The sequence below is a fragment of the Bos mutus genome, chromosome 3 (genome assembly GCF_027580195.1).
Source record: "Bos mutus isolate GX-2022 chromosome 3, NWIPB_WYAK_1.1, whole genome shotgun sequence".
Lineage (NCBI taxonomy): Eukaryota > Metazoa > Chordata > Mammalia > Artiodactyla > Bovidae > Bos > Bos mutus.
The window spans coordinates 32,441,726-32,502,673 of NC_091619.1; the positions used below are offsets into that span (position 1 = coordinate 32,441,726).

Below are 60,948 nucleotides of genomic sequence, written 5' to 3' on the forward strand. Positions count from 1 at the left end.
TGCATGAAAGAGAAAAGTGAAAGTGAAGTCGCTCAGTCGTGTCCGACTCATAGTAACCCCATGGACTGCAGCCTACCAGGATTCTCCGTCCGTGGGATTTTCCAGGCAAGAGTGCTGGAGTAGGGTGCCATTGCCTTCTCCTGTCTGAAATTCCTAAAGGGCAGGAAGGGCCTGTGCCTTGTAATTCTATTTGAAACTGGACTGGCACACAACAAAAGGTCTTTAGGTTTCTGGAGGAGGAAGAGACCATGCAGGTCCTCCCAATGCAATGAGAGAGGATGTGCTGGGTCAGAATCAGCTCATGCTCACCTGAAGGGATAGCCGAATGAAACAATGATGGCGCTCACATCCTTGGCTTCGTTGTTGCAGCGAACTGTTGCTCCTGTCTCCCCGCTGTAGGAGCCGCAGGACCCGAAGGCGAAAATAGCAAAGAGCTGAGAGAGAGTGAAGCCCGATTGAGAGTCAGAAGGTCTCAACTGGCCAAGATCTATCCCTCTGAACCACCCTCTCACTCCTAGCAGGTACAGATATGGGATGGGGCCAAGTGAAAGTGAAAATGAAAGTCACTCAGTCATGTCTGACTCTTTTTGACCCCACAGACTATAGTCCACTAGGGTCCTCTGTCCATGGAATCTCCAGGCAAGAATACTGGAGTGGTTAGCCATTCCCAGGAGTCCCTTTAATCAAGTCCCTTCTGGCCAGGGACCCATGGCTTCTGCTGGTCTCCCAGCCTCAGGGTGCTCTGTTCATTGCACAGGATGCTGGACCAAATAGCCAAATGCATAGGGTTGACTTTGACTGCTACCTGGGAGGGAAATGAAGAGGGAGAAATGGGCAGTTTCTAAGTCTCCCCACTGGATGTGACATTGGAGACCACAGATAGCCTCCTTAAGATGATGACTAACACAAAGCAATTTAGGCTTTAGAAACTTCTATCTCAAAGGTGCACTTGAATTTCCTCCCCAAGGGAGAGGCATCCTAGAAATTCCCCTGTGCCAACTGAGATCAGGCATGCATGGAATTCTTTCCATTTCTCCTTTGAAGGCATCATTCAATCTTGTCATTACCTTCTTGCTAACTTACAGTGACTTCCTGCCTCAGTGGAGATATAGCTGGAGGGGACCACTTCTGCCAAGCCTTCAGAGGGACCAAGGGGGCAGGGGCTGGGCTGCTGTCCCGCGGTACCACCAGCTAACTTCTCTTCCCCTAAAGGCACCTTTCCTTCAGCAACAGTGCTGGCTGGGTTACCAGCAGTCCTGGCTCAAACCCAGAGAAAAGTATCCTCCACTTGCCTTATCAGCCTTGGCTATTTCCCCAGTGGTGTTTCACTTTATAATCTGTTGATGCTGCCATTTCTCGGTGTTGAGAACCAAAGGCATTTCAGATTACTTGAATTGTTTTCCTCTTCACCTTTCATCACATGTTACTAAACCTCCTATCTTGAGTGAAATGGAATTTCCTCATCCTACAATTTTCTAATTTCTTCCTGGGGACACACACTTTGGTTAGAAAAGAAGGTGAGAAATTGGAATTTCTTATTCTCCCACATCATCTGTTGAGGCCCCATTTCCTGTGTTCTTACCATTGGCTTGTGCATGATATAATCCTTTGTGTTAAGCAGTGAGCTTACTCTGTTAATTGTTCACTTTTTGTATGTTTCTTTGTGATTCAGTATCTCAGACATGAATTACCTAGAAGACAGCTAATTCACATCCCAACCCTGCATCCAGAGTTGATAGAATAGAGTTGTGTGCATGGTATCTTGCTAATGCTTGATAGTGTTGTGGAAGGAAAAGAGAACTGGGTTAGGAGTCTGGAAATCTGGGTCCTAGTCCTGGTCCTGTCACTAATGAGCCAGTAACCTCTAACAAGCCATTCTGTTCTCGGCATCTCAGTTTCCTCATCTGTAAAACGAGAGGTTTGGAGCAGGCCATCCCAAGGCCTTTCCAGCTCTGTGGTTCTCTCATTCTGAGGGTAGCTCTCTCCATGTGTTCTTGGCTGGGTTTGCCAGCAGCTGCGCTCTGGCCATGGGTGGTGTCCGGTGCCACTGCCCCACCTTGCATCGCCTGGCCTGGCAGATCTTCTCCAGGCTGGAGCCACTGACCCCTCTCTAAAGGTCATAATGGGTACCTCTCTGTTTCTAGGAGGTTTAATTCGAACAAACAAGAATTGTCTCCATCTTAACACTCCTCCAGGAAAGGAGATAGTATAATCTCTCTCCAGTGCCTGAATAACCTCCTGATCTGACTTAAACTACAGAGGCCACAGTAGAACCCTGTTTGCTCATCTTCTTGACAGAACTGAAGGGAAGTCACTCAAAACCTCTGCATCATTACCTTTACATACTCCAAGTGGCCTCCCTGGCATAACCATGGCACTCCTCTAGCTCACCCTCATAAGGATTCTCTAATCTTTTGTCAGCTCTGTGGTTCTGAGTCCTCATGGAAGTTTCTTTGTTCCTCTTAGCTTCTGGTGTCCAGAACTGGACACAATTAGGACGTACCATTCTAGGAAGGGCAGACAGTTGGATATATTTTTACTGTTAGCAGTTAGTGAGTGGCTCTGTATAGGTCCCCCCTAAAAGTTGGCACTTCTCACCTAGGGCAATGAACAGTTAGTTATGGAGCTTCTGTTTTACCAGCACTCTCTTGACTGGCACTCCTGACCAGCTACAGAAAGATGTCATTTATTGAGCATCTACTATGTCCCAGGCATTGTTCTAGGCAATATGACTTATTAGTGAACAAAAAAGAAAAGCAAAATCTCTGTCTTCATGGAGCTTGTACCCTAGAGCTTCACTATCCACTATGGTAGCAATTAGCCAAATGTGGCTATTTACATTTAAATTAATTAAAATTAAATAACATTTAAGATTCAGTGGCTCGGTCACACTATCCACATTTCAGGTGCTCACTAGACACATGTGACTAGTAGGTTCCATGCTGAACCACACAGATTATAGAACTTTTCCATCATTGCAGAAAGTTCTGCTGTGTCCAGAAGACAGGCTTGAGGTTCTAAAAATCCTGAACCCTGCTTTATGATTCCTCCATGGGCAAAATACACCCATAGTAACATTAGTATTAACTGTATTCTCTTCTATTCTGATTCTTTGAAAGTCAGGAGTCTCTAAACAACTTATATAATTTTATTAACCAGAATATATGGTTAAATCAGAACAACACAGTCAGAAGGTGTCAGATAACAGATGACAGTTTGCTATTAAGTGAATGGACGGTGGAATCTCGGGAAAATCTCTCAGGTTCACAGAACAGCAGAGCAAAAAGGATCTCAGAGATTATCAAGCGCAACAGTCTCATTTCATAGAGGTGGAAACTGAAGTCCCAAAAGATTAAGTGACTTTCCCAAGGTCACATTTAGCCAATGTGAGAGCCAAGCTTAGAATTCACAACTCCTGATTACCGGTTCACTGCTCTTTCTATGTCATCCATTCATTAATCAACAAAGAGTTATCGAGTATCTACTTTGTGCCAGACGCTGCAGAATCCAAGATGAATAAGACTAGTACCTGCTCTCAAGAGTTTGCATCCAGAAAGGAGTCATGCTCAAATAAAAGCCAAAACATAACCCAGGATCACAGAATTATTAAGGCTGAAAAAAGATATCTCCAGTCTGTGCAGGGAGGATTGCAAAGAGGGAGGAAGTAGCTGTGCACCTTGGGATGCAGGAGCAGAGGAAGATGCTTTCCCAGCTCCTTCCACCTTTCTGCACCAGATATGCCTTTTTCCTGAACTGTATCAGGGGACTGAGCCACAGGGAAGAGTGCAGAAGACCAGTAATCACCCCTGTTACTAGGCACCAAGCTGGTCATGAAGAACAGAAGCCAAGGAAGGATGGAGACCCTGAGACAAGGGACATCTCCAGGGCTCTGATACCAACTAGCCCTCTTCCTCATGGGCCTGCATTGCTGGGAACAGCAGTGGCCACACTCTCCTCCTCCTCCTCCTCCTCTTCCTCTTTCTCCTGCCTCTGCATCTCTTTTGGAAAGATGTAAGAATAACCTTGCTAGTTTAAGGATGAGGCTCCACTTTGGTGCTGACTTGCTTTTTGGTGATAACCTTTGTCAGTCCTGAGAACACTAACATTTCCACTTAGCGCAGAGCACAAGGAAGACAAGATCTCCCCCAAAGCCTATTTCCACAATCATCTCATTGGTTGTTACAGACTCTGATGGTGTGCTTTTGAATTCTCCATATTTATTGAAATACCTTATTTTCACTACCGAAACCCCAGAGCCAAATAAGTGACTTTGGTACCTCAAAGGTGAGTTACTGATCAAGGGCATGCCCAGTTAAACATAATATGACATTATCGGAACAGCGGGCTTCCCTTGTAAGAATCCGCTTGCAATGCAGGAGACCTGGGTTCGATCCTTGGATTGGGAAGATCCCCTGGAGAAGGGAAAGGTTACCAATTCCAGTATTCTGGCCTAGAAAATTCCATGGACTATACCCATGGGGTTGCAAAGAGTTGGACACGACTGAGCAACTTTCACTTTCACTTCATTGGAACAGTGACTGAATAATCCAAGCGATTCATACCTTACCCTCAGAGGGGGCTAAAGGGGAGAAGGAGGATAAGGAGAAAAAGGGGGCAACAGAGGTAGGGATGGTTGGATTACATCACCAATTCAATGGACATGAGTTTGAGCAAACTCCAGGAGATGGTGAAGGACAGGGAAGCCTCGCTTGATACAGTCCATGGGATCACAAAGAGTTGGACACAACTTAGCTAATGAACAAGAACAGAGTAGGGATTTGGCAGTAACATCTAAATGATCTTACCAAAGGACAAGTCTAGCTGACAGTCTGCATAAGGGGGAAAGTTAGGGAGAATGAGAGGTCTGGGAACCAATACTTACTGAATACCTCTTGGATTGCCAGGCTCACCATGGTCTTCTCAGATGCTCCAATGCTTTACAGATATTGCTTTCTGTAATCTTTCCAGAGAGCTCATGAGATGTATCTTACCCTCATTTACAGATAAGAAACTTAGACCCATGAAGATTTCATCACTTACTCCAGCTTCCATAGCTAGAAAGCTGAGAAAAACTAGTTCTCCAATAATTGGTATATGCCCATGTTCTTTGCCTAGCTTAGTGTAGACTCAGTGAGACCCCAGAACTGAAATTGAGGTGAGATTAGTTCATGTTAAAATTTTAAAAAGATACGCTAATAGAAGAATAACATTACTTTATCTCACCAGGATTCCAGTAAAAGCTTTGCTTTTTTGGTAATAGTGACAACAGAGTTTTCAGTTATCATTACAATAACTGCAAGCTTTGTGTGTGGTGTTTTTTTCCCTTTGTCGAGACAGGAGTATTTGATCCCTCCAAGCAGGAAATATGCAAAAAGTCCCAAATGATATTTTCACTGTCATTTTGGTGCTGGTTCCTGGGGCCAGTACCTGTGTTCACCTGGAGAGACTCAGGGCAAGTGAAACTCACTTTGAATTCAGGTTACCAGGTTGGCAGTAAAAGCAAAGCATCTCTTTATGAAGCTACCCTTTGAATGAAAGCTGAGTTCAGAGCCTAGCCATGGACTCCTGGATTGAGTATTATGAGAGAAAAGCATAACTTCCTCTCTAAGAAACTGAGGATCTTAAAAGTCAAACAGGTTTTAACTCTTAGGGATCAGAGCTGACTGTGGACAAGACCAGGCATTGCTTTGTGCAGCCTTACAGAAATGTTATGGGTGTTGGCTGGGGTAGGTTTGGGAAAAGGATAGAAAGGTTGAAGAAAGAAGCCTTTCAGAATCCGCCCCCCATGGAGGATGATTCCGTGGTCTAATAACCTCATTGTTTTCCTCATCCCTTGACAGTCTTTCTCAAATTTCCCTTAGATCCAATTGTCTAGTTTAATGATAAAACCGTACTGTTTTATTTCCGGTTCTGCTCCTCTGGATTGCTCATAATGGCTTCCCAGCTCTGGATAGCAGACACACAGAGCCTTAAGATTACTCTTCCATGGCCCCCTCAGATACTCAAGGGGTGCGTCAGAGCAGGGAAGTGAGGAGAGGTGAAAGAGCTCAGTCAGCAGTTATTCCAAATGCTCTTGAGGCAGTAGGGAGAGTGGAAAGTCCCCACTAGGTCCCAGAGTTTGCACTTGGGAGCTCCCCAGGCTGGCCTGTAGCCCCAGTCAGGGTGTCAGATATGGGAAGATAACCCCAAATGCACTATTGCTTCTAAATTCCAGATCTGATGATTCTCATCCAAAGGACGATTTACGAATCAGTGACACAGTGTTAACTCCTGTCTCCAGTGAGTTAAAAGCCCTTTAGAACTCAATCCTCCTCAGTATTAATGGTAACTTATTCCCCAGCTGAATTTTGTGCTGAAAGCATATTAATTAAGTTATTCACACACCATTTGGTGTGCGGATTGTCTAACAAATCTCTTCTCTGATAGTGCGCTAAATGCTCCCGACAGGTCTTTATAATTTGAAAGAGTGACTGCACCTGTCCAGGATCCTAATTTATACACTGGGACGGACAGAGAACATGCTAAGGTCTCAAAGTACCAGTCAGGCAGGAGAAGATGGTGTTTCCCCTATACTACTACAGGGAAACTGAGGCCCTGGGCAAATGATTTCTTCAAGGCCACAGAATAAGTCTAATCAGGGTAATGTTCTGGCATGCCAACCTATTTAGAGCAGAAAGGGACTCTAGGGACGGTCTGATCAACATTTGATTAATATTGGAAACTGAAGCCCAAAGAAGAGATTTTTGCCAAGGTCAAGTAGATAGAAAAGGCAGGTCCAGGTCTGTATCCTAAGGCCCCAGCTTTCCAGCTCAATGTTCTATCTTAGTCTGTTGCTGCTACTGCTGCTATGTCACTTCAGTCGTGTCCGACTCTGTGCGACCCCATAGACGGCAGCCCACCAGGCTCCGCCGTCCCTGGGATTCTCCAGGCAAGAGTACTGGAGTGGGTTGCCATTGCCTTCTCCATATCTTAGTCTACAAGGCACGTTTTGGCTGACTTTTATTGTCTTATTTTTCTTTTCTTTATTTCATCCTCGGGCCATGAAATCCATTCATTCATTCACGCACTTGCTCCCGCAGTTACAGCAACGCAGATTACACGTGATCTCAATAGAGCAGGCCTGCCAGCCAGGACCCTGTCCCTTGAGTCCACCTCCAGGATCAGTCAGGCCCTGGCAGGTCTGGGGACAGGATGGTACCCGTCGCCTGCCTCCTTCCCTCCTCTGTCCTCCGCAGCTTTCCTCGTCCCCCTTGTCCTCCTCCCCCCTCCCGCCACCCAGGAGTGGTATGTGCAGGATCAGAGTTCTGGAAAGGTTACACCCGGGTCCTCTCGCCCGGGTGAAATGTGAGCGCCCTGGGCAAAAGCTCCTTGCACATAGAAGGACTGAATCCGGGACTCCGCATGCCTCGTTCCTCACCCTCCTGCCACCAAGTGCTGGAGAAGCAACCCCAGCGCACCCCTCCCCCGCCCACCTGTCGCCGCCCCCCACCCTTCCGCCCGGCCAGCCGCAGCACCTCCCCACCCCACCCCCAACTCCGGCCACATTGCTTAGGGTCAGCGTCACAGCCCAGGCTCCCGAAATAGCCCTCGGCTGGGGCTGCAACTCACCCACTGGAGAACTTTGATGAAGCCCAGCGGCTCCTCCAGCCGCCGCCAGCGCAGCCCCACGAGCAGGCGGTCCACCTGCAGAGACACAGCCCGCCCGGGGTCAGGGCGGTGGAGGACCAGGGAGGGCGCTGCCCTCTTTCTCCCACTCACATTCGGGAGAAGGGGAGGAATAAGGGTCGGCCCGACACCCCGGTAGAGGACGAGAGGCGAGAGGGAGCCTCAGGGGCGTGAGGGGAGTACCTGCTGGCGCGGCGACTTGTCCGCGGTGCGGCTGGAGCTCTCCGTCGAGGACATGCTGGCGCAGCGGGGCCGGGGCGCGGCGCGGGGGCTGCGGGGGCTGCGGGGACTGTGGTGGGGCTGAGGGCTGCTGACCCGCGGCGCGGGAAGCGGGCGGTACCGGAGCTGGAGCGGCCGTCGGCCGCCCGGGATCCAGGCTGGCTGGGTGAGTCGCGGGGGGCGCTGCTGCTCGCGCTCTCCGAGGCCGCGGCCGCCGCTCTGCCCGGCCGGCTGCAGAAAGCCCCCGAGTCCAATTCAAACTTCTGTCAAACTCGCGAACCAACTTGGCAGCCGAGTCACGTGGCGCCCGCTCTCAAGCCGTCCTCCCGCCCCCTTAGCTCCCGGGTCCCTGCCCGCGGGACTCCTTAAAGGGACCTGTGGCCTCTGCGGGCAGTTCGGCCGCGAGGGGGCTCCTGTTCTTTGCCAGAACCTCCAGGGGTCAGCGAGACACCGCGGCCACCCGACCCACAACCCAAGTGGGGAACTGGCCCGGGGCGCTGGCAGTCACCGGCTCCCAAGTTTATCTTTCCCAACTTTCCTGGATTTGGAACTTCTCAGTGCCTTTCTTCTTCCTCAACATGTAGAACCTAAAGCATTCTCATCAAAGCATTATTATCAGTGCTGAAATAAAGTTCTAAAACTTCTGGTTAGCAAACTGCTTTCTCCCCAAATCTTCAAAGCCAGAACAGATGAAAAGGGCAATAGAAGATATCCAGTTTTTGCTGTCTAGTTAGGCGTTGCTTTAATTTTTTCACAGCAAAAACCATTCTTACCTTAGTGATGTAAAAGTTATGGATCACTGAAAAGTATAAACTCAGCCTCCTTTAAAATAGCCACTGCCATTTAAATGAGAGTGAAAAATAGTCTTTGAGGAATGGAGAGGGCTCAGAAGATGTACATTGTGTTGAAAATTTGACGTTATTACTTACGATCCACCATAAATCGGTCCCTAATTTTCAAATTGGGTTCTGCACGAGCCGGAATAAGTAATGATGCATATTACACGTTCGGTTTACAGGAGTGTAAATGTTAAGTACTGAGAGGTTAAGTAATTTGTCCAAAGTCACTGAGCGAGCCAGTGGGGATGGGGGTGGGGCATATAGTCAAAGAAACTGCCTTCACCTTCTAAAAATTGGCTGTAAATGTGTATCCATCGCCTGAGTATCATTCCTGGAAGTCCCTTCTGGTACTTCAGAATGACTTCTGAGGGAACATTTAGCTATTATTAATGCGATTTGTCCCCTAAGTAAGTGCCTTCCAAGCTTGGAGGTGGTCAGTGAGGGGAGTCAAGTCACCTGGGCTTGAAGGGAATTTCTCCAGTGGACTTGCATGCAAATCTAGGCTAAGCAAGGAACTGCTGAGTGAGTCCCCAATCCGTGAATGCCTACATGCTCAGTTGTGACCAACTCTGTGGCCCTATGGACTGTAGCCTGCCAGGCTCTTTTGTCCATGGCGTATCTCAGGCAAGAATACTGTAGTGGGTTGCCATTTCCTTCTCCAGGGGGTCTTGCAGACCCAGGGATTGAACCTGTATCTCTTGTATCTCCTGCACTGGCAAGTAGATTCTTCACTACAGTGCCACCTGGGAAGCCCCCCTCCTCAAACCAGTTGTTAATAAATTATCCTGCAGTCTCAGAGATTCCTTTTCTATGGAATAGGGATAATAATTTCTGTCCTTATTTCATAAAGTGATCAGCAGCTTAAGTGGTATAAGGTATGTAAATACCCACACTACACACATGAAATAATACACTCATTAGCAATGTCAACAACAATATGCATGTGGAATACAATGCAATCAGAGAAGAATCAGAATAACACAGCAAAATTCCACATACCCACCAATCAGCCATGTGAAATTTTAACACTCTTCCTCATTTGTCTCAAATCTATTCTTTAAAAACAAAATTAAAATTGCATGTAAAATTGAACCCCTGGGTGTACCCTCATATCATTCTCTCCCTTTTTCCTTGCTGTAAGTAACAACTATCCCATCCTGCATTTGTTTTTAGTTAGCCTCATGTACATTTTAGTGCTTTTTCTCTCTCTATATATATATAACTATATACATGACTGTATGACTGTATCTAGAAATAACACACATTCATCATTGTATTGTTTTTCGGATTGTTTTAAACTTTATGTAAACAATATCATACGTTAGGTATCCTTCCTCTGCTTTTTTTTTTTTGTAAACATAAGGTTGTAAGCGTCATCTAGCCTGATGCACGTACATTTAGTTCATTCCTTTTAGCTATAAGGAATTCCACTACATACATATACCATATGTATTCACTTATTCTCATATTGATGGACATTGAGGTTATTTTCAAACATCTATTCTCACAAACAGTCCTGCATCACATGTGTACATATGTCCTTCTGCATCTGTGCCTAGGTTGCTTCACAGCAAGACATTTCCAAACTTCTCTTTTTTAATACAAATGCTGGTAAGAAATACATTTTAATGTCATGATCCATAATGTAAATGGAAACAAAAGTTTCACAAAAAGCTTTCATATTTTCTATTCCATTTCATTTTTTAAAAAAGTCTGATGATCCAGAAGCAGATCCAGGTTTTGTGGGGACTAAAGTTTATACAATTTGACCACTCTCTTTAGAAAAAGAATAGAAAATTATGAATAAAAATATATCAGTCAGATATTGGAAGAAGCTTTGCAAGTGAGAGGTCCTGAAGCTGAAGCTTCATTAGTTTTAGGGTCCCTCTGAGTAGACACACTAAATTAATTTAATGATTCACTTATAATGATGGATCTCTACCAGCAGTTTGAGAAACATGACTCTATACCTAAAAGTGAGCTAGCTGGGTCAGGAAATATGAACACTGCAACTCTGAGTTTTGATAAATGTTTATATCCATGTAACCACCACCATGATCAAGATAACAAAAGCTTCCATCATTCCCAAGTGTTTCTTCCTGCATTTTGCTGTCAATCCCCAGTCAACCACTGATCTGCTTTGTCATTATAAATTTGCTTTGCTTTTTCTAGAATTTCAGATTGGTGGAATTATACAGTATGTATTCTTTTGTGTTTGGCTTCTTTCACGCTGCATAATGTTTTTGAGATTTATCCATATTATTGCTGTATTTATCAATAGTTTGCTCCTTGTTTGTTCCTGAGTTCCATCCCATCACTGTTTATTCACCTGCCAAAATACATTTGGGTTATTTCCACTTTATTTTTTAATATTATGAGTAGAGCTGCTAAAAAACATTTTTGTGCAGGTTTTTGAATGAACATAAGTCTTTATTTCTAGGGTAAATACCCAGGAATGGGATTTCTAGATTATTTATCTAACTTTATATAAAACTACCAAACTGTTTTCTAGAGTGGGCTTACCATTTTGCTTTCTCACCAACAATGTATTCCAGATGCTCTGCATCTTCTCCAGAACTTGGTATTGTTAGAGGTTTTTTTCTTAGCCATTGTTTTTTTCTTAGTCAGTGGTACCTTATTGCTGTTTTAATTTGCATTTCCCCAATAGTTAATGATGTTGAATATGATTTATGTGCTTATTTGCCATCTGTGTATCTTTGGCAAAGTGTCTGTTCAAGTTCCTTGCCCATTTTTTAGTTGGGTTGTTTGTTTCTTACAATTAAGTTCTGAGAATTCTTTATATATTCTAAATGCAAGTCCTTTGTTGGATATGTGATTTGGTAATATTTTCTCCCAGTCTGTAGTTTGTCTTTTCATTCCCTTAACAGTGTCTTTTCCAGAGCATAAGTTTTACATTTTGGTGAAGTCTAATTTATCTTTTTTTAAAAATGGATCATGATTTTGGCATCCTATCTGAAAACTCTTTGCCTAACCCTAGGTCACATATATTTTCTCCTATGTTTTATCTTAATGTTTATAGTTATATACTTTCCATTTGGATTTTTTGAGCTTTGTTTTTTCTTTTGTATAAAGTATGTAATTTAGATCAAGGTTCTTTCTTTCTTCCTTCTTTCCTTCCTCCTTCTCCTCTCTGTCCACCCTTTCTAGGCATGTAGATATTCAGTCGTTCTAACATCATTTTTTGTAAAGACTACTCTTTCTCCATTTAATTGCTTCTGCGCCTTTGTGAAAAAAAATCAGTTGGTCATATTTGTGCGAGTCTACTTCTGGACTGTCTGTCTAATCTGCGTCTCTATGCCCTTGCCAACACCACACTGGGTTGGATACTGTAGCTTTAAAGTAAATCTTAAAATAGAGTGATACAATTCCTCCAACTTTAGTGGTCTTCTTCAAAATTGTTTTAGCTATTCTAGTTCCTTTGCCTTTCAAAATAAATGTTAAGATCAGCTTGTCCATATCTTAAAAAAATTCTGCTAGGATTTTTATTAGAATCACATTAAATTTACCTGCCTAGATCAATTTAGGCAAAATTGACATGAATTTTATGTTGCATTTTTCAATCTATAAACATGACATGCTTCTCCATTTATTTAGGGCTTCAATTTCTTTCATCAGCATTTGCAGTTTTCAACATACAGATCATGTATATGCTTTGGTAGATTTATTCTCAACTATTTAATTTGTGAGAGAACCCATTATAAATTATATTATTTTATTTTTTAAATATAATTTTAAGTTTCCTTTTGACAATTGTTAGTATATAGAAACATGATTGATTTTGTTTCTGTTGACGTATCCTGTGACTTTTCTAAACTCACGTTTTAGTTCCACAAGTTCTTTGTAGGTTCCTTGGGATTGTCTATGTAAACAATTATATCATCTGCAAATAGAGAAAGTTTTATTTCTTCCTTTATGAACTGTATGCCTTTTATTTATTTTCCTTGTCCTACTGCACTGGCTAGGACTTTCAGTATGATGTTAAATAGGACTGGTGACAATGGACATCATTGCCTTGTTCCTGACCATAGGACAAAGTATCCAGCTTTTCATGATTTCGTGTGATGTTAACTCTATGTTTTTTATAAATGCCCTTATCAGCTTGTGTCAGTTTTTTTCTATTTCGAGTTTGCTGAGAGTTTTTAATCATGGATGGATGTTGAATTTTGTCACATGTTTTTTCTGTATCAATTGATAATGATCATATATTTTTCCTTCTTTGGACAGTTATGACAAGTAGGTAGATTACACTGATAAATTTTTTAGAATTTTTTTTGGCTACACTGGGTCTTTGTTGCTGCACACAGCCTTTCTCTAGTTGTGACAAACCAGGGCTAGTCTCTAGTTTTGGTGCACGGGCTTCTCACTGTGGTGGCTTCTCTTGCTGCAGAGCACAGGCTGTAGGGTGTGCAGGCTTCAGCAGTGGCATGTGGGCTTGGTTGTTGCGGCTCATGGGCTCTAAAGCATGGGTTCAGTAGTTGCAGCATGGAGGCTTAGTTGCCCTGTGGCATGTGGAATCTTCCCAGACCAGGGATCGAACCTGTGTCTCCTGAATTAGAAAGCAGATTCTTAATCACTGGACCACCAGGGAAGTCCTACTTTTTAGAATTTTAAAAGGATATGTAAATATATGTCTATATAAAATTATATAGAAATATATATATCATTTTTAAATAAAGTATTAATACAATACATGTATACACACGTACATATATGTGTGTGTGTATATATATATATATGCATACATACATTTTATTTTTAGAGCAGTTTTAGGTTCACAGTGAAATTTGGCAAAATGTGCACAGAATTCCCACCTCCCTACCCCGTCCTTGCACACAGCCTCTCCAATCATCAACAACCCGAATCAGTACGGTACATTTATTTGTAACAATCAATGAGCCAACAATGACACATCATTATCAACCAAAGTCCATAGTTTACATTAGGGTTTACTCTTTGTATATTATATAGTCTATGGGTTTTGACAAATGCATAATGACATGTATTCACTCTTATAATGTTATGCAGAATAATTTCACTACCCTAAAAATATCCCAAGCTTTACCTGTTCATCCCTGCCTTCCCACCACCCCATATCAACCAACTACTTATCTTCCTGCCTCCCTACTTTTGTTTTATCCAGAATATCACACAGTTGGAATCATTAAGTATGTAGCCTTTACAGATTGACTTCTTTCACTGAGTAATATGTTTTTGTTTTAGTTCAGTTACTCAGTCGTGTCTGAATCTTTGCGACCCCATGGACTGCAGCACGCCAGGCTTCCCTATCCATCACCAACTCCCGGAGCTTGCTTAATGTCCATGTCCATTGAGTCGGCGATGCCATCCAACCATCTCATCCTCTGTCGTCCCCTTCTCCTCCTGCCTTCAGTCTTTCCCAGCATCAGGGTCTTTTCCAATGAGTCAGTTCTTCCCATCAGGTGGCCAAAGTATTGGAGCTTCAGCTTCAGCATCAGTCCTTCCAATGAATATTCAGGACTGATTTCCTTTAGGATGGACTGATTGGATCTCCTTGTAGTCCAAGTGACTCTCAAGAGTCTTCTCCAACACCACAGTTCAAAAGCATCAATTCTTCAGTCCTCAGCTTTTTTATAGTCCAACTGTCACATCCATACATGACTACTGGAAAAACCATAGTTTTGACTAGACAGACCTTTGTTGGCAAAGTAATGTCTCTGCTTTTGAATATGCTATCTAGGTTGGTCATAGCTTTTCTTCCAAGGAGCAAGTGTCTTTTAATTTCATGGCTGCAGTCACCATCTGCAGTGATTTTGGAGCCCAAGAAAATAAAGTCTGTCACTGTTTCCATTGTTTCCCCATCTATTTGCCAGGAAGTGATGGGACCAGATGCCATGATCTTAGTTTTCTGAATGTTGAGTTTTAAGACAGCATTTTCACTCTCCTCTTTCACTTTCATCAAGAGGCTCTTTAGTTCCTCTTCGTTTTCTGCCATAAGGGTGGTGTCATCTGCATATCTGAGGTTATTGATATTTCTCCTGGCAATCTTGATTCCAGCTTGTGCTTCCTCCAGCCCAGCATTTCACGTGATGCACTCTGCATATAAGTTAAATAAGCAAGGTGACAATATACAGCCTTGATGTACTCCTTTCCCAATTTGGAAGCAGTCCATTGTTTCATATCTGGTTCTAACTATTGCTTCTTGACCTGCATACAGGTTTCTCAGGAGGCAGGTAAAGTGGTCTGGTATTCCATCTCTTTCAGAATTTTCCACAGTTTGCTGTGATGCACACAGTCAAAGGCTTTAGCATAGTCAAAGAAGCAGAAATTTTTCTGGAATTCTCTTGCTCTTTTTTTAATCATGATGTGTTATTCTTTATATGTTGTCTATTATATATGCATATATTATATATTACTGAATTCAATTTTTAAATCTTTGTTGAGATTTTTTTTTTTTTATTTGGTTGTGCTACTTGCTTGGCAGGCAAAATCCTAGTTCCCTGACCAGGGATCAATCCCTATGCAGCAGAAGTGTGGAGTCCTAACCACTGGACCACCAGGAATTCCCCAGCTGGGGATTTTCTTCACCTATGTTCATGAGGAGTATTGGTTTGTAGTTTTCTTTTTTGGACTCCCTTTCTTTGGTTTTGTTATCAAGGTAATGGTAGCCTCCTAAAATGAGTTAGAAAATGTTACTTTCTCTTTATGTTTTCTGGAGAGCTTTTTAAAAAGCTGAAGCTGTATTGTAGCCAAATCAACTGACCATTCAATGTAACATAACTCAGCATTTTTTAATCTATGAAATTATTCCACAGCAGATATTTCATTTTTTAAAAAATTATGTCTTTTGGGAGGAGAGGTACCCTACAAAAGGAGACTGATTACTGCCAAATTTCTGTCCTGAATAGTTTTTTGTTTCGTAATTTTAGACAATCTTGGATTATCTAAATTTTAGATAATCTTTAGGGGAGACCCTAAACACTTGTTGGACTTTTGGTAAAATGACTTCTACTATTTGGAATCCTAATTCTGTTTGATTTGGATTTTTAAACAATTTATAAAGGCCTAATACATTTCAAAACCACTTAATATTTGTACATTCTTCAGAACAGTTCATTTTAAGGGAAGAAATATACATGTGTGTATATATTTGTATACATGTAAAAATCAATTTTTATATATATAAAAATAAAAACCATGACAATTATTGTGTGAAACAATGATTTAAATATTTCTATTTTTTTTTCTGGAACCAGTGACACATTGAAAACATTCTTACATAAACAAAGGCATGGAAGTGTGAATTGCTGAGGGATATTGGTGTTCAGCAAATGCTTTTATTTGCCCTGAAAATCAGATGTATGAAGGGGCATAGTAGGAAATAAAATTGGAATGGCAGTTGAAAGTAAGGGTCTTAAGTGATAAGCCCTTAGACTTTACTGACTGCTCACTCAGATTCTGAACAGAAGAGGTGATAAAGAATAGTGGTTAAGGACCAAAGTCAAGTGAGAGAGATCTGAGTTCCAAACCTAGTTCTGCCATTTAGTAGCTATATTTCCTTTCCAAGAGACTTATTTTTCCTAAGCTTCCATTTTCCTATCTACAGAATGGGGTTAATGATGTTACCTACTTTGAGGGGTTGTTATGAAGACTAAATAAGATAATATAGAGAGATATTATATGTGGTGCCTGCCACATAGCAAATATTCAGTAAATATTAGTGACTACCTGATAAGAGCTGTGCTTCAGGAATATTAATCTGGCAGCAATGTGTATAAATTATGTAAGTACATGGCTTTCCTTCTTAAAACAGAACCAGAGCCTTCCAAGGTTTGTGCCAAGAATATTTCAGAAAGCTGAATCTCCAGGTGGAATGGCATGTCTCTGCAATTGAATTACCAAGATTTAGAGGCTACTCTGAAGGTCAGAGAAGAGGGAGTCACGACTGCATTACTATTTTCTATATTTCAGCGTTCCCATACACTGTGCTATTTTTAAGCACTGAAATTCAAGTATTTTTGTTGGTGTAATACCATTATCCTAGACATTTGTTGACAACTTTATTTACTCTCTTTAGGTCCTTTTCAAACCCTCTTTCCTTCTGCTCCAACCCCCTCCTCATCACTACCACCATAAACTCTCCCATCCCCTCCTTACCACCCAGTTCCAGTAACTCCCTACCTCTGCTAACTTCTTCATCCTCCACTATGCTCTCTCAGCCAAAATACTGAGTGAGGATTAGATAGGAGGAGCCTCTGAAGTAGGAAATCTCCCCACAGGAGATGAAGAAAAGTCAGATTTAGCTAGAGCTCACAGGAGAGAAATCATTTTCAATCAGAGGAAGTAGCCCTGAAAACTCTGTGGGTTGCTAAATTGGGCAGGAAAGTTTAGAAGCTCTTCCAGACCAGCTACAACAGAGATGATGTTATGTGTGTGGATGTGTGGGGGTATAGATGGAAGAGCAGTAAAGCTGCAAAAAGCAGCAGAGCCAGTAGTGGCTAGAAGGGTATTTTGTCATTTAAAAAATATATTAAATAATACTTAGTTACATTAATCGGAGAAGGCAATGGCACCCCACTCCAGTACTCTTGCCTGGAAAATCCCATGGACAGAGGAGCCTGGTAGGCTGCAGTCCATGGGGTCGCTAGGAGTCGGACACAACTGAGCAACTTCACTTTCACTTTTCACTTTCATGCATTGGAGAAGGAAATGGCAACCCACTCCAGTGTTCTTGCCTGGAGAATCCCAGGGACGGGGGTGCCTGGTGGGCTGCCGTCTATGGGGTCTCACAGAGTCGGACATGACTGAAGTGACTTAGCAGCAGCAGCAGCAGCAGTTACATTAATATTTTTTAAACTTTGTAAATTCTGCTGCTGCTGCTGCTAAGTCACTTCAGTCATGTCCGACTCTGTGAGACCCCATAGACGGCAGCCCACCAGGCACCCCCGTCCCTGGGATTCTCCAGGCAAGAACACTGGAGTGGGTTGCCATTTCCTTCTCCAATGCATGAAAGTGAAAAGTCCACACCAAGTACCAAAATATTGGATTTTATTTCATCACGTGTTCAGAATTCATAACAATTTTTTGAAAATTAGTGAAACTGCTGCTAATTCACGTTGTTGTTGTTTAGTTGCTGAGTTGTGTCTGATTCTTTGAGACCCCATAGACTGTAGCCCACCAGTCTCCTCTGTCAATGGGATTTCCCAGGCAAGAATACTGGAGTGGGTTGTCATTTCCTTCTCCAGGGGATCTTCCGGACTCCAGAGATAGAACCCACGTTTCCAGCATTGGCAGGTGATTCTTTACCACTGAGCCACCTGGGAAGCCCTTCTCGGCTCAATAAACTTGTCTAAGAAAATAATAATAGATAGTGAAGAAGCAAAAGCAAAAGGTGATCGCTATATCACATAACAAATCTGTTAGAACTGCACCTAGAATCAAGGCCAGTTGGCTCTCAGTGAGAATCAAACATTTCCCATAAATGAAGTCCATGAACGCAGGTATATAAACTTCGTGCCCTCTATTTTGGTAGCTCCAGGTGGTTTTTCAGAGCTGAGGGCATAGAGATATTCTTCTGCAGAATCATCTTCTTCGGTAAGCTCTTTAAGTGTGGGCACCTCTTAGGGTTTTATTCTCTGAATAATTGAGTTGTCACATAAATTATCTCTAGAAGATGAGTTGTACCATAATCTAACAAGGGGTATTTCTCTCTTCCAGGATTGCACCGGCAAATCATTAGGTTGCAAAGAGAACCTCACAGAATATTTAAGCCACCTGGAGTACAGACAATAACCGTTAAGTGTAGAATTTAAGAGCTAAAGGAATCTGGGACTGCTTTGCAGAATGCAGCTAATTCTCAAAATGAGGAGTCAATTAAATAAATATCAATTGAACACTATCCTGTGATTGCTTCCACCATATTCATTTCCTCATTTTTCCAACAGTGGTACCCAGATTTTGCTTAAGGCACACCATTTATGGCCACATGGTTTAAGTAATATAAATGATACCTCTGGTTTTAGAAGTAGGTTCTGATTGACCTATGGCAATGTTTCTGGTCATAATAATTCATTCAAGGATGGGAATATGACCCAGTTTAGGCCAATTACACTCAATTCTTAAACATCTATTTGAATGAATCAGAATCTCTCTCTTAATTGCATACAAATCCATATACACCTAGATTCAGGCAGCTATCCTGAACCAGGAAGGGAGAGCTTGCTGAGGATGAAGCCAGTCTCAAGAAAAACTGGAAGAGAAAAACCAGGTCCTGGTCACATTTTTTGAGTTGTTGGATCAAGCCACACCTGAAGCCATATACTTGTGGACATTTTGGTAATGTGCACTAATAAATTCCCTTTACTTTTCAAAGTCAGTTTGAGTAGGATTCTGTTTGTTACTTGTTGTTCTAACACAAACCCCAGCTGAATACAATTCTGATGCTAACCACCTGCAGTTGGTGCAAGACTACACAAATTTAAGGGCACAGTTCTCAGCAAGACTGCCCTTACATCAGATGCCAGCCACACTCTGAGGGTCCCCAAGTCACCCACACTTCTGACCAACTGGCAAAAATTCAGGGATTCCTATGATCCCCTCAGGTTCAGTAAGTCACAAGAATAACTCACAGAACTTAATGACTCAGGAATGCACAGTTTAGTCAATTCAGTTGTGCCTGACTCTTTGCGATCCCATAGACTGCAGCATGCCAGGCTTCCCTGTCCTTCACCAGCTCCTGGAGTTTACTCAAACTCATGTCCATTGAGTCAGTGATGCCATCCAACCATCTCATACTCTATTGTCCCCTTCTCCTCCCACCTTCAATCTTTCCCAACATCAGGGTCTTTTCAAATGAGTCAGTTCTTTCCATCAGGTGGCCAAAGTATTGGAGTTTCATCAGTCCTTCCAATGAATATTCAGGACTGATTTCCTTTAGGATAGACGGGTTGGATCTCCTTGCTGTCCAAGGGACCCTCAAGAGTCTTCTCCAACACCACAGTTCAAAAGCATCAATTCTTCAGTGCTCAGCTTTCTTTATAGTTCAACTGTCACATCCATACATGATTACTGGAAAAACCATAGCTTTGACTAGACAGACCTTTGTTGGCAAAGTAATGTTTCTGCTTTTGAATATGCTGTCTAGGTTGGTCATAGCTTTTCTTTCAAGGAGCAAGCATCTTTTAATTTCATGGTTGCAATCACCATCTGCAGTGATTTTGGATTCCCGAAATATAGTCTCTCACTGTTTTCATTGTTTCCCTATCTATTTGCCATGAAGTGATGGGACCGGATGCCATGATCTTTGGTTTTTGAATGGTGAGTTTTAAGCCAGCTTTTTTACTCTCTTTTTTCACTTTCATCAAGAGGCTCTTTAGTTCCTCTTCGTTTTCTGCCTTAAGGGTGGTGTCATCTGCATATCTGAGGTTATTGATATTTCTCCTGGCAATCTTGATTCCAGCTTGTGCTTCCTCCAGCCCAGTGTTTCTCACGATGTACTCTGCATAAAAGTTAAATAAGCAAGGTGACAATATACAGCCTTGACGTACTCCTTTTCTGATTTGGAACCATCTGTTGTTCCATGTCCAGTTCTAACTGTTGCTTCTTGACCTGCATACAGATTTCTAAGGGGGCAGGTCAGGTGGTCTGGTATTCCCATCTCTTGAAGAATTCCCATCTCTTGAAGAATTAAGTGCAGGAATGCACTGCACTTAACAATTTAGTTTTATTTAAAGGATACAACCAGGGCCAGCCAAATGAAGGGCAGGGTGAAACCTGGGAGGGTTATGAACACGAAGCTTCCATATCTTCTGCCTGGGGAGCCAAGACGTGTCACCTTCCCAGCACACCTGTATTTACCAACCAGGAATTCCTCTGAGCCTCAGCATCCAGAAACATTATTGGGATTTCATTAGGGAGGCCTGATGCATTGGGTCATTAGCCACATGATTGGACTCAATCTTCAGCTGTATTAGAGATGTTTGCTCAGGTTCCCCCTCCTTGCTGTCCCCCCTGCCTCTGCATGAATTCAATCCCTCACCACTTCTCACCTGAACCCTTAGTACAGCTTCTTGGTTCCCATTCTTATTCCATGTCAGTTTCTCACTGGTTGGGCCTCCTTATTCTAGCAGTTTCTCTGCCTTGATGAAGCCCCAGGAGATAAGCTTAGTCTGGAATAGTACAGGTGGGAGTTCTTCATCCCTAGTTAACCTGCAAAGTCCAAAGACAATCTTGAAGATCCTTGTTACCTGAAACAGAGAATATAATTAATGGTAAATTTAGGATGTTTCTCACTATTCTCTCATCTTCTTGTCAAATCTGTCTTTTTGAGGTCCATGTCATCCATCCATTCATCTTTTATCCCTTCTGAATGCAATGATCTGCCAGATGCTTGGCCATTTTCCTCACCTGACTCATGGCTTTCCTGTTCCTTTCCTGGGCAATTATAAAGTCCATGTGGCCTCTCTTATCTCCAATCCAATGAATTTCTTCTTAACTCCATGTCATCCACAATCCTCTACTGTTGTCATGCTGCCATGTCTCCTTAGACACTCTTATTAATTCTTATGGCTTTAGACACAGTCTGTGTACTCATGACTCCTAGTTACTCTTCCAGTTCAGGCTTCTCTTCTGAAATTCATACCTCCATATTCAGTTGCCTGTTTAGCATATTCCTTACATGACTCACACTCAGGCATCTCAAACTCAACTTCTCAAAACTTATATATTGCTTCTTTGAACTTCCTTTGGCAAATCTGCTACATTTCAGCAAATGATACCATCAGCCATTCAAGTGTGCAATCTACCTTTCTCATCCCTTCATTTATTCTATCAAGTCCTATTCATTTTACCTCCGAGATATATCCTGAATCTGTTTACTCCTCAACATCCCCAGTGCTGTCAACCCAAGCCAATGTATCATCCCTTTTAGCCTGGATGATTGCAGGAGTGTCCATCAGGCCTCTATTTGTTCTTGTATTCTTTCAACCCATTCTATACATAGAGAACATGTATGTAAGTTGTTGGGTTTTTTTATGTACACATTTTATCTTTATTCTCCTCCTTAAAAATATTTTAGAGGCTTTCTGTTTTCTCGGAGGATGTTGTTCAAGATCTTTTGCATGTTCAACAAGGGCCTTGCATGATCTGGTTCCCTCAGTCTTTCTGGCTTGCTTCCTGCCACTCTCCCCTTTGTTCACTGGGCCTGTCACACAGGCCTTGCTCTTTTCTGAAGATACCAAGCTCCCTCATGCCTCAGAGAGTTTATACATACAGTCCCATCTACTTTGAACATTCTAGACACCCTTCTCCTATCTCCATCTACCCCTTAGAATGTGACAGAAGACACAACTAAATAAAATACAACTCTCTTTCCTTAAGAGCTCATGGTTTAATAAGAGACTTGTGCTGTGCTGTGCTTAGTTGCTCAGTCGTGTCCAACTCTTTGTGACTCCATGGACTGTAGCCTGCCAGGCTCCTCTGTCCATGGGGATTCTCCAGGCAAGAATACTGGAATGGGTTGCCATCCCCTCTTCCAGGGGATCATCCCAAATCAGGGATCGAACCCAGGTCTCCTGCATTGCAGACTGATTCTTTACCATCTGAGCCACCAGGGAAGCCCAAGAATACTGGAGTGCATAGCCTATCCCTTCCTCAGGGGATCTTCCTGACCCAGGAATTGAACCAGAGTCTTCTGCATTGCAGGTGGATTCTTTACCAGCTGAGCTACCAGGGAAGTCCAATAAGAGACCTACATGTAAGCAAAATAAATAAATAAACAAAAATTCCACTGCAGTATATAAATGCAACAGAAGTATGGCCAAAGGAATAAATATTCATCTATCTCTTAAAGTCAGGAAATTTAAGTAGAAGAACCATACGTCCCCAAGGACAGAGGCAAGGACTCGAGGTGATATAAGCAGTTTGGCGTTGTTGGAGAGTAAAGGCAAGGGGGTTGTGGGAGATGACTTGGATGTTGTGTTGATGGTTTTATCCAATATGCAAAGAAGTTGCCCTCTATAAAGGATTCTATGTAGGAGAAATATGAATACATATCAACTGAAGTGCTATCAAACTGGTAATGATGAGAGAGAAGGGCCTCAATAGAAGGTGAAGGCAGGAAGTCAAGTAGGAGAATGCTATGATAGTCTTGGCAAGTGGGGATGGCAACTGAATTAAGGCAAAGGTAGTGAAAATGGAAAAGGAGATGGGCAGAAGATATTTTTAAGGGGGAGAATTTGATAGGACTTGAGGACTGAGCAAAACATGAATTCTTGCCTTTATGGAGTTTGCATTCTACTGCAGAGGGCAGATAATACGTCCAATAAACAAACACATACATGACACAATCCCTGTCATGCTACAAGCTATGAAGAAAATAGAGCAAAGTAAAATCCCAGCAAATGAAGGAGAGAGTTATTTTAGATGAAGTGGTCCCTGTGAGGGGATGACACCTGAACAGAGAAATGAGCCATGTGAATATCTGGGGAAAGAGTATTTTAGGTAGAGTGAACAGCAAGTACAAAGGTCCAGAGATGAGAATGTTCTTGTCATATGTCTGAGGAAAAACAGTGAAACTAGTGTGATTGAAGTACAAAAAAAAAGGAAGGGGAGAATGAAGAAGATAAGGTCAGAATATAGCAAGAAGCACATAGATCATGGGAAAAACCTTGGGTTTTAAGTGTGATGGGAATCACTGGAGGGTTTTGGAATAGGGAGTGGCATATCCTAACTTATACTGTAAAAAAAATCACACCCAGAAGACTACAGTGGGACAAGTGGAAGCTGGGTAGCCAGTTAGAAGGAAGGGATCTGGGTGAGAGATGATGGCAGTTTGTACTAGAAAAATAGTGATCAAGTTGGTGATAACTAATCAGTTTGGTTTGTATTTTGATGGCAGAGCTGATGCAATGTGTTGATGGATTAAATGAGGGTAGCAGAAAAAGAAAGGAGTCAACAACGACCCCAGTGTTTCTGGCATGAAAAACAGGCTGAATCACTGAGCCATTTACTGAGATGGAAAAGACTGATAGACAGGAAGTCAAGAATTTGATTTTTAGACATGTTTAGTTTGGAATACTATTAGACTTCCAAGTAGAGTAGCTGTTGGAGATATGATTAAGATATATAGTTTTGGATACATTGGCATATAAATGATATTTAAGATGATAGAATTGGTTAAAATGAGTATAAGCAAAAGCTGAGAAGAAGTCCAAGGATGAAACAATAGAATACTCTAAGGCTTCAAGGTTGAGAAAAGAAGGAAGATCTAACAAAGAGACTGAGAAGGAGTGTCCAGTCAGGTGAGAAGAAAATCAGTAAAGGATAGAAGCCAGGTAAAGGTAGTCTTTCAAGAAAGAGGAAATAATCAACTGCTTAAATGCTGCTATTAGGTCAAGTAGTTTGAGAATTGGATTTGGCAACATGAAGGTTATTGGTGACCTTGATAAGAGAAGTCTCAGAGAAGTAACAGAGATAAAAGGTTTTAAGTATCATAAAAGGTTAATATACAGTAGATAAAAAGAAAGTGAGAGGATTCTCTACATCAAGAGGAGCAGAAAAGTAGTGCAGTACCTGAAGAGACATATGCCGTCTGAGGAGGGTTTCTTCAAGAAGGGAGGAAAGACTGGTGATGCAGAAGAAAGAGGAACATAGGTGAAGAAGTAAAGTTCTCGAGCAGGTGAGTTCTCTGGATATTTGAATATATAGGCCTGGAGCTCAAGAGAGAGGTAAAGGCTAGAGATACAGATTTTGGAATGATTAAACTATATATGAAAGGGGCAAATGTGAGACTGACAGAAATTGGGATGAATGAAAACCAGAAGCCAGGGAATAGCCACAGGTATCAAAAATTAGAGGAAATAAGGGGAGTAGATCCAGTAAGGAAGATTGAGAAAGAATATCCTCTATTTTTCAGCTATTTTTATGCTCACAGCACATGGCATATTGTTTCACTTCTCATGCCTGTAAAGCATTTCCTTCCCTGGATTCATACCCATCTTTCATAGTACTTTATAAAAATCTTCATTAGCACTTATTTCACTGCATTTACATTATATGTCTGCTTCTTCCACCAACCTGAAAGCTCCCTCTGCCAAAAACTTTATTCATCTTCTTATCTACAACTCTTAACATAATGCATAGAAAGTGCTAAATGAATGAGGCATGGAGCAGGGGGAAGTTAATCCACAAATAGAGTGTGTGATATATAAGCATAAGAAAGTGTGAATATGCCTTTTATGCCTTTCTGAAAGAAATAGACATGTTGGAAAGAATTCACCAGAGAAGCCATCTGGCATATTTTTTTGTAGAAAGGTTTTGAATTATGAATTCAATTCCCTTAAAATAGAAAATATAGAATTTTCTCTTCATTATTGTTTCAGTTTTATAAGTTTTATTTTTCAATAAAAATTTCCACTTCATATGAATTGCCAAATTTATTGGTATAAAGTTGTATTCTCTTACATTTTTAATGTCTATAGGATCTGTGGTAATGCCCCCTTTTTATTGTTGATATTGGTAATGTATTCTCTTAAATTCTTCTTTGATTAGTCTTTCTAGAGTTGATTAACTTTTTTAGTCTTTTTGAAGATTAGTAAGTTTTGCCTTGTTGATTTTCTCTCGTTTTTTTGCTATTTCTGATTTTATCTTTATTTCCTTTTTAAACCGTCTTTGCATAAATTGCCTTTTTCTAAATTTCCATCCACGCTCTGAATTCTGTCAGTAGTTCTCTAGCTAAAGTGGCCCACTGGAGAAGTCTCAAGTCTGGAAGGAGTGGGCTTGCATTATTACTCCACCATGCTCAGTCATTAGCTAGGAGTAGGTTGTGGGAAGTGTGGCCTCAGTTGTGAACACACTGGCGGATCTACATCAATATCTGAGGTCATCAATTAACTGTGTACCACAGCAGGAAATCCAGTGGCCCATTTTCAGAAACACCACAATCCACTCCTTTCCCCACAGATCTACTTCTTGCTGGTTTGGGGGAAAGCTCTTCCATGGACCTCTCTTTCTGAAGAGAAACTTGGAAGAGGGTTAGTGGAATGAACTACAGAAACTGGTCTGGAGGCCACGATTGATAACTCATTCTCTCCCTTTTCCACTACCTACTCTAAATTCTTCTCACCTTCAGTTACCAACTTAGCAGGTCTTGGTGGCTTATGTGGTGGTGTGGTTCAAACTTCTATTTCTGTGGAGACTAAGCTCCTAGAAACCACATCCTTCTGAGGCCAGAGTTGCTGCATGTGTTCACAGTTACAGTGAGGCAAGGGAGCATCAGGATATGCCCAAGCGGATCACATGGAATCTGTAAAAAGCAGTGATACCTTCTACTGATCAGGGTCAGTTTTCCCTGTCATGATGGTGACTTCTCTTTTCATCTACTGGTCCCTTGAATAATGAATTCAAAGTGCCCTGGTGCAATCATAGCTCATAGTTCAACAGAACCTTTGTTATGACCCTTGACAGGAGTGTAATCCCTTTGGGGACCAGTACCTCCAACCCTACATATTCCAGATTTGTAGGTATTGGAAACAAAAAAATCCTCTAGTGGGGCACTGGTAGTAAAGGTAAGCATAGCTATTTCTGCATCCACTCTTTGGTTAGTGGACCCATGTATTTTTCCTACCAGGTTCATAAAGGCCAGGATTTAATGTGTATAACATATCCTGGATGATAGCATCTTAGTTTTTCAGAGTTGCCACTGGCATTTCACTTGAACCTTTAGAAATGTCATTCTGACTCTTTATCAGGTCAGTTTGTTCTGATTGGTGTGGTACTGATGAGGTCATAGGTCCACTCTCGCACTTTTTTTTTTTTTTTTTTTAACCATGAAACAGTTGCCCTGTTTGGATGCTACGTTATGCAGGATTCTGTGCCTGTGGATTGGACATTCCACAAACCCCAATACAGTTATCATGAAAATGAACTACTGGCCCCTCCAGAATGGAAGGAACCGAATGTAGTCAACTTGTCACCAAGTAGCCAACTGTCTCCCTGAGTAACAGATTCAAACTAGGGGCTCAGCATTGGTCTCTATTGCTGATATGTTGGCCATTTAGGCATCAACAGCTAGACTGGCCTTAAAAACTTGGAAGTCCAAGCTTCATGGGCCCACAGCTAGCTTCTGTCTTCCATGGTGGCTCACTTGGTAAAGAGTCTGCCTGCAATGTGGGTGACCCAGGTTCAATACCTGGGTCGGGAAGATCCCCTGGAGAAGGAAATGGCAACCCACTTCAGGAGCTAGCTTCTGTCTCTACGTGGGCACACCATTTGTGTGCCTGCATTAGCTTCTTAGGGCTGTGTTACCAAAGTGATTTAAACAACAGAAATGTATTTTTAAACAATTTTTAAAATTATTTATTCATTTATTTTTGGCTGCACTGGGTCTTCAGCAGTTGTGGTGCACGCGCTTAGTTGCTCCAGGGCACGTGGAATCTTCCTGGATCAGGGGTTGACATGTGGATTCTTACCCACTGTAACACCAGGGAAGTCCTAAACAATAGAAATATATTGTCTCACATTCTGGAGGCTAGAAGTCTGAGATCAAGGTGTCAGAAGGCTTGAGTCCTTCTAAGGGTTGTGAGGGAAAACCTGTTCCATGTTCTCTTCTCTAGCTTCTAGTGGTTTGCTGGCAATCTTTGGCATTCCTTGGTTTCTACTGCATCACCCTCATCTCTGTTTTTATCTTCACGTGGCATTTCCTCTGTGTGTCTGTCTTCATATGGCTTTCTGCTTATAAGGATACTGCTGCTGCTGCTGCTAAGTCACTTCAGTCGTGTCCGACTCTGTGCAACCCCATAGATGGCAGCCCACAAGGCTCCCCCGTCCCTGGGATTCTCCAGGCAAGAACACTGAAGTGGGTTGCCATTTCCTTCTCCAACGCATGAAGGTGAAAAGTGAAAATGAAGTCGCTCAGTCGTGTCCGACTCTTAGCGACCCCAGGGACTGCAGCCCACCAGGCTCCTCCATCCATGGGATTTTCCAGGCAAGAGTACTGGAGTGGGGTGCCATTGCCTTCTCCTTATAAGGATACTAGTCACATTGAATTAGGGCCCATCCTACTGCAGTTATGATGTCATTTTAACTAATTACATCTGTAAGAACCCTATTTCCAGATGTCACATTTTGAGGTATGGCGGATTAGAACTTTAACGTATAAATTGGAGGGAGGAGGCAGGCTTGGAGCGTGTCCCAGAAGAAACCATGGCGTCGCTCAGCTGTGGTACCACCGTCTGCGTTATTTGGAGAAGCCCAAATATGGCTGCCCCGCCTGCTTTGTGCCCTACTGCTCCTTGCCCTGCTTCTGGAAGCACAAAGAGCAGTGCAAGCCCGCAACTGATCTTGTTGAGAAAAAAATAAGATCAGCTCTTACTGCAAAAACTAAAAAGTGTGGAAAATGAAGATGATGATGATGACTCTGTACCTGATTTTCTCAATAGTGATGAGGAAGAGGATAGAGTGTCTTTGCAGAATTTAAAGAGTTTAGGGGAGTCTGCAGCGCTGAGGAGCTTACTGCTCAAGCCGCACCTCAGACAGTTGATGGTTGACCTCAATCGGGCGGACGACAAGGCCAAGCTTATGCAGGCCTGCATGCAGGAACCCTTGTTTGTGGAGTTTGAGGACTGCTGCTTGAGTATCGTGGAGCCATCTTAGAACAAGGATCCTTAAGGTGGATGACTGTGCTGTCTGCTCCTCCTGGGAGGCCATCATGTGTGGGCCCTGCCCAGGGCGGTGCTTCCAGGACTCAGCGGCGGACATCAGGTGGGCCGCCCCAGCCCCCTCTCCAGCACTGCAGGCTGGGGCACAGGCAGGTGGAGGTACTCACGGTGGCAGACCCGTATGGAGAAAGAACTTGACGTTCAAATGGTTGTTTTTAAGTGTTTTATTTTTGGTATAATTAAGACAAATATTCACTGAGTTTCCACACCCATTTGAGTAAAAACTTGCTCAGTGTTTCTAAATAAAATTATGGTGTGATGGTTCAAAAAAAAAAATGGGGGGGAGGATACAATATAACCCACAATAGTTCCCATCAGACTGGTTCCAAGGTAGCCAATGATTAAGATTGGTAATGACAATTGGATGAGTTATTCTACTTCATTGTTTAGTACCTTTTCCCTGGCAAGTGCAAAATGTGTTACAAAAATCTTCACAATTCATGCCCACTCCTGTATATCCACCCACAAGACTCTACCCTAGACCTTCTTGTCTTTGATCTTTCAGGCCTTTTACTTCCCAGCCCCCTACCAGCGAGCCAGGCCATTGACATATGCCCAAGCATCTCTATATATTTACCTCAGTCTGCTTCTCCTAATATACAAACCAAATGACCAGGGACAATGCTTTAACTCTACCCATTAGGAAGATTTTTCCTCTTCTCTATTTTTCAAAGCCTATCAAGTATGTGGCTACAAAGGAGCCACTATCTAATTTTGGTTTATACCCACATACTAAGCTGACTCATCCATTAAACCAAACTCAGCCTTTATTCCTCCTCCTTCAGCTGGTCAGCTGTTGGTGCAGCTATGGTGGGTGACATGGGAGTCTGGATTACTTGGTCCTGCAGCTTACAAGTATCTCAATTGTGCTTGAGCTCCATTTCAGATGTACTATTTCCATCTTATAATAAATGCTACTGGGTCCATCTGAACACCAAAAGAACGCAGACCATAACGGGCAGTTCTGGGCACAGGGTCACTTGGAGTCCCATGGTTAAGTGTTTGGTTTCTACCAAGGTGCAGTATCACACTAGGAGTTGTTTCTTAAAACTTAGGTAATTTTCTGCTACAGATAGAATGGCCCCACTCAAGTCCCAGGGACTACACTTTGATTTTTCCACTGAGCTTACCTAAGTTCTGTCTTAATTCAGTTTGGGCTGTTATAATGGAATACCACAGACTGGGTGGTTTAAACAGCAGAAATTTGTTTTTTGACAGTTTTGGAGGCTGGAAGTCTGAGATCATGGTGCCAGCATGTTCAGGTTCTGATGTGATCCCTCTTCCTGCTTTGGAGACAGTCACCTTCTCATTCTCACTCTGCCCTCATGGGGGGTGGGGGCAGCCAGGGAGAGCTATCTGGTGTCTCTTCTTCACCATCACGTTGGGAGTTAAGGCTTCAACATATGAATGGGGATGGGGACAAATTCAGTCCATAATATTCCACCCCTGGCCCCCTAAAATTCATGTCATTCTTGCATGCAAAACACATTCACTCCATCCCAACAGCCCCCAAAGTCTTAACTCATTCTAGCATCAACCGAAAAGCCTCCTCTAAATATTATCTAAATCAGATATAGTGAGACTCAAGGTATGATTCATCCTGCGGCAAAACTCCTCTCCAGCTGTGAATCTGTAAAATCGGACAAGTTACGTGCTTCCAAAATACAATGTGGGGGGAGGGGGCAGGCATATAGGATAGGCATTCCCATTCTAAAAGAAACAGGAAAGAAGGAAGGAGTGATGGGTCCTAAGAAAGTTCAGAATTTAGTGAGAAAAATTCCATTAGATCTTAAGGTTTGAGAGTAATTCTCTGGCTCAGTGCTCTGCTGTCCAGGTCCTACGGGGTGGCAGCATCACTCCCAAGGCTTTGCTATCTAGTCCCACTCCTAAGGCTTCTGGCAGAAGCCACCTGCCTGTCAAAACTGAGGCAGTGGCCCTGACGACCATCTCTTATTCTGTCCTGTCCAATTCAATAAATCCAACAGCCGTCCTTTATTTTTTCCCATCTCTGTCCTCTTCAGTTCAAGTTGGCAGTGTTTCTGCTCATGTAATCCCATATACTCCTTTTCAAGTAATAATCTAGTAACGCTGTTGGGTTTTTCATTCAAACACGTTTTCTCATTTTTTGCAACATGGGTAGGCTGAGAGTCTTCTAAGTAATCAAGTTCTAGTTTCTCTTTGCTTTTTATTTAACCTCTCTCCTTTCATGTTTTACTCTAAGTAATAAGGTGAGACCAAGCCCTTCCTTCAGTACTTGGCTTAGAAATCTCCTCAGCTGAATATTCAATTTTATCACTCAAATTCTACCTTCCACAAAACACTAGGACACAATTCAGCCAAGTTCTTTACCATTTTATAACAGGAATCACCTTTCCTTCAGGTTCCAGTAACATGTTCCTCATTTCCATCTGAGATCTCACTAGATTTTCCCTTAATGTCCATATTTCTAGCATGTAACTTAAAATCATTCCAGCCTTTACCCCTTATCCAGTTCCAAAACTGCTTCTGCATTTTAGTTACTTATTACAGCTGTACTCCACTGCTCATATCTGTATTAGTCAGGCTCCTCCAGAGAAACAGGAGTTAGATAGAGATGTAAATTTATTATAAGGAACTGGCTCACGTGATTACAGAGGCTGAGAAGTCCCAAGATTTGCAATCAGCAAGCTGATGACCTAAGAGAGCCAACGTGCATGTCCAGTCTGAGTTCAAAGGCTTGAGAACCAGAACACCTATGGTGTAAGTTCCAGTCTGAAAGTTGGCAAGCTCAAGATCCAAGAAGAGACAAGGTTTCTGTCCAAGTCTGAAGGCTAGAAAAGACCAGTGTCCTAGCTATACAGTCAGGCAGTTGTAATTCCCTTTTACTCAGTTTTTTGGGGTTCTATTCAGGTCTTAAATTGATAGGCTGTGGCCCACCCACATTAGACAGGGCAATCTGCTTTACTCATTCTACCAATCCTATGTTAATCTCATCCAGAAACAAACCCCTACCCCACCCCAGACACACCCAGATGTTTGACCAAATTATTTGGGTACTCAATGGCCCAGTCAAGTTGAAACAAAATTAACCACCACAAGCTCCAAACTGCATCTTTTCCCACTCTTGACCCCTCTAATACAAGAGTCTACTGGAATAGTAACAGAGATACTTGTATAGGAGACCGGACCATCTGAAGAGCCCTTCTGTTCTGGGTCTCAAAGCTGGAAATCTTCTGTTACCTAGTATATAAGCTGGAGAAGTATTCCTAGATACGGAATATGCCCCAGAAGATGAACAGAGATACCAAGCCCCGTGCATTCTTTGTGGCAGGGGATGCAAGATGCAACTTTTTTACGTGTAAGGATGGACCCTTAAAAACTTCACTGAAGTGACAAATCCTTGAATCTTTGCAGCATTTTTCTACTTTCTGGAGCATGGGTCTTACCAATGCCTCCAGCATACTAGCCACCTCTTGCTTGCACTTGTCTGCCCAGCATAATATCATCTATGTAATGGGTCAATGTGATATTCTATGAATTGTCCAGGTGGTCCAGATGTCTTTTGACTATGACAGAGGATAGAGTTAACTTATCCTTGAGGCAAAACTGTACGTAAATATTATTTATCCCACATGTATGTGAACCTTTTCTGATATCTTCTCTAATTAGAATGGAAAATAATTCATTCAACAAATCACCGGCCATACACCATACCTTGATGCCTTATTAATCTGCTCTTGCTAAGTTGCTTCAGTCACGTCCGACTCTGTGCGACCCCATAGATGGCAGCCCACCAGGCTCCCCCGTCCCTGGGATTCTCCAGGCAAGAACTCTAGCAACAATAGTATGCCCAGCACAGCAGGTGTGATTAGAGCTGTTACTTGCTAAAGCCTGCAATAGTCTACAGTCATTCTTCAGGATCCATCCAGTTAGTTTCTGCAGGGGCCAGACTGGCTAATTAAATGGAGACATGACAGGGACTGGGCTTCCCAGGTGGTGCTAGTGGTAAAGAATCTGCCTGCCCATGCAGGAGACACAAGAGATGCAGGTTTGATCCCTGGGTCAGGAAGATCCCCTGGAGGAGGAAATGATAACCCACTCCAGTATTCTTGGAGAATTCCATGGACAGAGGAGCCTGGCAGACTACAGTCCATGGGTTCATGAAGAAGTTGGACATGACTTAGAGACTAAACAACAACAGCAGCAACAAATTACAAGGTTGGTGCCAAAGTAATTGTGGTTTTGGACTGTTGACATCTGCCATTTGATACTGGAATATATTCTTAAATGTGGTTATGTTATTCATCATTTTAATGCACATTTCTTGCTATATGTTTTTTGCTAATGAATTATTACTTGCTATGTATTTTATATATATTTTAAACTATGGAAATCATGTTAGACAAAAAAAGCAAATTCAAGCGATTTTCTTATGCAAGTTCAAAATGGGTCATAAAGCAGCACAATTTGCAAGGTCAACAACACATTTCTCCCAGGAACTGCTAATATACAGTGCAGTGGTGGTTGAAAAAGTTTTGCAAAGCAGACAGGAGACTTGAATATGAGGAGTGTGGTGGCCTGCCATCTAAAGTTAACAATGACCAACTGAATCATCAAAGCTGATCCTCTTACAACTACATGGGAAGTTGCCCAAGAACTCAACACTGACCATTCTACGGTCATTAGGCATTTGAAGCAGACTGGAAAAGTGAAAAAGTTCAGTAAGTGGGTGCTTTATGAGCCGATCACAAATCAAAAAGAACTGTCATTTTGAAGTGTCATCTTCTCTTATTCTGTACAACAACAATGAACCATTTCTCAGATTGTAACATGCAATGAAAAGTGGATCTTATATGACAACTGGTGATGATCAGCTTAGTGGTTGGACCAAGAAGCTCCAAAGCACTTTCCAAAGCCAAACTTGTACCAAAAAAAAAGGGTCATGGTCATTGTTTGATGGTCTGCTGCTGGTCTGACCCACTACAGCTTTCTGAATCCCAGCAAAACCATTACACCTGGGAAGCATGCTCAGCCAACTGGTGAGATGCACTGGAAACTGCAGCCAGCACTGGTGAACAGAAAGGGTCCATGACAATGCTGACCACACATTGCATAACCAATGCTTCAAAAGTTGGATGAATTGGGCTACAAAGTTTTGCCTCATCCACCATATTCACCTGACCTCTTGCCAACCGACTACCACTTCTTCAAGCATCCTGACAACTTTTTGCAGGGAAAATGCTCCCACAAGCAGCAGGATGCAGAAAATGCTTTCCAAGGGTTTACCTAATCCTGAAGCACGGATTTTTACATGACAGGGATAAATAAATTTATTTCTTGTTTGCAAAAATGTGTTGACTGTAATGGTTCCTATTTTGATTAATAAAGATGTTTGAGCCTAGTTACAAAGATTTAAGACTCAGGGTTCAAAACTGTAATTGCTTTTGCACCTAACTGTCAAATAGATCAATTCCAACTACATACACAGGAACTGAAGAAATGATCATTGGGTGGGCCCACAGACACCATGGACCCGCTGTTACTGACTTTAGCAAGGACCCCATTTACTACAAGGCCCTCATAAGTGTCCAGTCTAACAGGGGGCCATGACAATGCTTGGGTCTCAGGGTACTGATATCCATTTTTTGAGTCAATTTTCTGGTTATCCCTCTTCCACGTTGTGTACAGTCACTATAGTAAATGGCCACAGGTCTCTTTGGAGAAGGACTGGAGAATTATTACATGTATAACTTGCTGAAGTGCTGCAGGATCTGCCATCTCTTAGTCAATGGATTTCGGATCTGAAAAGTGGCCCAAATCCAGACATTGAACAAGGGATAATGAGTTTTTGGCTAGGGTTGGGGGTGAGGGGGACCATCTTCAGTCTCCTATTTTTCCATCTTGGCCTATTTTTGGTTGTAGATGTTAACTTTACCTCTAGAGATGCTAGGCTCTATATCCATCTTCATAATTCCCTGTCAAGGCCCTTGGCTGCCAATCTTGTCAGAAGTGGCTCATCTTTTTAATATTTGTGGCCTCCTGGTGATTAAGTGCCACCATCTGGCCTGTATTACTTGGGGGAAGGGGGATATTATTTCCATAGTTATTAATCAATCCCAGCTCTGTTCCAACCCCAGACTGTTCCTATGTCAGCCCAGACTTCTTGGTGATGCTCTTGCCCCTCACCAGAGGATTTCTGACGGCCTCAGTGAATGGTGTGTTTCCTGGGCCTTCCTGTGGAACATAATCCTCTGATGGGTCCTCTGGCCTCACACCTATTCCTGCATGCCCACTTCCTTTTTATTCATTCTTCTACCACATGCCAGGGTAACTGAGACATTTCTACTTTACTCAGCATTGGCCATCCCTTTCTCTAGGTTCCTAAAAGCCCCCCTGCAGTTTGTTTCATCCCCAAGGGTTTTTGCTACAGTGTTAAATCCTGTACCTCCAGAAAGTGCTCCTAATTCAATGAATTCCTGATTATACAGTCTTATATTCCAGCCCCTTTGATCAAGCAACCTCAAAATTCAACTGCAAGATACTCTCCTGGCTTCTGTCTGTATATGCTAGCTAGTTCTTACAGCTCTTTGTATATAATCTCTTTCCTTCTGTATCAGGCCAAGTATGTTCTCAGCTGGGCTTCGCTAGGATTTAACTCTAGTTACTGCCCTGGCAGCCAGTAGAAGAGGTAGGGACAACTTCTATGTTGCCTTGTGGGGCAGTGGCTCTGCAGTGTCTTTCAGCATGAAGGGAGTAAGAAGAAGAGGTAAACCACCTCTGCAAATTTTGAGAGTTCATGTGGGGCTTGCAGAACTAACATCCTTACAGATGTCCATTCAGATGCACTGTCTCTTGTTTCAGGTTTTCTCAACCAGGGCCCTGACCTGTTGCCTCTCTGAAGTCCTGAGTCAGTGGCTTAACTGTCAGCTCTTCCACTATAGGAGATAAAAGCCTCTTTGAAAGCTACTAAAGAGGCCCACTGTCTCTCATACTTAACCATTAACCAAGGGAGAACCCTTGCTTTCTCCTTATTCCTTTCCAGAGTGTCACTACAACTTGGCAGTAACCAGTAAACCCCACTGCCCTTACAGGTATGTTTCGCCCCCAACCACCATGTATTTCACATGCCTGAAATTGTGCCTGCAAGGGCTTTCTCCTCCACTGGGATGTTTTCCCAGGTTGTTCTTAGTCGCTCAGTCGTGTCCAACTCTTTGCGACCCCATGGACTGTAGCTCACCAAGCTCCTCTGTCCATGGGGATTCTCCAGACAAGAATACTGGAGTGGGTTGCCATGTCCTCCGTCTCAGGATCTTTCCAACCCAGGGATCGAATCCTGGTCTCCCGCATTGCAGGCAGATTCTTTACCATCTGAGTTACCAGGGTAGCCAGGTTACTAATGATTAAACCTTTAGCAGCTAGATCACCAACTGTGTTAGTAACTACCCATGCCCCTACACTACTCGGGAAAGCATCATCTTGGTTTACAAGGTAGTGAGTGTGCCATCACACTTTCTCAACTTTCTATGTTTTCTTGGACCTCTCCTGGTACCACCTGTGCTAGTTTGGGCCCTCTAAGAGGCAGTTGCCAAAGTGTGATTTGACATGTACATTAGCTAGGGCTGGGTGGCTTAAACAATAGAAATTTATTTCTCACTCTTTTGGAGGCTAGAGGTCCAAGATCAAGATGTCAACAGGTTTGGTTTCTTTTGGGGCCTCCATCCTTGGCTTGCAGATGGCCACTTTTGCAGCATGGCCCTTCCTCTGTACACATACCCCGAGTGTCTCCTTACGTGTCCAAATTTCCTCTGCTTTTAAGAAATCAGCCAAACTGGGTTAGGGTTCACCTTAACAGGTTCATTTTAACTTAATTGTGTCTTTCAAAGACTCATCTCCAAATACAGTCACATTCTGAGGTACTGTGGGTTTAGAGTTTCAACATATGGATCCTTCAACGTATGGATCTTGGGGAAATCACAATTCAACCCATAACAACATGCAAGATATTTATTAGGGGAGCTATCTGTCAAAGATAAAAGGGAAAGGAGAAGGGCAGGTGTGAGAGTCTGCAAACTGTGACTATCAAGTCACATACCTGACATCTATGCAGAGAAAAAAGAAATGATTGAGTAGGCAGGTCTTAGACTGCAGCACAAATTGAAGAAACTCTAAGTTAGGCTAATGGGTCCTCCAGTCAAAGCTGCCCATCAGAGGAGTCCCAGACGTTACAGCAATGCAGCACATTAGCAGCCTTGTGCAGTCACTTCTAAGTTAGAAAACTACAGGCACATAAAGAATTCCATTTAGGGACCAGTTCTTACTGGTTTCTTTGCATAGTGTTACACTCTGGCTATTATTCTGCCACACTTTATTTTGCTCCAGGACCCATGTGCCTAGCTCTCCAAGATGTTTTTATATCTTTCTTATTTTTTGAGTCCAGTTCATTCTCTCATGTTTACTTTATTCCTTTCCTTTCTGTCTTCTATGGCTTCCTTATTATTTTTTTTCAGAGGATATCCAGTTCAACTTTCAATGAAACATTTATTGAACGGGATTGATTATGGGTAATAAATACAGTAGGTGCTGGATTTTTATGCCCTAATGGTCCACTTTCTTGGGAGAAAACAAGATTTCCCTTCTTATCCACAATCAGAGCTACCTGCAGCTTCCTTTCACTTATGATATATAGGGCACAAGCACATTTACCCTGAGAATTCTACATTCAAATAATTTTTTGACACTCACCATAATATCTGATAGTAATAAGGGCTGCAAAGCACCCTGCATCCCTGGGTGTTCAGGACATATTATTATGCCTGAAGTGAGCTTCCCTGGTGGCTCAGTGGTAAAGAACCCGCCTGCAATGCAGTTTGATCCCTGGGTCTGGAAGATCCCCTGGAGAAGGAAATGGCAAACCACTGCAGTATTCTTGCCTGGGAAATCCCATAGACAGAGGAGCTTAGTGGGCTGTAGCTGTAGTCCATGGCGTCACAAGAGTCAGACAGGACTTAGTGACTGAAAAACAACAACAACCTATTTAGGTACATAGGGAATATTTATGTAGATATGTATAAATAGTTACTATATATTAATTTCAAAAGAACTTCAGAAGAGAAAGCATAATGAACTTAACTAAGCATAATGAAGCTTAACTATGGCCTTTGTAATAGAAAGGCCATATTAAGCTGACCAGAAACTTGAGGGATAAATCTAAAAGATGTCTGAGGACTACTCTTGGAATTTCTCCTCAGTTTTATCAGTGTCAAACTTATTGGCTAGGGGCCACAAAAACAAAATTCCAGTTGAACTCATGAGGAAAGGACATAAAGGATGGGGAAAAAGATATCAGTACTCAGAAGGCTTGTTTCTACATTTCCTTAACATTTCCAAATGAATTGCCTTGGTCATTTACAAACGTAATCTGAGGCCAAGTCAGGAACTTGAGAGAAACAGGCCTGGAGAGGTTGAGGCCTTGACCAGTGGTATATTATTAACCAAAAATGGAACACTGGCATTTCTCTTTCAGTCATACACCACCCACTAAATGACTTCCTAACTGGCTATCTTTCTTGAACATATCATTTACAGTCTTTCTATGAAGCTGTGAGTGTGCTCTCCTACCCTTAGGGAAGGTAAGTTAGAAAAACAAACAAGACACTGCTGTCCGTTAATTCATGGATAATAGAAAAAGCAGTGAACAATCTGAATCCCAGATCCAGAGCTCTGGGTCACTAGGTTGAAGCCTGTAGTACTAGTGGCTGGGGGGTAAGAATGGAAGTCCCCTACACATGAATGAGTTCCCTTCCAAGAGTCTTTAGTAAGTCCAATAAAGTTAGCCTAAGCACCCAACTAACACAATCAGCTATATAGTACTGTACTGTAATAGGTTTATAATACTCTTCACACTAATACATAAAAAAGAAACACAAAAAAATAAAGAAAACACTTTTAATCTTATGGTACAGTACCTTGAAAAGTACAGTAGTAACCAGCTACATCACCACTGCTTTAGCTCACTTCAGGATATCTTGGGCTTGAAATAAAGATACTATACTACTGTACTCTATATAGTACTGTAAAGTACACAAAAGCAAAACCACTTGTAAAGGCACACATGTGACAGTGTATGGCAGACATGTGAACTAACTTAGGTAACTGGACATGCGAAGGTACTTCCTATCTTTGAAAGTTTGCAACTTTCAACTTTGAAATTTCCTATGTAGGAGACTTACTGTAAAATTACCCTGGCCATGGGGAAACTTCAAGACTTTCCTACCAACTAAAACTCACCAACTTTTCTCAACAAACGAGCCATGGGAGGGGTGGGCTGAAGTGAACGGACTCGCTCACAGCACCGGTACAGACGCATCCAATTATTTCCCAAGTTCAGTCCTGGAGGCAGTCACAGCACCTGGAGGAAGTCTGCGCCGGAGCCGGAAGAGCGGGGTATACAGCTAACAGCCGGGCGGGTGGAAAGCGAGAAGAGCCTGGGACAAACGCTCTCCGATAGGGACCCATCAAACCAGGGCTCAGACAGTCTGGCTCGCCATAAAATTACCCAGTTGACAATCTTGGGACAGTTCACAAGAACTCTAAAAAAGTGAACTCTGACCACACGCCTTCAGTTCCGAGCGCCCCTGGCAACCACTAGCGATTTAAAACGGAAGAACGGCCTTTGTCCCGCCCACCCTGGGCCACCGGAGGCCCGGCGGGTTAGCTCGTTGGCCCAATCACCTCGGCGGGAACTCCGATCAACCAATAAGAGACAGGTATGGGAGAGAGGGCTGCAGGGGTGGCGAGCGCACGCGCAGCTGGGAGAGTGGCCCTGGTAGTGTGGCGGTGTGGGTGAGTTGGTTGCAGGTGGACTCGTGTTGGCTCTAAGAATCCCGGAGTAGCCACTGCCGCTTTCTCCTGCCCTTACCATGTTTCTCACCCGGTCTGAGTACGACAGGTCTGTATGGCTGGGGGGGGAAGATTGTGTCAGGTAACGGGTGGGCGGACTCGGGGCCCGGTCTGGGCCTGGGTTCTGCCGTGTCATCAGGGCACCCCACGTACCCGAATTCTGGCCCAGCCTGGGGGTCTCCTCCCTTCCCCAGGCGTCCGCTGTGTTCTCCAAGGCTAGATTTGCGCCCATCGGCCTCAGTTGTCCTACCGCTGAGTCACTGCTTGATCCCAAGTCGGTGCGGAAGCGTGAAGCTCTGCTTTGTGCTTCGGAAAGAAGGCTGATGGGGGCCGGAACTCTGACCTTTAACCCGGGGAAGGCCAGGAGTCACCCTCTCTCCCCTTTTGTGCTGAGTGTGACTGCCTTTTAAAAGATGTAAACGCGCTACCTGGAAGAAAAAGCAGTTAGGGATCACTTAATGGGTTTGATGATTTCAGCTCCCTTTTCTTTCTAGGAGGACAGCCTCGTTTTCCGTTTCTTAGTTGTAGGAATAAAGCTGCTATTCCTTTGATTGAGTTGTAGTAGGGCGTCCTGGGATGTTTAGTTTCTGCAGAGGAGCGAAGGAAATCTCAGCTTTACCAAGATACAGTGTCTGGAGTCAGATTTTGTGGGAACTGGAATTTAGAGTGATTCTCAAGTGTTTTGTCATCATGCTGATTCAAATAGCCTTTTTGACTTTTTAAAAAGTTTAAGGGAAGTTGCTTTAAGTGTGTCGAAAACCAAACCTGTTTTTGAAATCAAAGCTGTGAGATTGTTGTATCTATTTAAAAGAAAAAACTTTCAGAGCTTGGAAATGTTAATATTAAGTTGTATCTACTTATGCTGCAGACATTTTTACTTTCAGTTTCTGTTTTGATCAGTTATGATTCACATAGCTATTAAGTTGCTTAAATATTTGAGGCCAGGAAAAGCAGATGTTTTTTCTTTATTAGATGGGTTTGAGAAGCTGCATTTCTTCTCAAGTATATGTTGATCGTGTTGAAAGTTTTATCACTTAGAACCACTACTTCTAAAAAAAACTGTTTACTGACTCAAAAGATGTATGTGAGGCTTTAAAACTAACTTTTTTCTGCCGTCCTATAAAATATCTTTGTTGGTCGGTATTTATTTTCTAGAACATTGAAGAGAATCATCTTTGTGTGATACAATTTTGAGTAAGGGTGTGTATGATGGAAATTGTTGTCCTTATCAGAAAACCTTTATTAAGGTTTTTGTGATCATTTACTTAACAGCTTTATTCACTGCTTTGTGTTACTCATTTTTGTATCTTCTTGCATTTGTGCTGAGTCGCTTCACTCGTGTCTGACTCTTTGGGACCTCATGGACTGTAGCCCACCAGGCTCTTGTGTCCAGGGGATTCTCCAGGCAAGAATACTGGAGTGGGTTGCCATTTCCTCCTTCATTGTATCTTCGTAAGAATGCCTAAAATATAGTCTGCTTAGCTAATATACTTAAATGCTTGCTGTGTACAAGGCACTGTTATAGTTGCTGATCATACAGCAGTGAACAAAAATCAAGATCCGTGTTCTCATATGGGAGACTGTCCTTTAAAAACTACTTAACAGGAAAATTCTCTGGTGGTCCAGTGGTTAGAATTCTGGGCTTTCACTGCTGAGGGTGCAGGTTGGATCCCTGGTTGGGGAACAGATCCTGTAAGCTATGAGGTATGGCCAAAAAAAAAAACCACCACTATTTACAAAAGTAACTACAGTATAAGTTAGAAATGTGTTCGTGTCATTAGAAAAGCTGAAATCAACACAATGGGAGTTTTAATGACAGAGGTTGCATTTGATATTATAAGGGGATTATGGAAAACTTTAGAAGGAGTTGATATTTAAACTGAGTTCAGGAGTAAGAATGTAATAAATATGCATAGTAAGAGTCAATAGTTTTGAGGCAGAGAATATAAGATGAACAGAGGAGGGGCCATGGGAAAGCCACAGTTCATGTTTGGGAAAACTCTAGGCTTCTGGCACATATGATACACATATGGGAATAGGGGGAGTTCAGAGAAAAACATTGGTGCTAGGTATTGGGTGGTTTTTAATTTGAAGTTGAAGGGTTTGGGTCTTATTTTGTGCCATTAATTATCATTTTAAGTTACATAGTCATAATTGTATTGTATAGAAATTAATTGACTGGATTAGAGAAAAGAGTCAATACCGGTTAGATGGCTGTTACAGTTAGGTGAAAGGTAATGAGGGCATTGAGCAATGGAAGGGAGAGTTGAGTTACTGTGGGGGAGGAACTGATTTAAATTAATATGACTTGGCATATGGTTGATATGGGCAAGGGCTTCCCAGGTGGCTCAGCGGTAAAGAATCTGCCTGCCCATGCAGGAGCTGGAGGTTCATCCCTTGGTCGGGAAGATCCCCTGGAGGAGGAAATGGCAACCCACTCCAGTCTTGCCTGGAAAATCCCGCAGAGAGGAGGCTGTTGGACTACAGTCTGTGGGGTCGCAGAGTCCAACACGACTGAAGAGACTGAGCACTCATGCACTATATGGGAAAAGGGAAGGATTAAGTCAGATCATTCAGAACTTTCTAGCTTGGGAAACTGGGAGGTGGGAGGTGTTTTAAAGTAAAAAATGAAGTAGGAATGGCAGCAGGTGGAGCTGATTTCGAAAGGATGACTGGATTTAAGATATATCAGATTGGAAAGTGTTAAGTGTTTGGTATTAATGGGATATCCATGTGGAAACACTCATAAGACATTCAGATTAACGAGGAAAGAGGTCAAACTGGCAATAGAGATTTGGAAGTACTTTTGCCTGGAAAATCCCATGGACGGAGGAGCCTGGTTGGCTGCAGTCCATGGGGTCGCTAAGAGTCAGACACAACTGAGCGACTTCACTTTCACTTTTCACTTTCATGCATTGGAGAAGGAAATGGCAACCCATTCCAGTGTTCTTGCCTGGAGAATCCCAGGGACGGGGAAGCCTGGTGGGCTGCCGTCAGTGGGGTTGCACAGAGTTGGACACAACTGAAGCGACTTAGCAGCAGCAGCGGCAGTGCTTAGCATAGATGAAATAACCCAGGAAAAGTTTGAAAAGAGGACCAAGAGCAGAGCCCATATTAGAGAAGATATGGGAATACTTCACCAGGATGAAGTTCCTGAATTAGAGCGAAAATACTGTATTCATATTCACAGAATGTGGTGGCTCAGACGGCAAAGCGTCTGCCTACGATGTGGGAGATCCCTGGGTCAGGAAGATCCTCTGGAGAAGGAAATGGCAACCCACTCCAGTACTCTTGCCTGGAAAATCCCCTGGACGGAGGAGCCTGGTAGACTGCAGTCCATGGGGTCGCAAAGAGTCGGACACGACTGAGCTTCTAAACTTGCACTTTCATAATCTGTGCCATTCAATACCAATTGTATTGTGACAGAGCAGGATGGGGTTTTTTTTTTGCATTTGAGAGAGGAAAAGTTAGGTGACACAACTAGAATTTAATTCCAGATCTTCTGCCCTGACTTCCCTCTCAGTGATTTTTAAAAAACTGTTCTTTAGTGTCATAAATTTCCTTTTAAATGACCTTAAGGAAAGCACCTCTGGGGAAAATGAGAGGCTGGAATGGTGAGATTCTCCTTTGAGTCCTGATAGAAGCTTGTCTCTGTAGTCAGATTGCCTAAATTCTCCTTCCAGCTCTGGTTCTTATATGCTGAGTGACTTTGAGCAAATTACTCAACTTCTTTGTATCTCAATGTCCCCTTCTCTAAAATAGTATCTGCTTTAGTTTACTTCATGGGATTGTCTGAGGATTAAGTGTGTTGTCATTTCTAGGATTATAACAGTGCTAAGCATATAGTAGATGTGCAGTAAACATCAACCTTTATTATCTGTTTTATGTTTGGGATTTATACACACACACACACATTTCTTTGGGGGGAAAAAAGTTTTTGATAAAACAAATTTGAAAATACTGCTGTTTATCATGATAGTTACATGTTATAAACTCCAGATTCCATAAACCAAGGAACACAACTATTTGCTTTTATTTGTTCAAATATTCTTCGTGTCCATCACGTGCTGAAAGCTTGTATAGCTAATACTATGCTGCCTCTTCTCCAAAGGAATTTCTAACAGACTGGAACAAGGAAAGGTTGGGAATTGTTTAAGGGAGAAGAGCATTCTGGCATATAATTAGTATAATATACTGAGTGAATTAATCAGGTTAGGTTTTAGGAACCACACAGATCTGTCTGTTGTTCCGATAACAATACTAATTCATACTTATAAACAGAGAAGTGTCCCAGTGGCTGATTTCTACTAAAAAGAAATGTCAAATGCACATAATGGAAAGAGGATAAGAATAAATGCACATTTTATTAAGAATTACCTGATAGTTTAGGGGCATGAATTTACCAAAGGGATTCCAAATTGATTCAGGGTTGAGGCAGAAAGTCACCTACTCTCATTAGATCAGTTTGGAGATACTCTGGGAGTGGGAAAGAAGTGTTCTGTATATAGGTTCCATTCTCTTGAAAAACTGTTAATGTACCCAAAAAATAGAAGATTGTTGTGGTTAAAAGAGAATAATGACAATATGCACATCTGAGCTAGCTCTCAGGGAACTTGAGTTTAATGTCTCTACGTTTTTGTTTTTTCTTTTCTCTGAAAATTTTAATACCTTTTTTTTTTTTTTAAATTATAGGGGTGTGAATACTTTTTCTCCTGAAGGAAGATTATTTCAAGTCGAATATGCCATTGAGGCTATCAAGGTATAGTATCAAGTGGGATAGTTTTTGAAATTTCATGTTTAATGCTTTGCTGGCAGAGCATTTGGAGTAAATGTATTTAAATAATTTCTTTAGAAAATGTTCTTTATCTCCCTTTAATCACAGTTAACCATAAAAATATTTTAACTGAAGTATAGTTGATTTACAGTGTTGGGCACAATTAACCATTTTTATATAACAGATTCAGTCCCAACTATTTGAAAGCTTTTTAAACAAATAACTGCTTCACAGTTATATAAGTAGCTTTTTCTTAGTGGGGTTGGAAGGACATGTTTGTGTTTGTAATGTTCTTAACTATAAAGAGCTGCTGCCGCTAAGTCGCTTTAGTCGTGTCTGACTCTGTGCGACCCCATAGACAGCAGCCCACAAGGCTCCCCCGTCCCTGGGATTCTCCAGGCAAGAACACTGGAGTGGGTTGCCATTTCCTTCTCCAATGCATGAAAGTGAAGAGTGAAAGTGAAGTCGCTCAGTTGTGTCTGACTCTTAGCTGCCCCATGGACTGCAGCCTACCAGGCTCCTCAGTCCATGGGATTTTCCAGGCAAGAGTACTGGAGTGGGGTGAGGGGTATAGAATTCCCGAGTTAGCACCTGTGAGATATTTTGTCATCTTGAACAAATTATTTAACTGATCACCTGTATTCTTGTTGGTAAATTTGTCAATTTGTACTAGATATTTTTGGGACTGAATAAGAGATGTATTCTGTAATCTAACAACAAAATTGAATAGTTCAAACCAGTTTTCAAAAAATTAGTTAGAAAGTAAACTGTATACTGAAATTTAGTTATGTGGGATCTTCTCTTTGTTGGATTGTGGATAGTCTAAATTCTGATTTAAATCTAAATTAGGTCTAGGAGAATTAGGCCCAGGCATCAGTATTTTAAGGACTCCCTCGGTGATTCTAGTGTCTAGCAAGGGTTGAGAATTACTGATCTAGTCCAGCTCTTCACTGTTTGAATCACCTCTACATACCCAAACAGGTTCTGTTTTTGTAGTTCTGGTGACAGGATATTTTCTCACTAGATAGCTCATTCTGTTTGAAAATAGGTCATAATGGTTTAGAAATGTATCGTGTATTGAATCAAGAGTCTAGCTTCATGAAATTGTTTTCAGTTGGCCCTAGTTTTACCCTTGAACCGTACAGGATGTTTAGACCTCTTCTGTAAGACAATTGCTCACATATTTGAAGAGAACTGTTGTGTTTCCCTCTAAATTACCTCTTCTAAAAAGTGTATATTGGGAGAAATGGTTGTATGACAGTCTGGAAAAGGGCAAAGCAGATTCTTAGTTGAAGATGTAGAAGTGAAGGTGGAAGCATTGTAATAGATAGTGGGCAGAAAATGATGGGCCAGCTACCTGAGCTGTTTTTCTGTTTCCTCACAATATTGTTTTCCTGAGAGTTAATAATTCTTTTTCAAAAATTTGCCTGATTTAGTATGTAAATATCAATAATTCATCCCCAAGGTCTCCAACTTATGTATATCCTTTCAAAACACCCAGGCACATTAAGTATCCTGTTAAAGACTCTTAAAGAAATCTTTGAGCTCTGACCTGCTCCAACCTGACTGATTCTCTGGGCCTGCGGCATAGCTATACATTTAGGATCTTCTGTTGTCATCTTCCTTTAACTCCCTCTTGCATTGTTTTATTATTTTATCCTTAAAATGATCTGATATAAATCAGGTTGCTTCTGGACTTTCTTTACTTAGCTTAGGATGTGAATTTCTCATGTCTGCTTTATTAAACAATTAAGAATCCTTTAATTCTTCAAGGATTAAAAAAATTTTTTTTTCTTTAGATTTTTTTTTCCCCTTGAACTAGCTAGATTCTTTAGATACATTTTTTTGAACTGCAGATCTTGAATTAGTGGGCATTGGGTCAATTTAGCAAGTAGTAGGAGCATCTCTCTTAAGTGGAATGGAGCAATGGATTTCAGGCCCATAGTGTTGGTGATTTCTTTTCTTTTTTTCATGAAACTTTGTTTCTATTATATTTGTTTCTTTGTGTCTATTTGTACATTTTGGTTGTGTTGTAGAATATATTTCTTAATGTAGATTTGGATCAGAAAATTTGAAAACTGCCTCTTCTCATATCATGCCTGAAGGGTATTTTTGGCTACTCACTTCTGAGAGCAGTGTAGGGGAAGAAGGCTGGGATTTATAACATTAAGCTTGTCAATTTTTACTTAATCCCCTTGTTTTGACAGTAGTACTCCTGCCTTTGAATGTGCGTGGTGTCCTCCAATGTAGACACCCTCATTTTATGCTTTCCAGAGTCGTCTGCGAGAGTGGGAATGGGGAGCATACTGTAGCTTTAAGTGTGGAGTAAGGGATCTGGAAATCTGTTTCTTAAGCACACACTGCACTAATCTTGTAATTTTTAGCTGTTCCACTTCTATTCCCAGAGGTCCTTGTTGCCATCATTCCCTTTTTGAGCACCAGTAGTGGGGTGGTCCTGTGATATAAAGCAGCTTGCTTTTGTACTTTGTTTACTTAGCTGAGGATTTGGGTTTCTTGTGTCTGCTAAGTAAATTATCACTTCCCCACCTTCTTTCTTGAAAATTTTGTTGTTTCTGTGGCTTTGCCTTTCTCTTTGTCCTAGTATATTTATCCTACCCATGCTTAAGCCCTTTAATCTCCTATCCTCAGGCTTGGGGAAGGAGTGGAGCTAATGTACATATTCAGTCTACACCTTTACTCAGAAGTAAGAGCATTCATTTTTTACATAAAATTCTTTGGCAGTTCATTTCCTGAAGTTATGCATATACCGTGGATTAAGAAAATATACAAATGAAAAGCAGGTATATACTTCTAAATAATGTAATGGCAACCCACTCCAGTATTCTTGCCTGGACAACCCCATGGAGCCTGGCATGCTACCATCCACGGGGTCACAAAAAGTTGGACACGACTTACTGACTCAACAACAACAAAAAATAAGGTCATAACTTTGTGCATTTGAAAAATAATACAGATATGTATGAGCTATGATCATCCAGTCTGCATATGTGTTGAAAGCATGTTATGCACAATGATTCATGAAATTCGTTCAAATACTTTACGATAACAGACTCCAGGAATCTGATGCTCACACCAACAGTCATTGCTTTTAGAACTAAGTGAAAAAAATGATTATTTAGAGGAGCAAGCACATATAGTCCTGGGAGACATTATGAATGATGGGGTGGGATTTGGATTGGAAAAGGGAAGAGTATATTCCAGGGGTGACAACATGGCAGAGGTGCAGATGCGGGGGATGACATGGCATGAGAAAATGGATTTGGCTGCAACGAGGGCATCTGGTTAGAGGATAATGTGTAATAAAGTTGGAAGAGAAAAGTATGATTAGGTTTTGAGAACTCTGGAGGCTTGCTTGGATTTTATGTGTAAGCAGTATAGGGAGACATTGGTTCTTCACAGAAGTATAATGAGAATAGCATATTATTGTATCAGTTAGGCTGTCCATGAACAATGCATTGGGAGAGAGATTAAAGATGGGGAGACTAAGTAGGAGGATGTTGAAGTCATCTTGGCACATAAAACAGCTAACATCTGTTGCTCGTTTATTATGTGAAAGTTGCCATTTTAAGTATTTTATGTATTAGTGTGTTTACCCTTCTTGATGTATAGATATTGTTATTATTATCCCCATTTTGCAGATGTGAGATGAAGGGTGGGTGACTAGGATGGTGTTGTGCAGCTGGAGGGATGAAATCAATCTATATTGTAGACTGCTAGTGACCTTGAGAGAGATTTTTATGTTGTTGGTGGTTTTTCTTTCTTTCCTCTTTTTAAAATTTTTTTAAGTAAAATTTTTTTTCTGGAGGTCACATAGATTTGAGGGATATCACCTTTTGGGATAATTCAAGGTAGCAGAGGTAAAAAGATACCAAGTCCAAAAGAAACATTAGTTGTATTATTTCTCATCCACTATGTTTAGGACTTTAGAACCTGCCCCTCTCCAAAAAATTGGCACTAGAGTTGATTGTTTTCCAGACATTTTGAGGACCTATTGAACTTCCCTTTTACAAGCACAGAATTCTGTAAATCAATGGTCTTGCCACTGACGGGAATAGTACATTATTTATTAGGGGACTCCTGTTCTCTCCGTGTACTAGATATGGCTGATTGAAGCTTCTATCCTGTGAAGATATACAGAGAGATTTCTGGTGAGTAGGTGAGACTATTCTTTGACTTCTCTGTGATAACATAACCTGTTTTTCTTTAGCTTGGTTCCACAGCCATCGGGATCCAGACATCAGAGGGTGTATGCCTAGCTGTGGAGAAGAGAATTACCTCTCCACTTATGGAGCCCAGCAGCATTGAGAAAATTGTAGAGATTGATGCTCACATAGGTAAGAAGTAGGGGAAGATCGTTCTGTAGGATCTTGCTGAGTTCATCAGTCTTCTTTGATGTTTCAAGGGAGGTTCATTAGGTGAACATCTTATTCCCTTGTTAGCTGTTGCTTTCCAGGCCATTGTGCATAACATCGGTAGCAGGAAGCAGTTGTAGGATTCACCTACTCCCAGAAGTTCCTTTCTCCCTCAAATTTAGACTTCGCAAATGTGATGGTTATTGAAATATGTAAAAGTTGAATCATAGGCCAGTTCCCTATGATGGCTGGGTCTTCGTGGATGTATAACATTAGGAGGCCACCTGGAGCAGAATTATCGTGTGGGAAGCTGGGGGTGTCCACTGAGAAAAGAGAAATTCTTAAAGATCTTCAGAGTGACTAAGGTGCAGAGAGTATAAAGATAATAGACTTTGACCCAAATCACTACTCTTCCTCCGTTTTCAGATTTATCATTTTATTCTATCTCCCCCTGCCTTCCCTTCCTCCCCTTTTGGGTCTCTGATAAATTCCCCTCCTGTAGCTTCTGGCATCATTGTAACATAAGGAGTAGTTCTTATTTATAGCATGGCATTTTAGTTGACTGCCTATATTTTCTTAACCTATCTATTCATCTAATTAATGAAACATTGATAAAATAATTAATTGCGTGAAGACATCAGAACCAAATGCCATGGTGACGAAGGAAGCTTGACACTATCTCTTTCGTAGATACAGAAACTGAGATTTAGTCTTTAAGGATTAGAACATTGTGTCTATCTCAAGCCATCTCATATACCTTTTGGAGGTAGGTCAGGGTCACTTCATTCAACAAACTGACAATCTACTATGCGCCAGACTTTGTGCTAAACACCCGGGACACAGAAAAGAGACATAGACATAGTCCTTTGTGTTCTAGGAGCATGCAGTTTAATCACAGAGATAAACATGTAAATAAGTCAATGTAATTAAGTGATGTAGATATTAAGAAAGACTGTGGCATATGCTTAGTCTTTCTGAGGGGAAATACTTAGTTTTGCCTGGGGCCTGTGGTAGTGAGGCTTTCAGAACATAATTCCATAAAGGTGAGGCTTGAGCCGAGCTGAATTCTAAAGGATAAGGAGCTGTTTACCAAGCGAGTAAGTGTCTGGGTGTAGCAGGGGAGAGCTTTGTGATCAGAGGGTATAGAAAAGAGCAAACCTGTGATGGTGTAAAATATAAAATACCCTGGCACCGGCAACTTGGGATGACTGGGAGGTATAACGTGGTAAGAAATGAGTCTGGGATCAAAGAGTGTCCTTTTTACCATATGAAAGAGCTTAAACTTGATCCTTTTGCATTGACATCAAAGATTGTATGCATTGAGGTGATATGATCAGATTAGGATTTTAGAAAAACCATTCTGACAGTAGTGTTGAAGGTAGAGTGAATGGGACTGAAACTGAAGGTGGGGAGACCAGGTCAAAAATTTTTTTCACAGTCTAAATAAAGAGATGAGGAAGGCTTTAGCCAAGGAAGTGGCCGGACATCGGCAAGGTAAGGATTAATACCAGACAGGCTAATCAGATAGTGATCGATAGAATTTGGGATTTTTGATTGGTTATGAGGGCCAGGGGAAGATGGAGTCAAGTAGGGGAATGAGTTGAATCTGTGGTCTCTCCATGCAGATATATTAAGGGAGTCATTTGGCTTTATAGGTCTGAACTGTGGGAGTGAGACCTAGGCTGGAAATTTGGATTTGAGTCATGACATGTTAAGTAATAGCCATAATCTTGGCTTCCTGGGCCATCTCTACTGTAACTAGTTGGTGTTTGGCCAGGAAATGAGATTTTTTATTTTACTTTAGGGTGTTCCACTGTAGCTCATAGTGAGATAGTTATTGAAAATTTTTTTCCCCTTATTTTTCCTATTGGAGTGTTAGTGCTTGCATGGGCTACCAGGAGTGCTAAAGGAATGTTTGAGTATGTAAATACGACAATTCATGTTTGATTAGCTGTCCTTCTCTGTCTTCTCTCTTAATAGCTGGACTTCTGTGTCACTGTGGATGGTTTTTGTTAGTGATATAATTATACTTGTGTTCAGTGCAGATACTTGCTCATTTAATCTTGTGGGTATAGTGCTGTGGGATTGCTGGCTGGCTGCTGTGGTTTCATTCCAAAACTTCAGTTATTTCCTGAGTGGATGAAAGAGTTCTACAAGGATCTGGCTTACTGGGTCACTGTTGCTTTTACATTGCAGGTTGTGCCATGAGTGGGCTAATTGCTGATGCTAAGACTTTAATTGATAAAGCCAGAGTGGAGACACAGGTAAAGTCAGCATCAACTCTCCTTTCTACCATGATGCTTGGGTTCCTTGTTTAGTGATGATACAACTGCCTGGGCTGTACTGCAGCTATCTGTGTTAAAATCTGATGTCGCTCTTGGGAGTGATTTTGAGCAGAACCGCTGGTTGTAACTTTCTGAGGCCTGGAGTCTAGCCATCCAACCATTGCGGCTCTAAGGAAGCCCTGGTAAATAGTGCTGACAGTCTCTTGCTTTTTCTTGATTTGCCTTATATAAAGTAGGCGTTGCACTGCATTCTGTTCCCTAATTGACTTTCTGTGGGAGCACCATAGCAGGAGTAGAGGTAGCTAAAGGAGTTTTGCCCCACCTGCCCTTTGCTGCTAGGCTTGCAAATGACAGCTCTCCTGTGGTGAGTAATGATATGTGCCAGGTGATAAATGCTGCTTAGGAATACTGATTTTTTTTTTTTTTTTAACTGAGCTCTTGCTGCCTGCAGAGTAGACTGGTCAAAAAAAAAAAACCTGATTGGTAAAAATTCTTTGTGCTTATTTGCAAGTTTGCTGTCAGTACTTACGTAAGAATAAGTCATTCAGTTTAAAATCCAACAGAATAATAAAATAGAATCTTTGAGGGAAAGTGGCACTCAGCTATTAACTTGCACTTTGTGAAGAGACTAAATTTGGTTCTTTGAGGGGTTAGCTGTTTTTCAAGGGAGCGATCCTCTAGCCATCATTGCCCAGAGTCCTTTTGGTATAACTTTATTTCCAGAGCTATTCCTCTTTCTCTCATGCAGTCCCAAACATTTGAGTTTAGTGTTAAGGAAAACACACCTGAGCTTGAGCCTTCAGTTTTTAACCACAGTTCAAAGGGATGTGTGTAGTGAGATGGTGGGCTACTTTTAATGCCCTTCTTGTGAAAGGCAGACCATGCATTGCTCTTCTTTTAGAACCATTGGTTCACCTACAATGAGACCATGACTGTGGAGAGTGTGACTCAGGCTGTGTCGAATCTGGCACTCCAGTTTGGAGAAGAAGATGCAGACCCAGGTGCCATGGTGAGTGTGGTGACTGTGCCAAGCTGTCTTGCTGTCCTGTGGGACTTAGGGTGTCTGTCCTCGGAGCATGTCTTTCCCTGGTCTTCTTGCCCTCTTACTTCACTGCTGTTCACCTTATTATCTTCTGATTTGTGGTTCTAGTCCCGTCCCTTCGGAGTAGCACTGTTATTTGGAGGAGTTGATGAAAAAGGACCCCAGCTGTAAGTACCGTTTTGCCATTTTTCTCCTGATTCTTTTTCGGGAGACTTTTTTATCATTTGGGATGGGATTGGTTGTTTATCAACTGAGAAAGATTATTATAGAGTTGTAAAAATGAAGGCCTTCTAATTCTATAAAGTCAAGTGATTCTGGGCTGCTTACACAAAGACAAATTTGGGGATTTTATGAAGAGCACCCCTATTGGAACCAGTGCTACTTCTGGAAAGAAAGGAGAAGTAACTTTGTTACTATAGTCAAGATATGTTTAGAGCCTTGCTTTCGAATATTGATTTGATCCTTATCCTCAAATGGTATTTGGATAGTCATACATAAGTGTCATATTTATATATACTGTATGTATAGAGTATATTTATATGTACTTCTCTAAATCCCAGAGGAAATTATTATTTGTTTTCTTAAGCACTTTTTAAAAGATCTGATTTCTCCAGCCATGGAACGTCTTTTGGACGTATGCCTTGGTATTTCCTGGCTGCAGGGCCAAGCATTTATATTTTTTTAGAGAGATGTTTGTAATGGAAAATATCACCATTTCTTAAGCATTTTAATCCTCTTCTTTTTGGTGGTGTTGCAGGTTTCACATGGACCCATCTGGAACCTTTGTACAGTGTGATGCTCGAGCAATTGGCTCTGCTTCAGAGGGTGCCCAGAGCTCCTTGCAAGAAGTTTACCACAAGGTAATTAAGCATTCTCATGCCTTCATTATTATTTTTAAAATCAGGGTAGAATTTACATACAATAAAATGTACAGACCTAAGAATTTATATCTGTGAATTTTGATGATTGTGTATACCCTGGTAATCACCACTTAAAATATAGAACACTTCCATCATCCTGTCCCAAAATGCTTGCCTCCTCTCCAGTCAGTCTCTCCCTCCTTTTCAGCCACGTTTGCCATTGTAGATTAGTTTTGTCTGGCCTTTTTATAAATACAGCCATACAGTTTGTGTTTTTGTGTCTGCATTTTGTTCAACATACTGTTTTTGAGATATGTTCATGTTCTTGAACATTTCAATAGTTTCTTTTTATTGATGAGTGATACACCATGGTATAGATATACCACAATTTGCTTATCCTTTATTTTTATAGCTTTACTTAGCATTTTATATTGACTACTCTGGCTCTTCAAGCAAGTGGGCTTTTTACCTTTGTGAGATGGGAAGATTTGGTTTTGGGTGACTCATTGTAGTGGCTGAAGACTGCTATACTTGTCATTCAGGTGGTTCATATAGGGATGTCTGCTTATAACGGCCCTTCATAGCATTGCTTTTACATGTGCAGGAAATTAAGTATAAAATGGGGTAAGAAAAGAGCAGATTTTCTAAACCTTTGGGCTACCTTCTAGATCATTTGGGAATTATTCATAGGATATCACCATTATTTTCTTGTTTTTAAATTAAAAGACAAGGACTGGAGAAGTTTAACTCTTTGTCCTTCAAAGATCACTTACTGTATTAAAGTTGGGGACTTTATTCTGGTTCAAAATAAAGCTTTTTTTCTCTGAATAAATGTACTCTACTTATATACCACTTACTTGAATTCTACAGATAATGCACTGTACTTACTAAGATGTTTAATTTATTAATATTTGCTGAATCATTTTTTCAGAAAGATGGGGGTTATAAGGGGGATCTGTGTAGGAAAGGAGTTATTGTACGATTAACGGCCACTCTTCTTACCCTCTTTGTTTCAAGTCTATGACACTGAAAGAAGCCATCAAGTCTTCACTCATAATCCTCAAACAAGTAATGGAGGAGAAGCTGAATGCAACTAACATAGAGGTACTTTTCTGTTTTATTGATTTTTATTCAGATATCATAGCTCTCATTGCTAAAGATTAAATAGGTCAAGACAGTCACATTTTTATATGCTCAGTTCTTAAGAAATTATTGGTTTCCTTTGAGTAAGCAATTCTAGTAAAGTAGTAATGGCAGAAGCCAAAGTGTGATGAGTTAAAGAAGAAAAGGGAGTGATGGAGTGGACAAAACAAGAATATGCTGCCTTCTCAAGAAGACATTAATGTCAGTAGCAGCAGGCAGCATTAAAGAAAAGGATTTTTGTCTTTTTAAGGATACGGAAAGACAAAAAATACTTTTATAGTCTGAAAAGAAGCAAGAGAATAGAAAAAATGTTAAAAGAATTTAAAGCAGAAGTTAGTGATGGGAAATTTCTCGAGAGAGAAGACGTGGTACAAATGAAGGAGTTCATTTTGGAAAGTAGAATTGATTCAGCATTATATAGAATACCCATTACATGCCAGGTATCAGTAGATGCCAGGGATACAGACACAAAGTCCAGTTCCAATTTAAGTGTTACTAGTATACTGTGTGGTATAGAGGACATACAGATAATTACAGCTTGGGTTGATACTTCGGTAATAGCAATAAGAATGGATTGACACGGGAACATATAACTTACACTGGGACATTAGGAAAGGCTACTGGAAGAAGTGATGTTTGGAAAAGGGAGAAGAGAATGGTATTCTGGAAGAGGAGATAGCACATGTAAACCATCATCGGGCATCAAAGGGAACCTTGAGGATTTTGTCTTATCGTTGGAATGTGAGATGTATGTAAGATGGGGAGATGATAAGAGATGACACTGGAGAGACATGGACTAGATTCGGAATGCCCTAATTTAACATTCCAAGAAGTAGACAGGAAGAAAGGAAGTAACGATAAGATAAGGTAAGTTCGGAAATGAATTGGGAGAGAGGGATTATATTTCCCTGGTGACTGTTAGATCACCTTCTGAGGGTGGGTCAATGCAACAGTGAAATTAAGAAGAATGGGAAATATTTGGAAAAGTGTTTTCAATAGGGAAGAGAGAAGACAGGGATGAGTAAAAGGATTGCTGAATCACATTAAAATACTGGCTAAGGCTGGAATCACAAATTGTAAAAAGTCAGGGTAGTGGTTACCCTTGGAGGCATGGTGTGTATGTATGTTTTAATTCAGAAAAACTTTTAAAGATCAACTGAGGCTGGAATCACAAATAAGCAATTAAACTAGTCAGCACTTAACCAGGATACTTCTCAGCTGTACTCTTTATGGACTGAGAAAATGTATATTTGAATTAAACCTCTGAAGGAGGATTGACGGGTTGTGGGCAGAAGAATGGAGAGTATTGTTATCAGTCTGTCCCCAGTAGAGCCAGCTTCTGTGGCTGCAGGGAAAGGGGCAAAATTGGATGCCAGGACAGGGGCTGGCCTAAAGGTGGGGCGATCTGAGAAGAGTTGGGATGTGGGGGTTGGGGGGCATTTGGCTTGCTTGGATTCTTTACCACTGAGCCACCTGGGAAGCCCCTTATTTTCTCTAGAGAAATGTCTGTTCAAGTCCTTTGCCCATTTTTAATGTGGGTTATTTGGCTTTTTATTGTTGAGTTATAGGCTCAGTGGGATATTCTTGATTCTGAAATGCATAATGCAGTTAATAATAATTTATAAAAGTTCCTCCCAGCTTAAATTTGGATTGACATTCCCTTGAAAACGTTATCTTGGTTATTCCTTTGTCTTTCTCTTCCCATCACCAATTTTCAACCAAACCTATTAGAACAGGTGTTTGTCCTCAGTTTCTCAATTACGTTTATAACTTGTTGTTGAGTCATTAAGCCACGTCTAACTCTTTGTGGACTGCAGCACGCCAGGCTTCCCTGTCCATTACTACCTCCAGAGTTTGCTCAAACTCATGTTCATTGAGACGGTGATGCTATCCAACCATCTCATCCTCTGTTACTCCCTTCTCCTCCTGCCCTCAATCTTTCCCAGCATCAGGGTCTTTTCCAATGAATCTTTCTCTAGAAAAATAAAAAAATTAAACTTACCTTTGTCAGCCTCTGTCTCTACCTAGTATCCTTTTTGAAAGATCAACTTTGTTGAGGTATAATGTACATGCTATAATGGGGACTTATTTTAAGTTTACAGTTCAGTGAATTTTGACAAGTGAATTACCCTTGTGTCTACCACCACAATCAAAATACAGAACATTTCTGTCATCCCCAAAAGTTCCCTTAATGCCCCTTTTTAGTTACTGACCTGCTTTTTGTCACTATCGGTTTGCTGTGCATCTTCTAGAATTTCTTATAAGTGGATCTACAGTGTGTATTCTTTTTGTGTCTCACTGCTTTCACTTAGCTTCATAATTTTGAGATTCAAGAGCCTGTTACATTTTATTGCTATTGATTGTCTTTTTTAACCTTTAATTGCTAGACGATGAATCTGTATTCATCGTCCTCACTGCCTCACCTCTCAATTATTCCTCGATCACTGCCATTGGTTTCTGTTATTTTCGAGACTGTCCCTTGCTAACATACTCCTCTTATCAGATTTCATGGTCATTTTTAAGACTTACTATATGAATTTTTCTGAAGCAGACACCGCAAATTTTCGACACTTCTAAAACTTGTCGTTTTTCCTGAAAACCATTTCCTCCTCTCATGTTTCTAATCCTGAAAAATGACAAGGTGACACCTGTAGTGTGCCTGTCATTCACAGCAGAAACCTTGAAGACATTGACCTCCCTTTGTCTTCACTGATTTGTGCCTTTGCCTCCTTAAATAACTCTCACATCAGTGCCTCTTCTTCATCCCTTCTCCCAGGGCCTTCTCTTGTTAAGTCTCTTGTTTTTCTGCTGCCTTGTATATTCTCAGAGATTTCCTAACTGGTCTTCCTGCTTCTAGCCTTGCCCTCCTCGTTTTCATTCCATTTCCCCTGCTACTTCATTGTGCTACTGAAGTGGATTTTCTGAATTGCGTAGCTAATCTCGATTGTTCTCCACTTTAAAAAAGTCTTTTCTGGGGGGATTCCCAGGTGGCTTAGTGGTAAAGAATCCATCTGCCAATATGGGAGATGCAGAAGACACTGGTTCGATCCCTCGCTTGGGAAGATACCCTGGAGGAGAAAATGGCAACTCAATCCAATATTCTTGCCTGAAAAATCTCATGGAGCCTGAGGGCTACAGTCCATAGGGTCACAAAAGAGTTGGACATGACTGAGTACAGCACACACATATGGGCAGCCAGCTGCTAAAAAAGTCTTTTTGTGACTCTTATTGTCTGCAAGATAAATTCCAAACTTCTTTTCCTGTCACAATAATTCACTACCTCTTAAAGCATACGTTTAACCTGTTAGGTTAATTTTACCTGAAGTTATCATTACATCAATTAAAAATTGCTAATCTTACATGCAAGAGATACAAGAGGCACAGGTTCAATCCTTAGGTCAGGAAGATCCCTTGGAAAAGGGAATGGCAACCCTCTCCAGTATGCTTGCCTGGAAGTTTCCATGGATAGAGGAGCCTGGCAGGCTGGAGTCCATGGGGTCACAAAGAATGGGCTGCAACTGAGCATACGTCGGAAGGTTAAATAGCAAGTGTGCTGGTACCAGGGCTTCCTCGGTGGTAAAGAATCTGCATGCCAGTGCAGGAGATGCAGTTCAGTCCCTGGGTCAGGAAGATCCTCTGGAGGAGGAAATGGATACCCACTCTGTTATTCATGCTGCGACAATCCCATGGACAGAGGAGCCTGGTGGGCTACAGCCCATGGGTTTGCAAAGAGTCAGACATGACTGAGTACCCATGCACAAGCAAAGAAAAAAAAAACAAACAATTTTACATGCAATTATCTTTAAATCCTCACAGTAGCCCTATGGGATAGGTGTTCCTATTTCCATTTTACAGAGGAAGAAACTGAGTCTTTCAGAAGGTAGGACCTTGCCCAGAGTAATAGCATTGGTAAATGGAGGGATCAGGGTTTGAACTGCCTCACCTCTCATTTGTTCCTCAATCACTGCCATTGGTTTCTGTTATTTTCGAGACTGTCCCTTGCTAACATACTCCTCTTATCAGATTTCATGGTCATTTTTAAGACTTACTATATGACTTTTTCTGAAGCAGACACCTCAAATTTTGAACACTTCTAAAACTTGTCGTTTTGGGGCCTTATTTGGGGATGTGTACTTTTAACCACTTTAATATACTGTGTCTCTGAGCTCTCACTCCTAGTACTCTCCATCTTGTCTCATCTCATATGCAACCTCTGCTCTAGCCATTCAGAATTATTTTCAATAATTCTGGGTTTTTTTGCAAATACATCATCTTGTTTCATGCTTTTATGTATTTGCATATTCAACCTGCCCTCTGCTACTTAAGATTGCTGTCCTTGAAGCCTTCCTGGACTCTCTAGATTACTCCTTTGTCCCTTTCTCTGTGTGCCAGGCTCTGTTACAACCCTTATCTGACATTAAAAGCATTTGGCCTCTATAACCCTTAGTGACAGACTTTATCTTTGGATCTATAGTGCCTTGTACAACCATAACTTGTACACAGGTGCTTAGCAGTTAATTATTGATCACATCAGGAAAAGAAAATAACTCTTTATCTACCTCACAGAGGTTTTTTGAAAGTGAGATGAATAGAAAAGTAGCTTTCATATTCATTATGTAAATAAATGTATCATTATGTAAATGCAATGGATTATTTTTACTCATCTAGTGATGAGTACCTTTCTGAAAGCAGTATTTGGTTTAAGTCCTATTAGTATTGATTTGCAGCCTGGTTTTACGGGACTATTCTAATTCAGGATTACCCAGTTTCTGGTTTTTAGCCCTTGTAATGGTTTAGGAGGACTAGCTTGTGAGCCATCGGTGACTTGACAAAAACTCTAGCCCCTCACTCTTCCTCTGGTTTATTGACTTTGTATCTCTCTGTCCTCATGTCCTTAAGGGAAGTGTTTATATATTTTAATTTCCTTGAAATAGAACTTATGGTCTATATGGACATCAATAAATTATTTGACATATATTTTACAAATGTGTTTGGGACTCTTCTGACATTTCAGGTACTTGGATAGATCTTTTAAGAGAATCTAGTGGAGACTGCAGAGTTTTTTTAGTTTGTCCCTAGATTAGATCTTCAGGTGTTTTGAGATGTGCAGTCATAGTCTTTTTCTAAATTTTACCTGTAGTTGAGGCAGACTTTCATGTTCATATCATGGAACGGGATGGGCAGTTTTCAAATTATACTAAATACTAGTAGTGAATATTACTCAAAAAATGCCCTACTATGTTTAATTTTAAAGTTAAAAAATAAAATATAAGGAAATGACATCTCAAACAAACGCAAAAGCTGAAGGCAAAAATGAAGTTGCCCATATTCCTCGGTGTTGCCCTAAAACATGGGACTGTGTTGTCAGTAGAGATGATGGGAAACCTGGAGATTTGGTTAAATTTGAAACTAACCATCTTCTGCCCCTAGTCTTATATTGCTTAAATATGTTGTAACCTTGACTGCTGGATTTTACAAATATCTTGAGTCACAGCTGATTTCCTATTGTCAGTGTTAATGGGATCTTTTCATGGCCAGTCCTTTTAAAAAACAAAACAAACCTTTTTCTTACTAAGTTAGCATATAGACAATTTTATAGAAAATAGTACCCAACAATAATAGTTAGGTGGTGCTTATTATAATGTTTTAAGCACTGTTCTAAGCATTTTACATGGATTGACACATAGTTGGACACGACTTGGCAACTGAACAACAGCAGCAATCGTATGAGTTAGGTGCTATTCTTATTATTATCTCCATTATCCCAATATAAATTGAGGCACAGCGTGTCCAAGTATCCCAGGGTCACACACAAGCTCAACTTGCAAGTGTGTGAATATGCTTGTCTATTTCAGAATTTAACCTGTCTAAAGAAATCTTCAACAGAAAAACGTTCTGACCCCAATTTACTGCTGCTTTTGTGATCCTTGTTGAAGTAATCTCAAGAAGTGACAATGATACCAGGCATTTGGTTAACTATTATGTGGTTGGTTAACCTCAAAATAGAAAATTTGGTCAATAAGAGTTTTTATTTTAGAGTCAGAGAGCTATTTTAGGGACCTGCTGCTGGAAAGGCTATCCCTGGGACAGCAGATCCCTTAGTTCCTAATGGACAGCTGCATCACCAACAACTCCTGACCATGCGAGGACTAAAGCAGGTAATCGAGCCCAGTTTATTAACCCTTCTCTGTTTTCTTTCCAGCTAGCCACAGTGCAGCCTGGCCAGAATTTCCACATGTTCACAAAGGAAGAACTTGAAGAGGTTATCAAGGACATTTAAGGAAGTGTGATCCATAGAATTTCTTGGGGACAATTTCAGTTCTTCTAGTTGCCCTTAACTTTTATTTCCAGCTCCAGTTCCTTGGGAAATCTCCAGTGTATGTGCATTTTTTTATGATGTCTGTACATAAAGGCAGTTCTGAAATAAAGAAACATTTAAAATATTTAATAGACTATTCTTTTTTAATGCAGTCTTGTGTATAAAATGCTTATATTAGGGGCAAAGAGGATGGTGGTATTAACAGCCCTATCCTACCAGAATATTCTAAAATTGTTTTAGTGGCTCTCTACAACAGAATCAACTTATTATCAATTCCTTGGTGTTGACAGATGAACTTCCAGCTGGTCCAACTCCTTCTCATGTGTAATAGATATTAATACTACTGTGAACCCATTTCAGTTCTGTAATTTTTCTTGAGTAAATGGGTATTTTTGCTGCTTTCCTTATATGAAGAAGATGCTACTAACTGACCATCAAAAAGAACATGTTTTGAGCTCCTCCCCCAAACACTGATGGCTTGGAATAAGCCAGCTACAATGTTGTACTAGTTCTTGTGCCTTAATAGATAATTTGGAATGAGATTTTTTTTTTTATGAAGTCAATCACTATAAAAGAAATGAATTCATGATCTTGGTTTCGCTGGCAATCAAAAGTGGATTAAATTCAGAAGTAGTTTTCATTAGACTTGGAAATATACTATGAATTTCCCCCATTAGAGCTGCCATTATATGACTGGTTGAGATTATTTAAAAAATCAATCTGTTGGAGCCTAAAAAATGGCCATGTGAAGTAGGTATCTTTACTTATAACATCATACTTAACAGATGAAGAATCTAAGGAGATGTGACCATAGACACAAAAAATTAAGCTCTTAGGAC

General features: G+C 41.4%; 2 protein-coding genes and 1 pseudogene across 2 annotated transcripts in view; 2 read left to right on the top strand and 1 right to left on the bottom strand.

Moving 5' to 3' along the window:
* SYPL2 (synaptophysin like 2) overlaps positions 1–8,156 on the bottom strand; it is a 12,580-nt gene extending 4,424 nt beyond the window's left edge. Inside the window, exons 1-3 of the mRNA XM_070367537.1 lie at positions 7,849–8,156; positions 7,609–7,683; positions 310–434 (exon numbers count right to left, since the gene is read on the bottom strand). Of these exons, the coding sequence (XP_070223638.1) occupies positions 310–434; positions 7,609–7,683; positions 7,849–7,902 (254 nt within the window). The 5' untranslated portion in view covers positions 7,903–8,156. The remainder of the gene's footprint in view (positions 1–309; positions 435–7,608; positions 7,684–7,848) is intronic.
* A 19,764-nt stretch (positions 8,157–27,920) lies between these two features.
* Positions 27,921–28,385, top strand: LOC102271129 (zinc finger HIT domain-containing protein 3 pseudogene; annotated as a pseudogene).
* Positions 28,386–39,204: 10,819 nt separating this feature from the next.
* On the top strand, positions 39,205–60,233 carry PSMA5 (proteasome 20S subunit alpha 5). Its single transcript, XM_005891314.3, has 9 exons — positions 39,205–39,362; positions 44,006–44,072; positions 48,316–48,442; positions 50,657–50,724; positions 51,647–51,754; positions 51,896–51,954; positions 52,545–52,647; positions 53,665–53,751; positions 59,993–60,233. The coding sequence occupies exons 1-9, from the start codon at positions 39,334–39,336 to the stop codon at positions 60,068–60,070; spliced, it is 726 nt and encodes a 241-aa protein (XP_005891376.1). The 5' UTR covers positions 39,205–39,333; the 3' UTR covers positions 60,071–60,233.
* The last annotated feature ends 715 nt before the right edge of the window (positions 60,234–60,948 follow it).

Excerpts from the sequence above, each read along its gene's own strand:
- PSMA5 (XM_005891314.3), top strand. The coding sequence starts at position 39,334 with ATGTTTCTCACCCGGTCTGAGTACGACAG. Across the intron at positions 48,443-50,656 it reads AGAGATTGATGCTCACATAG|GTTGTGCCATGAGTGGGCTA; the intron begins GTAAGAAGTAGG and ends TTTACATTGCAG. Across the intron at positions 51,955-52,544 it reads GATGAAAAAGGACCCCAGCT|GTTTCACATGGACCCATCTG; the intron begins GTAAGTACCGTT and ends GTGGTGTTGCAG.